Source organism: Neomonachus schauinslandi, chromosome 3, assembly GCF_002201575.2.
Source record: "Neomonachus schauinslandi chromosome 3, ASM220157v2, whole genome shotgun sequence".
NCBI classification, from domain to species: domain Eukaryota; kingdom Metazoa; phylum Chordata; class Mammalia; order Carnivora; family Phocidae; genus Neomonachus; species Neomonachus schauinslandi.
Genome location: NC_058405.1, coordinates 161,456,220 through 161,511,173, shown reverse-complemented (window position 1 = coordinate 161,511,173; position 54,954 = coordinate 161,456,220). Strand labels below are relative to the sequence as shown.

Sequence of the window (54,954 nt, the reverse complement as noted above, 5' to 3'; positions counted from 1 at the left end):
AAAGAAAGAAAGAAAGAAAGAAAGAAAGAAAGAAAGAAAGAAAGAAAAAGAGAAACAAAGAAAGACCAGAGCAAATCTCACTTAATAGTGAATATTGAAATCCTTCTCTTTTAAATAAAGACCAAAATAGGATTACCTTCTCTCACCACTTCTATTCAACATTGTATTGAAGCCCTTAGTTACAATAAAAAGCAGGAAAAAGGAATAAAAAACATTAGGCTTGGAAAGGAAAAGGAAGCCATCATTATTCATCTGTGAATATATAACATACGAGCATATATAACACAAAAGAATAGCCAGAAAAATTATTAGAATTAAAAAGAGAGTTTGACAGAATTGTTGGATATATGATTAATATATAAAAGTCAATTACATTACTGTACACCACTAACAAAACATTAGAAAATATATCTTCAATAAAGTTTTTTTCTCCTTTAAGTTATTACATATATTTTCCAGATTTATTCCTAGATACCGTATTTTTATTGCTTTCTAAAATGGTATTTTTTAGAGGACTAAATACATGCAATGATCTGCCATGTATTTAGATGGGGAAACTTAATATTATAAACATGTTAATTCTCCCCAAATTGACCTTTAAATTCAATGAAACTGCAATCCAAATTCCAACAGAATTTTTCATGACAAGCTGACATATATAGAGAAGACCAAATAGGTAAGGTACTCCTGATGAAGAAGGCCAGAAAGCAAGATTATGAAAGCACTGCAATTAGGGGAGGGCAATATTAGCTCAGCAAAATAAACAACTAACAACTGAAACAAAAGAGAGAGCCGAGAAATAGATCCATACCCATATGGGAGCTTGGTGAAGAGATGACTTTGGATATCAGTGCAATGGTGGGACAAATGGGGATCTACATGGAAAAAAATAAAACTGTCTCAACCTCATACTATATTAAAAAATCACTTTCAAATAGATTGTGGGCTTAAATATGAAAAGCAAATCATGAAAGCCTTTGGAAGCAAACATGTTTATGATCTCAGGTGAGAGAGTTTTTTAAAGATTTCAGAGAGAGAGTGCATGCATGGAGGGGAGAGGCAGAGGGAGAAGGAGAGAGAGAGAGAATGTCCAGCAGACTCCCCACTGAGCGTGGAGCACAGAACATAGAGCCGGATCCCAGGACCCTGAGATCATGACCTGAGCCGAAATCAAGAGTTGGATGCTCGGGTGCCTGGGTGGCTCAGCTGGTTGAGCGACTGCCTTCGGCTCAGGTCGTGATCCTGGAGTCCCAGGATCGAGTCCCGCATCGGGCTCCCTGCTCGGCGGGGAGCCTGCTTCTCCCTCTGACCCTCCCCCACCTCATGCTCTATCTCATTCTCTCTCTCAAATAAATAAATAAAATCTTAAAAAAAAAAAAAAGAGTTGGATGCTCAACCAACCGAGCCACCCAGGTGCCCCCTATGGTAAGAGGATTTTTTAATGGGACATAAAACACACAAAACCAAAGGACAAAACTTATAAACAGAAATTATCAATTTTATCTTAGCCATGTTTATTCAAAGGCACCATAAAGATCAGGCAAAGGTAAGCCACAAGATAGGAGATCATATTTGTAACACAAATCAATAACAGGGAACTAGAATTCAGAAAATCAGCCCCCCAACCCGGCAAAATAGATAAATGGATAAAAGACTTGTCCAGGCATTTCACAGATGAGAAAACATAAATATCAAAAAAAATTGAAGAAGTATACTCATTTGTAATCTGAAAAATACAAAGTATATACATTGAGATACTATTGTATACCCATCATACTCACAGAAATTAAATGATAATGATGTTGGCAAGGAGGTGGAGAAACAGAAATCTTAAACATTGTTGGTGGGACAGAAAATTGATACAATACCTGAAAAGAATTGGCCATTATCTACAGAAGTTGGAAATTAACATAACTTATAACATAGCAATTCCACTCCTAGGTATGGAAATCTTCTGTGCATGCACAAGGGGGTCTAGCTTTCTTCCTTAAAACAGGGGAAAAACAGAATACAACTTAAATTGGAGACTGGACTGATATATAGTCAAACAATAGAAAAACCATAGTTCAGTGAAAATGAATAGCATCAAAATGAATAAATACCTTAAATCAAATAGTGAGCAAAAAAGCAAGTTGCAGAAGAAAACATAAAGAAGACTCTTTACATAAAGGCCAAAAACATGCAAAACTCAAACACATATTGCTTAAAGATGCATACATATATAACAAAATTAAAGCAAACCAAAAAAATGCAAAACAAACCAGTATTTATCTCAGGTAAGGAGAGAGGGAGATGGAATAGAAGAAGGATACAGGAGGCTTCCAGGATACTGGCTATGTTCTACATTCTATTTCTTATTCTAGGACAGTTGTAACAGGTTTTCATTGTATTATTTTGTTTTGAATCACGTGTGTGTGTACACATTACATGTACATTATTTGGACTCTTTTGTATGTATGATATAGCTCATAATAAAATAACACTTTTAAGAAAAAAAAAGAAGACAAGTTCATGATGGTTTTCGACCCTTCAACCATTCTCCTGAGTGTTATATAGATATGATTCCCAGAAATGAAGCAAATTACATGCAACCTTGAAGACAACAGCCACACGTAAAAGATGGTGGCAGGGGAAGACAGAACAAGCTCGGGTTTTGATCGTGTAGTTGAGCCCCTCTACCAACCATGGACAGCCTAGGAAACTTCTTGTGACTGAGAAATTTGCTCCTACAGCTGTCTTTTGTTCTCACCTGAATAAAATCCTAGAGGAAAGAGTAATAATGAAACCCTCAGGATTCTAGTCCCAACTATGGTCTTCTGTCTTAATCCTCTGATCACATTAGTGTCAATGGGATATGTTGATCCATACCCCATTCTCGAATCAAATTTAATAGCAACATGTTTACAACACAGTCCCAATTTCTTCACCTGCTAGAACTTCCATTTTAACCTATACATTCTAATTCAACAACTGGCTTCATTTTAACTATGACTTTATTGGTGTAGCTCATTATGTTCCTATGCATTATCACACATGCAAATGCTGAAAATTCAGGAAAATTCAGTAAAATTCTGACAGGGAAATATGTTCTGGAATATTATCTGCGAATGGTCTCCTACAAAAGATCTCTATAAAAAAAATGTTTTCTATATCTATAAAGACTGTATTTTTAGAGATCTCCTTACTTGAGGGAAGAAAAAAAGTATGGCTTCTGGGCATATTGTGACCTGACTTTCTCCCCTCTATTATTTATAAGTCTTTTTTCCTGTTTATGATTGTTTCTTGATTCATACTATGAAAAGATCTTCCACCCTTGAATTCAATAGCTGACCTTAAAAGACTAGGATCTTCACTGATGTTTACACAATTGCACCCAACCCTTTCCTCTCCTCTCCTCAGCCAGTTACACATGCTCAATTAAGTATATAGATTCATTTTAAAAATGTCTAATAGTACAATCAGTATGGGTCTGTCATTTAGATGCAGAAGGCTAAGGTTCAACTCCTTTCTCTTGTGCATGTCCTACCATAACAACCACTTCAACTCTCTATGCCTCGGTTCCCTCATCTAGAAAATTGGAACAATATGTCTAGCTCAGAGTGTTGCCATGAAGATTGACAGAGAAAGTATACGTGACAGCATTTCATAAGCTGAATTGTGCTATACCACTTTAGTTATATTATTATTATTTTAATTCTCAGCTTCACACTGGGTAAGACAAGTATTAGCAACCTTCCGTAGAGGCCTAGGATAGAAGCAAAAAGGGTCCTAAACCAGCATCCCAAAATGTGATGCAGAACACTAGTTCCATGAGTTACTAATAGTTATTGTGTATTAAAAAATAAGTAAAAAGATCAAAATTAGTTGGGAAACATTTGTCTAAAAAGTAAATCAGTTTTTGGTGAGCATTAGCACAATATATGGAGTTGTCAAATCACTATGTTATACACCTGACACTAATGTAACATTGTATGTCAACTATACTTCAATTTTTTAAAAAAGGTAAATCAATTTTTTAATTACAGGACTTCTCAGAACATTTAATATGCTAATGTACATGGTCACTATCTGAAGGGAATATTATCTGTAGTGTTTCCCCAAAATGTTTGACCCCCGTTCTGTTTTCTTTTTGCAAAATGCTATCTTTAGCAAGCACAACTTTATCTTTTGTCCATTCTCTTCCATTTCTGTACTTGTATTTTTTGTTACCTAACTCTTAGGACACACACTCTAATTTTTTTTTGTGTTGGAAATCTGTTAATAGGCAGAGAGTAATAGATTTTCCAAAACACTGTTTTGTTGGAGCAAAAACTACATGGGTAAGCCCATTCTATATAATATAGTATAGGATATAAGAATGCAAAGGAGGGGTGCCTGGGTGGCTCAGTCAGTTGAGCGTCTGCCTTTGGCTTGGGTTATGATCCCAGGGTTCTGGGATTGAGCCCCACATTGGACTCCCTGCTCAGCAGAGAGCCTGCTTCTCCCTCTCTCTCTGTTGCTCCCCCTGTTTGTGCTCTCTCTCTCTCAAATAAATAAACAAACAAACAAACAAATCTTAAAGAAAAAAAAGAGAATGCAAGGGAACAGGGGTGCCTGGGTGGCTCACTCGGTTAAGCTTCCAACCTTGGTTTCAGCTCAGGTTATGATCTCAGGGTCTGAGATAGCATCCTGAGTCGGGCTCCGTACTCAGTGCAGAGTCTGACTGAGATTCTCTTGCTCCCTCTCCCTCTCCCTCTGCACCTACCCTCACTTGCATGAGTGCTCTAAACAAACAAATAAATAAAATCTTTTTTTAAAAAAGGAACACAAGGGAACAAAGTATTAAAAGGAACCAAAACAACAAAAACATGAGTTATACTGTAGTTATACTTCCTGACCTACAAAACAGCTTTTCATAAAGGAAATGATCAATCATCATAATTTATATTTAATTATTCTTTCTTGTGAAATACTACTATGATATGAAGTCTTAATTGTAGGTCCCTTTAGTGTAGATTTTCAAGACCCACCATCTCAGTTTTTCAAGTTTTGAGTTACATGGTAGTTTAGGTCCCTGCATAAATGACATGGGGTTAAATAGGCATTGGTTTGCATGCTAGTATAAAGACAGAATGCATAGTGTGTTTTTTCATTTAGCACATTTTAAGCCTGAGCACAACTTAAGTGGCACTCCAGTTCCTTATTTGGGGCATGAAAAAGTTCCAGCACACTCTCAAAGTCACAAATTTGCTGTCCTATATGTGTGCATTCATATCTGCCTAAATAGCACACATCTTCCCCTTCTCTCAAATGTTTTCATGCTTCTATGAGTCAGATCATAAGTTCTTGGGCCAGACCCAACTCCCCTGCCCCTCTTTTTTTTTCCTTTTGTATTATATGCAGTACTTGTAATCCTTCCCAAACACCCAGAGGCCACCCAGGTGTAACATATTTGTGACTGTGGTAGTTGTCTTTCAACTCACCTCCCCCAGCATGACCCCCACACTCCCACAGACCCTCATGGCTCATTCTCTCCACTCCAGCTAGGGCAAACAGGCACAAGCTCTACCTAATTTATAAATGACTACCTTCTGCAAAGACCCATCTACAGTCAGAAAACAACCTTGGGTTTGATTTGAGTGTGAAAACCACGTATTCACTTGTTTGTTAAAAGAATTATGAAGATGTATTAATCACTTCAATTTCTGGACTACTCCCCCCCTCCCAGAAAAATGAAGAAAAGAAAAACAAGTGGGAAGGAAACCTCATACAGTATTATTTCATGCCTTGACACCAAAGCTCATAGACTTGTAGAATCTCTGAATTAGAAGAGATCTGAAGGTCACGATGGTTTAAGCGCCTAGCCCACAGTGAGACAGACATGAGCTCTAGTGAAAAGAGAGGATGCTTTGAAGTTGGATGAAAGGTTGGCTTTGGCACTTCTTGAAACATGGCCTTAGTTGTTACTTAACTTCCCTGGGTCTCAGTTCCCTCAACTGAAAAATGCTGAAAATGGACAGTGTTCAGGTTTATCATGAACACAGGAGGTTATATATTTAAGATGTTTAACATTGTGCCTAACACCAAACAAATTACGTAGCTATGATCTTATTTATTTACTTATTTAGTTCTTATATATTTGACAAATGATTTCACTTTAGAGATGAGAAACTCCTTGCTTGCCTAGTCAGCCCTTTCCATCTTTGGAAAATTGTCTAGGAGTTAGTTACAAATTACGTCCTTAATGTTGAGGTTGCCAACTGCCCAAGGAGGAAGACACTGGGGCTGGATAGACTATATTAAGGACTAATAGAGGAGACTATGGATCCAGATGAATAGGAAAAGAATATAAAAAGTCAGGCTCAGTCAGGTCAGCATGTGCTCATTAGCCCTCCTACACATGCATACCCTACCCTCAAGTCTCCTAGGCTTATTCACAGAAGGTTGGAAGAATTTGACTATGTAGTCGCTAGCAAAAATGTGAAGGGGCTGGCAATGGTAAGCACTTTGGAACCTGCAATATCCAAGCAATTCCTAGCACAACTCATTCTCTTAGGTAAGTGACTTGCCTCCAGAGGTGAACCTCATGGGGAAAAAGTTTCAGATTCACATCTAAGAAATTACCACAAGTCATAGGCACCGATGACTTGCAACAAGTTGAAAGGGACAACATAAAGCAAAATGTTGAAAAATGTGGTCCTGGAAATAAATTCCCTGAGTCTGAATCCTTGACAACCCACTTAAAATTTCTAAGCCTTAGTTTCATTGTGTCTAAAAGGAACAAAATAATAAAGCCAATCACATAGAAAAGCTGTGAAGATTGGATAAAACCATGTTTATAATGCAAGTTCTACAGTGCTTGGTGCTTGTAAGCATTCTCTAAACATTAGCCATACATTACTATTGAAGATTCAAATATTAACTTCTTGAATGCCAGTATATGGAAAGCTACACATATATACATGGCATTTGGAAGGAATATAGAGGTAATACAGGCTACAGAGATACTGAATGCAGATGCAGGATTCCCAGCAAACACTGATATTGTATTTTGGTATCTTCATCAGCAAGCTTAAGAGAATAGAGTGTTAAGTGATCTTACATAGCAAACTATCCACCAAGTCAAGTCTCCTGATTCCAAATGTTATACCCTTTCGCCTTTGCCACTCTCTGTTTCACTGCCCCTCCTCCCACCTTGAGATAGAATTTAATTCTCTTTCCTTTGAAAATGGGTTGGTCCCAGTGACTCACTTCTAACCTCTAAGGCAAATTGCTTCTGCTCAATCTCTCAAGGGATCCTTGCCCTTGGCCTCCAGCTGCCATACTATTAGGAATCCTAGGTCATATGGAGAGGGTCCATGTAGGCCAACAGCCTCCAGCTAATAGCTTCCCCCCAAATCCTAGCCAGACACCATCATCAGCTGCCAGACTATATGAGGAAACCTTCAAGATGGAAAGCTTTGGGAAACTTTGGAAAGTCTGGAAGATTTCAAGCTTTCAAGAAGCTCCAGAGGCCCAAATGAGGATCACCAAGTTGATCCCAGTCAACCCTCAAACTATAAGAAATAATAATAATATATTATTGTTGTTGTGTGCCATTAAGTTTGGGATGGTTTGTTACATACCAGTAGATAACTGAATGAAAACAGGGGTACAGAGTGAGGAAAGAGCACTCACACCTTTTGGTACTATTTGTAAGTGTAGGCAACAACCCTCAAAAGACCAGTTGATCCTATGTAGGAAATAGCTCTATCCACACATAAAAGGAATACAGTGCAAGCTCTGATGATTTGTCTTTGCCCCTCTGATATGAAGTCATCCTGTGCATTTTGCACCAAGAGAAGAATCGAAGAGCTTGCTTTGCAGAAAACAAATCCTGTTTAGTGCATTCCTTTCTATTCAGCACATAGTGCAGCAAAAAGGTCAGGATTGGATGGTTGAAATGACCTTCCCCATACTCTAAAAATAATGAATGCTCAGGGCACTCTGTACACATCCGTATGTGTGAAAGGCGACCAGAATCACTCTCCAGGCCAAGATTCACTGCTCTACCCAGCCCTAGATCCCCTTCCCCAGCACTACCATCCCACCTCATTGCTTAAGGATCTTTCACCATCTATGACGTTCCCTTATTCCTTCAGCTTCCATTTCACCCTTTCTACTAGTTGCCCTGTTGTCTTAAACAGCTTAAATCTTTGCCTTCTTACAAGAACAACAACAACCAAACTTTCCTTTATCTAGTTATTTTCCTCTTGTTCACCAATCAACAAACATTTGAGGGTCTGCCATGAACCAGTTAGTACATAGTGTGCTGAACTTTGGAGATACCATCAAGGAGCTCCCAGACCAATAAAGGAGCTCAGGCGTCAAAATGCTGCTCTTCAGAAGGAAATTTCTTGCTAGAAGTTCCACTCTCTTGATTTCCCATTTTTCCCTGTCTGATCACAATTTTTCTTGCTAGGATTTCACTTCCAGCCCCACTGTTTCACTATAAGTAGTCTTACCAAGGCCCCAGTTGCTAAATCCAAAGAGCTGATCCCATTCCTCATCTTACCTAATGAACACTGCTGACCACACTGTCAGACTTAGAACTTTCTTCTCCTTTAGAGTAAATGTAATCCTTTCTCTTCTTTACACTGAAATGTATGAAGTAACTGTATTTTTAGCTCAAAAAATAGTCAAATAGCCAAGAAAAGGATGATAGTAGAACTCAGGGAATTATTTTAGCACAGTGAAACTATTCTGTATATTATAATGATGAATACACATCACTATATATTTGTCAAAACCCATGGAATGTACAACACCAAGAGTGAATCCTCATGTGAACTATGGATTTGATTGACAATGATGCATCAATGGTGATTCATTGATTGTAATAAATGTGCCAGTCTGGTGGGAGATTTGACTGTGAGGGAGGCTTTTTGGGGTTTGGAACTCTCCCTATGTATATGTATATGGAATCTCTCTCTACTTTTTCACCTCATTTTGCAGTGAGCCTAAAACTACTCTTTCAAAAAATAGTATGTTAATTTTTTAAAAGTCAAATATCAACAATTTCACATGGTTCAACCTAACAGTTCTACTCTCTTCCTCTCCAGAAGCTCCTTTAGGTCTCTGCAGGTTTTCCTCCCTTGGTCCTTTTCTTAGCTGTTGGCATTCTCCAGGGTCCTAGGGTTTTCCTTCTCACTCTGAAAACACCACAGGAAAAAGTCTTCTGTCCTGAGGATCCTGTATATCAGGCTGCAGGAAATGCTTTTCCACATCTCTTGTCCTATGACCACAAAATGCTGGACAAATGCCATGAAAGGTTGTAGGTTGCACCTCTGCCCATTTTAGATGCAGACACTGCTTCCAAGTTTTGAGGAGGATTGAATGCCAGAAACTTTTCATCAAAAGAAAAGAAAAGATAATCCTTTAAATTTTTCCTCTCAGTATAAATTCAATAGACCCTTTTACAAAATATCACTTCCCACTACTACTAAACATCCTTTTTCTTGCTTCTCCTTCACTTCCAATTTGTGGTTCCAGAGGTGTTCACAAATTAGCACATATTTGTAGTAAGTTCACATAATATTTTGGAATGTTTTGCAATATTAAACAATTTAAAAGACTCCAAAATTTGTATATCTGTAAGCCTAGATAACATGCATGAAGATTTAGGTTGACTCTTCTTGATCACAGGTTAGGTTTCCTGGGACCAAACTCTGAGACTCTGAAATTATTAGAGTTTTTACAGGGAAAAAAAATACTCAGTAGGGAAGAGCAATGAAGGAATCAGGATTGAACAGGGAGAAACTGAACTGTGATGTAGTTGTAGTTAAAACAGAAGCTTCAGTCAATATTATTAAAAGTTCTGGAGCAGAGATGGTTGGCCCTTCTGAACTGTTCCAATGGTGGAACCTTCAAATTGACCCCACTAACAAAGGCTGTTCTAGGGGAGAAGGTATAACTTTGGGTAAAGCAATTGCCTTCAGCAGAGAGCAATTCCTAGAGAGGGCACCATCAGAAGCAAGCACTCCAGTAGCTCAGAGGTGAAGGGTTGGTCCTGCAGAGAATCTGGATGGCACATCTTAGCACCCACCACATTTACATGGAAAACTAAATGGACATTACATGGTAGAATTGCAAAGTATACAATATTTATAAAAACATCAAACCATTTATTTAAATCTTCAAAAGAAATAAATAAAATAATTTTATTTTAATAATTTTTTTAATTGTCGAAAGCCTAAAAGAATGAGGTCAACGTGGTTGGAAAGAAAAATGTATGCAAGCCAGAATTTTGGCCCAAAATACAGAAGTCATATATGACTCATTGTTTGTATTTGGCACTATATGAGATATGACTTCAAATATGCTGTAGGTGATAACTTCCTTTGAAAAAATTGAAAGACTATACAAATATTTTATGGATTTGCCAAAACACAGAAACCTTCATGAAACAGTAAATTTGACTTTACAACTGCTTTTGAGCACATGATGGGAATGCCAACTAGATACTGTTAAAGCAATTAGACTTACCTTAGACCTTAGAATCCATTAGAAGAATGAAGTGAAATAACAGAAGATCCTCGAATAAAAAACAAATTGTGGTCTTATAAGAAAAATGAAATTACTTCCGTACTTGTTCTGGCTACAGTTATTTGGTATGGACTATTACTTGTTATATATTATAAAAAGAAATAGATCTAAGTGTAGATGTTTTCTTTTTAAAAGAATTTAAAGTATTTCTATTTAGAGTAAATTATTTTCCTAAATGAGAAATAACTACATGTGAAAAACACAACAAAAGTGACATTTTAATAAAATATAAAGAAATGGATATGAAGAAGATCCACCCATAAGTTATCCTGAAACTAATTTCTCTACAGACTATTTTCTGATCGTTTGAGATCAAGGCACAGTCTCAATTTAGACAAAGAATTACAATGAATTACAATGACTATAGATAAGTTGTCTCATTGAACATTACAGTCAACGATACACAAATTGTGTTTAAAATCTTGATTATAACACTTATGATTTGTGCTGAAATAAAAACAAGAAGAATAAATTTTATGACATTAGTATACAATAAATTTATAAAACTCTTTGCTAAGGTATAACAATACAGAAAAGTGCACAAATCATACGTGTACAGCTCAATGAAGTTTCAGAGCAAATAATAACCAGCACCCAGTTCAAGAAACAGAACATGATATGTGTCTTAATTTTATTGCTCATCCAGACATCTCAACCCATTAACAGAAGACCCAGCCATGTGTGACAAATTCAGTTGTCATTGACAAATGCTAACTCTTGGTCTTTACACATATTTTTCTATTTTATCATCATGAAGGTATATTTGTCCCAGTAGGGGAACAGAACATATTTATTAACACTTTGTTGTCTTGATTTATGATGTTCAGGTATTTCATGGGGCTTCCATCAGCTGGTATTTTATCCCGAGCTCCATGAAGATTAGGGCTTGGTCTGCCCATGACTTCTAATTTTAAAGGCCCTCTGTTTAAGACCTCCTTAATGCTCTGCACCCTGCAGGTCCAGGTGTAGAGAAGGTGTAGAGAAGAAATACCCACATATTTCTCCCCCTTCTCCCCCCCCCCATTTAAATTTGTTTTATCCTGTTATTCTATCTCATAAATTGTATTCTTTTCTTCATAACACCTACCTCAATCTGTAATTATGCATATTTTTGTAAGTTTATGTGTTACTGTCTATCTCCCACCTCTCTGAAAGCTCCATGAGGTAAAGAAACTTATCTGCTGTCACCATTTTATACCCAGCATGTAGCTCATAGAAGACAATAAATATATGTTGCAAGAATAAGTGAGAAAATGAATAAACTATAGGTTGATGCCTGACTCAAAAATCTATCTCTGCCAGCCCAGGTCTGACTCCTGAGTGCTACAATTCTGTGTCCAGCTGCCTCAGAAGGCATCTCTACCTGGATTCCCAAAAACATGTCAAACTCAACATATCCAAAGTGAAATTCATCATCTTCCTTCCCTGCTAAAATCGCTGTCTCCTCCTGCATCCCTATCTCAGAGTGTAAGTACCACCTGGTGTAGCACCTGTTAGCACCCAAAGAGCACCCACCCTCTCCCTCCCTCTAATAACTCCTAGTCAGCTGCCATCCTAACCTTTCCAAGTACCTTCTGCTAACCCCACCCCCAACCCCAACCCACCTTTTTGCCCCAATTACTACAACAGCTACCAGAGCACCCTTCACATGTTAGCAAAATTATCTTTCTAAAATTCTAATCTAATTAGGTCCCTCACATGCTTAAAATTCTCAGAAAAATTGGGAGTGTGGGAGTTAGTGGAAATGAGCTAAATTCTTCATCTTTCACTGTGGAGAGTCCATAAGTACTGTTAAGCTTGATAAATCAAGAAATATGAACATAAATATATTTATTATGAAAATAAATATAAACTGTAAAAACTGAAGACTAGAACTGTAGGGGAGGGGACAAGGAAGTGGAAGACTTTTAGTTTTTATTTTGTGGCTTTCCATAATGTAAAGTTATTCATTATAAATTATAATAATTTAAAGGGAAGATATATAGATATATATATTTTTTTTATTAGCTTTCCAGTGCCCTTGAGATAAACTCCAAATTTCTTGGCATGAGTTTGTCATGATATGATGTCAGCTCTGCTGCTACTCTCAGCTCTTACACTCTCTCACTTTTAACCTGCTCTCCAGCCACTCTGAATTCATATGCTGAACTCCTCAAAGGCACTGTGCTTGTGTTTTTGTACAAGTTGGTCTCTCTACCTGAATGTAAATCTCCTCTCTGTGTTCTGGCTAAGTCTCCCTTGTCCTCTATGATTCAGCTGTGTCATGTGCTCCACAAATACTTTCCTGAGTCTCCCCAACTCTTCCCATGGGTTAAATGGTGCTGCACCCTTGAGCTCCAATATCTCCCTATACCTTGTTTATACTAGATTAATAAGACATGGGAAAGGTATTGTATCTCCCATAGCCTGGAAGCTTCCTGAAGGCAGGGGCTATATCTAACTCCTGTGCCAAGTTCAGTGCAGGCACCGAATGAGTGTTTCCTAGATATTGATGAATGAACAATGAAACAACAGCTTACATCTTTCATCACTAAAATGAAGGACTTACAAGCAAAGGGCTAGTTTCCTTAAAGGGGTCTTACATTAAAAGACAATAGTATAGCTGAAAGAAATGAACAAAAAATATGAGTTGACAGTTCACAGAAAATGAGATATAAATTACTCTTAACCATATGAAAAGATAATGAATCTGATTCATAAAAAAGGAAATGCAAATTAATTCAGTGATGAGGTATCATTTTTAAACTATCAAATTGGCAAAGATCAAAAGTGTTGATAACACTGTACTACTGAGAATAAGTAGGATGATAGCCTCTCTCGAACATCGGTATGACCTCTCTGCAAAGCAAATTGACAATAAAAATTAAAAATGCAAATACTCTTCCTCAAAGCAATTCTACCTCACACGAGTTTGAAAAGATGCATATAAAATAATATTCATTCCAGTCCAGAGCCAGATCTGAAGCTCCAGTCACAATCATCTTTCACTTCTGAATTTGCATTCTATATCACTTAATTGGAGCTTAGTATTTACTGTTTATGACCAGTTATTTCCCCAACCAGATAGTAAATTTCTGAGGTCAGGACAATGTGTTAAACCTCTCTGTCCGTCTCAGTGTCTATCACTATAATGAACACATGTGTCTTCAGTTTGCATTCTTTTCACAGGACACAAGACTTACTCCAGGAAATCCCAAAGCCACTCTAGAAGTTAATGTGTCATCCCAAGGAAGATCAGTCTTACCTGAGTAGCCACTGCCAGAAGCTGAAAGAGACTGAAACAATCAGGGTCAAGCCGAGTAAGTCTACTTTGACCTTCTGATAAGATTTCATTAAAAGAAAGAGGGTTTTTTTTTCCCCTTAATTTCAAGCCGCTGGTCTAAATTAATAATGTAATTTTTTTCATTTATATTTTTAATACAGTGTATTTTGATTTTTTTAATTTAATATATTTTTTAAATATTTATTGTTTTACACCTACTATGACCTCCCTCTCCTACTGGTCCCTGGAATTTAAGGAGCATTAAGAAGTACAGGAATAGAACAAGACCACTCAGCTACAAGAATCTTGAAAGACTGGTGTGCAGTATCCTATACTGCTGTGTAGTATCCTATATTGCAAGGAAGTAAGCCAATGTTCCTGTTCTTCACATATATATTTAATTCAAAAATAACTATAAATTTCCCAGACTCCTTCCAAGAGGGGCTCCTTCTCATCAGTTCATATAATAGAAGGAAGAGAAGGAGTAAGTCTTACTGATCTCCTGTGGGGGTCTTGTATCTTCTGCTATTCTATAATCTATAACACCCCAATAGGCAGTGTGTTCACGGAAGCAAGCTTCCCAAGTTTCACATGTCAGCAGATATAACTACTGTCCTGAGTGTGGTAGTAACATTTAGTTATTCAGAGTTATCAGAGACTAATTATTGAGCAGGTCAACAAGATAAATTGAGTCAAGTTCTGGGTATCCCCAAGTAATATAATCTATGAGTATTTATGAACATCAGTAAGCATGAAGATGGAGTTACTTGTTAAATGTTTTAAGCTTCACACAACAGAAAATCCAACTCAAATACCTTAAATAATACAGCTATTTATTGTCTCACATGACAAGAAGTTGAAGAAAGAAGAGCTTCGGTGTTGGTTCCATCTGCAGCTTAACAATGTCATCAGAACCCGGGTTCCATCCCTCTTCCTGCTCTGTCTACCTCATCATGTTCTTCTCAGGCTAACTCCTCTCACAGTCCTAAAATGACTGTTCCAGATGCCGCATACAGACACAACACTCTGTAGCAGAAAAGAGACTTTTTATTTCCACAGACCTCTTTTTAAGAGCAAGGAAAAACTTTCACGGAGGTCTCTTAGAACATACTACCATGGTTATTGGTCAAAATGTTGTCACGTGTCCCTGCTTATAACAGTCACTAATGAGAAGATAGGACCACTATTACAGCTTAAACCAATCATTATCCACTCCCTGGAACTCCCCACAAGCACTTGGAGGGTGCTTCTGAACACAATTAGAGTTCTGTTTGTTGCCAAGGAAGGGGAAATGGGTATTACTTCTGAATGTCTGAACAATGTCTGAAAATGTATATACTAATAGAATACATTTCACCAATTTAAGAAATGCAAAATCCTTATCAGTAGTCTCCGATCTTCCCAAGTCTTTTCACAGTAGCTAGTTCATCTAATCTGTCAAAGACCAAAACAAAAACAAAAACAAAAAAAGACCAAAACAGTTTGCAGATATTTATGAAATGAAAGATGTTCATTCATCCATCCATTTATGCATTCAGTTAGGAGCACCTGAGCACCTCATATTCAAGATAGAGTTCACCATGGGAGACTAAATAATATAAATTTTATATCATCAAGAAATTTATTATTTCAGGGATGCCTGGGTGGCTCTGTCTGTTAAGCCTCTGACTCCTGATTTTGACTCAGGTCATGGTCTCCGGGTCGTGAGACTAAGCCCTGCAACAAGGCTCCATACTGAGCATGGAGCCTGCTTAAGATTCTCTCTCTCCCTCTCCCTTTGCCCCTCCCCACTGCTCACACTTTCAGGAAAAAAAAAAAGAATTTTATTATTTGGAAAATGACAAACTCCAAAAATGATGTAATAGTTTCTTATGTTATAATGTGAAGGTGCTTTTTAAATTAAACTCACACAAAAAGCCCACAAGTCCCAAAAATTTTTCATGATTTCTAGCCTAAACTTATGAATAAAATTCATTATTTTCTTAAGAGAAAGTGATGGAAATTTTTGTGATAAATTGTTGAATTTAAGAGTTATAGGAAATTGTAGGTTTATTCAAATAATCCTTATTGACAAATATCGAACATAAAATATTTATATCTATAAAACAGGAATGTGTTGATGGGCAAAAACTCAAAACAATGGCATTTATTTGGGGAAGATTATCCTGGCAGAGTTATAATAAGGAATATGAAAGCTCTTATAAGTATCAGACTTGAGGTTATTTAGTCTAAACCCCTCATGTACTGATAACTATAAAATAAGAGTAGAGTCTGCCATTAACTAAAAAGTTCCAAGGACATCCTGAGAACTAAATCCAAACCTAGTGTTCTCCAGGTCACAGATTTTTTCTTCAGAAATCTGAGCCAGGAAGTTTCTTCTCACATTACTCCTAAAAAACAATCTTCTCCTCAACCCCACCAAGATGTATTTCAGGAAAAATCAACCAACTGAATTAAACTGTGCAGAAAAGACTAAAGAAGGGGCCCAGGAGAGAAATTTTTATGGTATTAAGAATCATTCCACTTGTTTGGTTGATTTTTCTTGCTCATCCTAGATAATTCCTGTTTTGAGAATGAGGATCTAATTTATTTTATAAAGAGCTCAGTAACCAAATGGCAGAGAAGCAAGCATTCTGTCAGCACTTTGGTAGCCCCTGTGTGTGGGCATTAGAGAAAGGTGCCCTCTCCCAGTGGACATAGCTCTTGCAAGTGAGTAGCTTAAGGGGATCCTACTGGATTTCGGACTCCTCCAGCCCCTTGGCTCGGGGCCCTTGTGCGCGGCATTCAACACATAAGTGTACACAGTAGCCCTGCATGATGGAGAAGAAAATTCTTCTTAGAATTCCTGAGGCCGTTCATGCAGACCCAGAACTTGAATGTCATAAAGAAAATCAGGATAAATTCATTCTGCCAGAATCTTTATTCATTACTGACATCCCAGACTGTTGGCACAATGATCTCAATCATCTGACCTTTTAGCGGCAATTTCCTGATCTTGGCTGGACAGATCAAGCTAAATGCTACATTTGAGCCTATTTTTAACTTGCTCAGATGGTGTGAATGGGTGTGTGGCTTGGGGTGCCCACATATGCTGGACTGCTTCCAGGAATTATTTGTACCTTGGCTGTAACCAGCAGCTGTAGATGGGAGTCAGGAGTGGGGATGAGGGAATGGTAAGGGATGGGTCAGTGCCCTTCTTATCTGAGTAAAACTGATTTCACCAGTTACCTGTGAAAGTCTGGATTCCAGGGAGGTCACCCTTGGTCACCCATAAAATGGCGGCCAAGTGCAGACTGAAAGCACAGGTGATGGGCAGAAAGTAGGAGGCTAATTCAGAGACAGCTGTTTCTGACCTCTGCTGCACCCAGCCCATGTTGGATTTGACTGTGCTATGTCTGGAAGCGTTCGCAGGGAGAGTAGTCCTGTCCATTACATAAGACGAGGCCATGTTTTTTGCCCTCTGCCTGCTGTGACTCAAAATTTACTTTGTCTCCTTGGAGATGAAGAGGATTTGATGCTTAGAAAAGAGCAGAAAAGCAAACATGACTTGAGAGAAGAGTAACCACAATTCCCAAGATTTGTAGGCTTTTAGCAATAATGTGCAAGGGACTCCGTCATTCTGAAACAGCTTCTCCTCCTCTTTACTTATAATCTCCCATTCCTTCCACCTAAAATGCCTTTCCCTCCAATGAAGTTTCTTCTTCCTTCTTCTTGAATGATCCATGCCCTTCTTTCAAAACAGATATTTAACATTCACCACTCCCAAGAGGCCTTTACACACATCCAAACTGATGGCTTCCAGCCCTAAAAATGCAGATGGTGGAATTCAATGGAATTCAAAGACACTCTTGTAGCTGAAATGGTGGCTTGGGTCTAAGTCAGCAAACTGCAGCCTGCAGACCAAATCCAGCCCACAGGCTGCCTTTGAACAGCCCATGAGCTCAGAATGGATTTTACGTGATAAATGGCTGTGGTCGGGGGGGGAGCGGGGAATAATAAGAATACTCATATTGTGTGACCTATGAAAGTTATATGAAACCCAGATATCAATGTCTGCAAATAAAAGTTTACAGGAAGGCAGACGTGCTCATTTGTTTACATATTGTCTATGGCAGCTTTCACACTCCAGTGGCAGGAGTTCAGTAGCTGCACAAGACTGTGTGTTTGCAAAGCCTAAGCTAGTTCCTCTCTGTCCCTCTCCAGAAAAAGCTTGTCAATCCCTGATCTAAGACATTAACTGTGCTAGCAAGGTTAAATAAGAACATCTCAAAGAAATAAGTTTCAGGCAAACCGACCAACCAAAGGCTATCAAACAGTCGCATGAAGGTGTGAGCCCATAATTAAGAGTAAGTGGTTATCCGGAGGAGGAGCGGGGTGTTTAAAGAGAAGAAGGAGGAGAAGGGCTAGACGAAGTTTACGTTTTACACTTGGCAAAGGAGGAGATAATAATGCCATGTTGCTCGCTGTCACGTCCCCAGGACCTCGCCTACTTCTTGGAGCTGAGCAGGTGCTCATGAAGGAGTTACTGAGTGAATGAAGAGGAAGAGAGGAAGAAGCAGCATTAAGCAAGTGAAACAAGAGTTGCATGGGGTTGGGAGTGGAAAAGGGTCCCCAACAGCAAGCTCAAGTGTGTCTACCCTTGTATAATATGCCACAGGTTCTCAAGAGTTCGGAGCTAACACACTATTTGGAAGTTAACGTATCAAATGTTAGGTATGCGCCCAGGAGACATGAAAGAAATGACTTCACTATAGTGACGGCCATGATGCCCATTCGAGTTCACCTTTTCCACCCCTTCCTCCATCACCAGACACTTACATATTTAGTCCGGAGACTAAATTGAGACTTGGAGGTTAACGAGGGAAGGAAATCGAATATAAAGCTCATGAAATAAACAGCACCACTTGTTGATCTTTGATTAACTGGCTCTTCTTTCCGAAACAGGGCCTCTTTTTTTTTTCTCTCTTTGCTTGCAGGTGACACCCACACATATCCTTCAGTGTTGGCAGAGATGCTCACTCAGATAACAACTGGAGTTCATGCTGCACATTTTCATCTTCATGTGTCATCATCACCAAGTAAAACCACAACTATAGGAAAACAAAGCTGTTTGCTGCTCTTTTGTCTCAACTGACATTTCCAGCCAGCTCTCACTTGTTCTCTGGAGCCAGAGAAGCGTTTAAGTCTGTCATTAAGATAGCACTGTCAGATGCAGTGTGAGGAGAAGGCAGGCCACCGCTGCTCTGGGATAAATTCCCCCTTCTGTGACTTTTTGTCCCCTCGAATTCCTGGCACCCCAAAACCCTTCACGGTTTCAGCCAGCAAATAGGGTAGAAAACAGGGCTTGGAAAGCATACAGTCTGGCCTTCAGAGTGGCCTCAATAACGGGGTCAGCTTAGAAAAGAGAAAATATTCTTGGATCACCCATATTTCATCCCAAGCATTTTTCGATTATGGAGCCCAAGTGTCCACATACCCTGAAAAGAACAAAAGAAGCGCTGAGAAAGTGTGCTCTGGACAGTGGTCTAGGCTTCCAAGTGCTGAGAGCCTGTGAATCTTCGAAGGGAAAGCACAGACTCCTTTGGGATGCCAAGTCAGAGAAAATTGTGAGATCCACCCACTCAGATTTGTTCTTGAAGAACCAAACTTCTTTTGAGGACCAGGAAAACTGACGAAAAGTCAAGAGTTAGGCAGTGCCTCAGTTTAGGAGACACAGATAAGTCACCAAACAAGGGTCTGTTATGACTCCCAGACCATCCTTTTTGCTGCTGCTTAGTGTGATAGTTAAGCATCCATTATGATGGATCCAGAAGTTTCTTTGATTTTTCTCCCTCACCCATTATCTTGGTTACAGGCAAGATGAGAGAGCAGAAAAGGTACTGCTTTAAAAGAAATCCCTATGTTTTATCAGACTGGAGAGAAAAAGTTAATTCAGGGCTATGAGTGATTACACCATTCACATAGTTATGTAGCTAGAACATGGTGGGAGGTCTGTTAGGTGAAGTTATGAAGTTTGCATTTTATTTCTCTTTGAACTTGGGTTTCAAGGTACTAGAACTTTTTTGCAGAACTAGGTTACACTATTTTTATTAGCCCAACAAAGGAGTGCTTATTGAGCAGATTCGTTTAATGGCTAATTTTGATCAATCTTGTCCCTTTCCGATTGAATTGTTTTGTCCAGTTGAATTCATGTGTGACTAGCTAAGTTCAGTCTTTCTTGGAGTAGAATGACACATACAAGCTCATCTTTTTCAAGTTTACCTTTATTTAACTTAATGAGCTCCATTTAACAAAGAAGAGTCGCTTTGGAGAAGTCTTCATGGCACACTTATTTGACTTCAGGCCACCTTCAAAGCACAGTTTGCAATGAAATAAATAGGAGCTGCTATGTAAATTATCAGACCAGCTCTGTGTCTCTTACTCAAGGGCCTTCCCCTACCCACAAGCTCTGTGTATGTGTGTCTGTCTGTGTGTGGTGATTAACATGTCTGATTTGAATTTTCAACTTACTCCAAGTGCCACAATTTTGTTCACTGTTGTTCTTTTATTTTTTAATTATTGCAAGCCATTGGAGTGTTCAGTTATGAGCATGACAGATAAAGAAGCTGAAATTGTCTGTCCCCAGCATTCTCATCTTTGAACTCTTTTTGAATCACAGCCAGGCAAGGCATTTATAGAATTTGTTGGGGCCAAAAAAAAGAGAGAGAGAGAAATGAGTAGCAGTTCAATAGTAAGATGGGATTTAAACTACAAAGGCAACATTTTTAGAAATCTTAGTCTAAAGTAATGTTTAAAACATAGTCAATATTCCATTAAGAGTAGATTTGGGGACTTCAGTGGAAAATCAACTTAGTCTTGACTGTGGCTTATTTAGCATGACTTTTCAAGATGTTTCTTTCTAACACTATTGGTTTTCCTCACTGCACAAAAATTTCTAAAATGTGAATGAACTTCCATCCGTCAGTTTTCTTTCATCAATTTTGGCTGTATATATATGTATTACCTCCCGTTTCACTGATAAAATGGATTTTGGTACTTATTAATAGGAAAGTAGAAAACAGAACTGTCTCTCTCCTTCTCAGAGTGTGATTAGTACATTTAAGCTGACCATTAATCCATATGGTATATGAAATTCATTCATTCAATCAATAAATATTTATTTCATGCCAGGTACTATTCTAGGCACTGGGGATATGGCAATCAACAAAGCAGACAAAGTTCCATCTGTCATGGAGCTTACACTCTAGTTTGGGGAAACAAATAATAAACAAATAAATAAGTAAAAAATCTAGTGTAAGAGAGGGTGAAATGCTATGGAAAAAAGGCAAGCCAGGAAAGCATATAGGGTTTGGTGGGGCGGGGCAGGGCAGGGAGGTGGTTAACTAAGGTAGACGATGACATTTGAGCAAGGGCCTAAAGGAAATGAGGGAGCAAGCCAGGTAGATATCTGGGGAAGAACATTCCAGACAGAGGAAACAGTATGTGCAAAAGCCCTGAAGTGGGAACATGCCTGTGATGTTTGAGGAGGAATATGTCAGAAAGTATGCATATACCTATAACAGAGATTTCCTGAGCCTCAAATCTCAAGAAGTCACTCAGTCTAGGACTTGAGAAAGTCCTTGCCACGGTCCTTGACTTGGGTTAATAACAGATCTAAGGCAGTGATGACCCTGGTTCTGGGTCCATCACTGCCCCCATCTCCAACCTCCAGCATGTATCTGAATTTAACACTTTGGCATTTAATCCCTGGATAGGCTGTGGTTCCTATCCAGCATTGCAAAAAAACTGGAATGAGGGATCTGACATCCATTTAACCATCAACATCCCCATTAAATTAGCCATGAGAACTAGTGGTTCGGTTAGTAAACCCAAGGGAGTGATGGGGTCAAGACTGAAGTCTGATCTCTCTCATAGAGCATTCACATCACACAGAATGCACACGTCCTAGAGATACAAACCGTTGGTTTGATGAGAAATTGTGACTAAAAGAAAGTAAACAAACCAGGAGTTTACCTTGCTTGAAATAAAACTAATATATGAAAGTTTGGTTTCTTTTTAAAAAGCTAAACTGGAGATTTATGGAAAAAAAAAAAAGATTTATCCCGCACCATTTTTAAATAGCAAGTTTTCTCCAGATTCATGACCAAAAGTCAAGCATACCTGCTCTGAAAGACAAATACTAAAGTACAAATTAAAAACAGGCACATAGTAGTTCAGTAATTTTACCACTGAATACACAGAATATAATGTCTTTCAAGCACACCTGCTCTGAAAGACAAATACTAAAGTACAAATTAAAAACAGGCACATGGTAGTTCAGTAATTTTACCACTGAATACACAGAATATAATGGTCTCTTTAACTTGGCATGCTCAGCCCAAAATAAGTGAGCTCACAATCAAAAATTATAGAAATACTATTAATTATCAGACTCTTACAATAATAGCAGCAAATGACATTGTTTTCTTCATAATTATCATATCTGAAACTGTAAAAGCATTGCTCCAACCACTGTTTTTAAACCATTGGCTTGGTTTTTAAACCATTGGCTCATACTAATAGTGAAAATGGACTTCCCTATTAACATTTCTACTTTGGCTCTGTTCAGAGTGAGTAAGAGAAATCTAAAGTGTGATTCATCTTTAGTAAACTTATTTTTCCCATCAGAAAATAAAACCATTTTTTCACCAAAGATCAAATTTTTCCATTTTTTAAATTTATGTTTTGCCATTGCTCTTCATAAAATTCTCTAGCTCTATCATTTTCAAATCCAATCTAGTAACTTGGATTAAAGAACTCTGCCTGCCAAGAGGCTGGTGAGGCAGCACATGAGCCAGTATAAATTCAAGAGTTCTTTGTCACCCAAGTTCTAATGACTTTGACCTTCTTTGGATTAATTATATTCATGGAATGGAAGCCCATTTCAAAGTCAACCGAAGTACAATATTTTCTGTCTGGAATCATAGGATTCCCCTTCCCATATCACAAAAAAATTAAAAAAGACCTCTTTCTACACATAAAAGTGGGAGGCAGAACACTGTACATTTCATTACAAGCTAAAATATTCCAAAACAGGAAAATGGTGGAAGTTAGAAGGCTCTCAAATTTTATAGCACCTTATGCCCGGGTAGTGGGTTTAAATTTATATTGCAGTATTCTCTCCCTTCTTGGGGCATTGCCCAGTTTATCTTTTTTTTTTTTAATTTACTTGAGAGAGGGCGAGAGAGAGAGAGAGAGCATGAGCACAAAGGGAGAGGGAGAAGCAGACTCCCCACTGAGCAGAAAGCCCAATGTGGGACTTGATCCCAGGACCCTGAGATCATGACCTGAGTTGAAAGCAGATGCTTAACCCACTGAGCCACCCAGGCACCCCCCAGTTTAATCTTTATACATTATTTATAAGGCAATAATAATAGTAGCTGACATTATTTGTCAGGTATGGTACTAGGGCCAGGGACGAGCAGAAAAAACAAAAGACACACTTGGACCATGCCCTGATGGAGATTATACTATAAGGACAAACAATTATGATCATTACCTCCATTTTATAGTTGAAGAGTAGAGTCTTAGAAAGTCAGTGATTTGCCTAAGGCCAACTAGAAATGGGACTTGAACCAGATCTATTTTATCTGCTTCTAAAACCTAGACTCCTCTAACATCTGAGTAAATCGAAGCACTGAACAAATTGTAAAGGCAGCAGTAAAGCTGTTCTTTAAGGTCCCCAGGCATATGCCAGTTGACCCCAACTGGAGGCAGAAAAATATCCATGGTCATGACAAGATCAGGTCTTATAGGGTCAGGCTTTGCAGGGTATCTTGAGAACTTTGATGCTGTCTTAAAAGACACACTCCAAAATACTTTTCCATGTCAGTGGACCTCCAGGGTAAACACACAGCTGAACCCACAGAGTTCTGGAGCTCTGAGCCCTAAAGTATATAAAGTCGCTGTAAAGGAACTCTCGCCATGTCTCCTTCTGTCTTCTGGAACTCTTCCACCAGATGTTGGCCCCTGCCTCAGTACATTGGCAAGAGTCGCATGATTCCCTTCTATTCTCCTCCTCCAGAAGAAGTTTCTTGGGACTCATCCCCATGCCCTCATGAACACCCACACCCCATTTTCACAGTATCATCACTGCTCTGGATGCGCTTTCAGTGTCCACACAGACAACAAAGAGACCACCAGCCAAACCTGAAATAGAGGGAACAGAGAAGCCCCCTATATGATTTGACTGGAATGATCTGCCAAAGAGGTAACCCTTCATTTCCTGGCACATCCTTGGTATGGGAGTACTATTGTATTCTTTTCAAATTATACTGTGAATACTACATTGAATTCCCATCACAAGGAGTAAGGAGAGCGAGACTGTTTGCCTCAAAATGCTTCGAAGGAATTCCATTGGTCAAAATGACTAAATATGACCAGAGTTCTTAAAAAAAAAAAAAAAAAAACAATGTCTATATCTTTCTAAACTAAAACAGTATTAAATAGGAACTAAGTGGCTCATTTCATGAATGAGAGACAGTGTTTTAATGATTGTTCAAATGTATAAGTCTCCCTCCCCTCTCCCCCACTCTAACCTATTCCTACCCTAACCCCCATTTAACCAAAAGGAATAAGTTTCTAGCCTTTCTTCTGCATCTAAAGAGTCCTTCCATATCACACTTCACTTGACCACAATGTTCAGGTGAGTAAGAAAGGAGTGAAATAGAAAGCAGATTTCAAGGTTAACAGAATCCACGGCTTTTTTTTTTCTACTGCAACCTCTTAAGTCAATAAATACATGGCAAGTTGGAATTTGGGTCATGGCACGACAAGATAGAGCCTGCCACAGTAATATTCTTTAAACACACTTCAGAGTCTCAAAATAATGTTATTTGGTCTAGTCATTCAAGAAAAATTGGCATGGGAGCTTAGTAAGAGCCCATAAAAGGAGCCTGTGGCCGGCTGAAGACGAGGCGGGTTTTTCCTATCCAGAGCAGTTGTGTTGGGCAGGTGAAGAGCTGCCAGCCGGCTCGCATCTGGATAGGCGTCCGTGTCAGGAGCGGTATGCTGCAAAGTCGCGAGCTGGGGCATAGGGCTGGTAGTGCCTTCGGGCGGGCCCGGGCCTCCGAGGGGTCATGTTCATGTAGTCACTCTGAAGGATCCTGCTCCTCTTACTCTTCATCTGCAGAAAAGAGAAGTGTCACTGTGAAGGGGGTCAGGGGACAGAGGGACATATAGTGGGAGGAGTTCTAAGACTTGGGGGAGCAACTACTCAGAACATAGACTGTCAAATGAAGCTGGATACACCTGAATTCATTGAGTACCTTGGACCTGGATAGTGCCTAATTAAACCTAACTACTTGGAACTCTTCTAAATTAACATGCAAAATCTGAATCAAAGAAAGTATTTTAGATAATGTACCCATATTACCCTCAATGCAGTCATTTGAATTCCAAAAGTGTTATCTAATTAACATATCCACTGTTGATATGTAAATACTCTTGAAGGCCCTTCCTCCTTTGAAAAGGTTAAGCATCCCCACTGCAATCTTCTTACATCTGTCATTTGCTTAACAAGCCATTTTTCCATCATTAATCCAAGAGGACTTTCACCCCTCTAGAGTCTGAAATAATCGTAAATTCCTAGCTCTGGAGTCCAAATTAGTGGAGAGGTATACTTCAAGACAACTAGTTACATTCGTATTCTCTGATGTGTACGTACGTTTCCATAAAGACAATAGTGTCACTCAGTCTGTTCCTGAGATTCAGCTCCTTCTGGATGAATTTCTATCAGGGGTGAGGGAAGTAGGGACAATACTAAACCCAGAGCAAGAGTTACACGCACCATGAATCTTAGCATAGTTTTGACTGGAGTTTAGGAGCATCTTTCCTGAACCAATGTGATGGTAAATTTTACATGTTTGATAAAAGACCCATAAAAATTCTAAAAAATAGCTACCCAGGTTTCTGAATTCAGAATTCCCTTTATGAAGAAAAAAAAATGTCTATTTCTTGATACTTGGCCTGATGCATAAGTAGATACATGCCATGTGAATGACATGAACCCTTGAACAGGTAAGTGAGCAGGTGACTTTTGCCCTGGCTTTATTTTCATGCACTCCTCCCTGAGCCCTTCACACCTTCCTTGTCAAATGAACATGAGCAAGTGTTAAAGAAAGGCTTGAAAAACACTGGCCTCCACATTACTAAATCCAACTAACATGTTTTCAGTCTTCATCTTTTGAATTATCGGCAGCATTCTCTATTAATGATTACTCTCGCCTTTTTGAGACACTGTTCCACTTTGCCTTCCGTGAGATGGTACCATACTGGTTTTCATCCTACCTTTCTGGCTACTCCTTCACTGCCTCCTTTGCAAGCTCACCCTTCTCTAAGTAGCCATTCAGTGTTAGAGCTCCTCGCAGGCCTTCTCCTCTATTCACTCCCTTCTCTCTAGGCAAACTCATCCCCATTTGCAGCTTCAATTACCACCTATTCACCCAAATTTATACCTCTGGATGAGACCTCAAAGGTACTTCAAACTCAACATGTCCAAAACGAAACTCAGATCCTCCCCTGAAGTCTGGTCCTCTCCCGGTGTTTCTATTTCAGTGAGTGCCACTGCCATATATACAGTTGCCCAAGACTTCCTAAGTCTCCTCCTTGACACCACCAGCTCCCTTTCCCTTGTCCCAGGGGACATTTGACAATGTCTGAAGGCATTTTGTGTTGTCACAACTGGGAAGAATGTTATGGCATCTAGTGGGTAGAGGCCAGAGATGCTGCTAAACACCCTATGGTGCACAGGGCAGTCCCCATCAACAAAGACCTACCCAGCCCAAAATGTCAATAGTGCCAAGACTGAGAAATCCTGATCTAAGAAGTCTGATCATGAAAAGGAATGGAATGAAAAGGAAGTAATGGATAAAAAATATGGGACCAAATTTAGAATGAATATTGTTGGATTGCTTGACCCTCCCTTCTTGCTCATCCCCAGAGATGACCGATAATTTGAGCCTGGGAGACTGGAAGGAGGCTGTTCCATACATAGATATAAGGCAGGACAGTAGGAGAAGTAGATTTGTAAGAGAAGGTTACAAATTCAGCTTTGGTCATTTGGGATTTGAATGATGGATGGATAATCCAGCTGAAACTAAGAAGAGGACAGCATTAAACAGACATAACTGGGAGATTCATTCAAGAGAGGTAGCCATGGAAACACAGTGGGTGAGGGAAGTTTCTCTTCAAACATCGTGGCTCTACATCCTTTCTATAAATAAGGACTAGAGTTCTCTTGGGCACAGGGTTATGCCAGGGCAGGAGAAACTTCTGCCCCCAAATAAATGTGGAAAGCTGCTGCTGATACCTGGCAAGCATTTTAGTACTTACTCCAGCTCTGAGGACTTCCCTTGCCAGACTCCCAAATGGCAGTCTTTGCCTCCAGACACCGAAATACAACTATAGCTGGTAGAGAAGCCCCAATAATGAAGATGTCTTGGGTCTGAGGCTCTCCGGGTTGCCCAAAGACTCTGAAAGATCTGCTCATTCAGCTCCCATGCTTCCCCTCATGGTGTTTTCAGATGGTGGATTTAGTCCACTAAGCTGTAAACCCAACAGTGGGATGGAAATGACACATGCACGGCTGGGAACACAATCCAGAACCCACAGTGTCCGTGTGCACCTGCCTATGTGTGTGGAGAGGACTCGCCTTATGTGTCTGTGTGACTGGGTCCTCTATTCTGCCCCTTCCCCATTCTGCTATGTCTGCTAAAGATGTGGGATTTCAGGACCACTCCTCTTTCGCCCTTCCTCCACCCCCACCCTCACCCGCCTGTTTCCTGGAAGCAGCAACAAGACACAATTCACTTCAAGGCACAGTCTTCAAGAGCACACTGAATTTAAAGGCAGATACCACCTATCCACACACTGTCCACGTTCCCCACATTGTGACTGACGGTGGAGAAGATCATGTTTTCGAAAAGGCTCCTTTAGCCTAAGAAAGAGAATAGGTTTACCAGCTCAGCTGAGTGAGTGGAGGATTGAGTGACAGTAACAGGTGCTGTTCGGCAGCAGCCCGGCACAGGGGAGCACTTTATTTATTCAAATGCCAGCAACAGGTCAAAAGCTGGGCTAGAATGTGCAGCTGCTCCCAGGAACCCACTCAGCCTACAACCGCCTGTGGTAGCTCATCATAAGCCCTCAGGGAGTTCCGGAGAACAACAGCTCACACCAAGGCATAGTGCTGACCAGCCAAAAATAGGCTCCCGGAATAGGACCCAGGAAATGGCTAACCTCTAGGGATCCCTAATGGCCTGGCTGCCTTGCTCAACAAGGTGCTGGTGGCTTAAACAGTAATAGCAGCAAGAAAAGATGAGCCAAGGGGAAAAATGCGATGTTATCTTATGAAATATAGACATATATTTATTTCACACCCTTTTGGGCAGAGAGTACAAAGACCTAGGTTGAGATGCAAACCAAAGGGTTCTTATTGGACAACCTAATTGACTATAAGAGGCCACAGAAGATAAGATCATGCCAACCACTGGCTCTTCCTAATTCACAGGGAACTTATGAAACAGAGTAAGACCAAAGTTAAGTTTTCTCAAGACAAAGCAAGTAGTACTACCAAAGAAAAACCCATGGTATCTATGATGTTTCCAAGTTGAAAGTGAACTGTTTAAATTCACTGAAAATGAGAAGTGGTTTTTGTTCCTCTGGGTGATTCCCATCACTGAGCAAATTAGTGCCTGATTATAGTAACTGATATTCTAATGTGTATTTACAATAAGTTTTAAATGATGAGCAGTACTCTTCTGGCCACTGAAAGTTAAAGTACTTTTCCCCAAATGAATTCCTGGAAAGCTGGTAAATTACACTGCCCTAGGTCAGCATATTACAAGGGAGCCCCTGTCCTGGAAGTGGACACATAAAGCCACCACACCTACATTTTAGATTAAGAAGTTGAAATTCCCAAGGGATAAAAATAAGGACTAAGATTCTAAATTCTAAAATCACTGGCAAACACCACAGAGGTTCAAAGTGGGAAGGTACCTTGTATGAAGATCCCAAGATCCAGAAAGATGAGGGACTCAACTGACATCAGAGGAAGAATTTAAGCAATATTTCTCTACATAAAAGGCTCCCAGGGTTGAGCAACTTGGAAGAGGCAAGACAGGTAAATATCAAGTTGCTATCTAGTATAAAAGATTTCCAGGAATAAACAGCCACTTTGTTCCCTACCCTACAGAAGGGACAGATTAGGCAACAGGCAGCCTAACAAATGTCTATCTGCCCCTAGAGTCTTCCAAAATGTTAGAAGCATGTGGGGAAAGATCGAGAGGCAAACTTTGGAAATTGGCCAACAGAGTTTAAAAGGATCTCAGGCAGGACACCTGGATGCCTCAGGCGGTTAAGCATCGGACTCTTGGTGTCAGTTCAGGTCATGATCTCATGGGTCATGAGATCGAGCCCCATCTCCGGTGCTCAGCAGGGAGTCTGCTTGAGGATTTTCTCCCTCTGCCCCTCCCCGCACTCGCACAGTCACGCTCTTTCTCTCTCAAATAAATAAATCTTCTAAAAAAGTAAAATAAAAGAATCCCAGACTGGATCTATCATTTACATGACTGTGAACCCAAGGCTGCCCTCCTCACCTCTACCCCCCCACCCCAGCACCAGGTCTTTAGTAAATAGGACAGTTTCACCTGGTGTGGGTTCCAGAAATCACTGACCCATATATGGCTTAGTTAAATGTGTAGAATATGCCTTAAAGGGCGCCTGGGTGGCTCAGTCAGTTAAGCAGCTGCCTTCAGCTCAGGTCATGATCCCAGGGTCCTGGGATCGAGTCCCACGTCAGGCTCCCTGCTCAGCAGAGAGCCTGCTTCTCCCTCTCCCACTCCCACTGCTTGTGTTCCTGCTCTCGCTGTCTCTCTCTGTCAAATAAATAAAATCTTTAAGAAAAAAAAAAGAATATGCCTTAAAGATATGTTCATTTAAGTCCTTAGTTTGGCCTTTATGAGGGTTATCAATTCATCAATTTGATAAGCACTCATTAAGAATTAAATATGCTTAATACCAGATGGATGGTGAATATCAAGAGAAATGGTCCTTTATCCTTGGGGAGCATACATTTCTTATTGAAGAAATGACTCATACATGCATCTAACTTATAGTAAAAAATTCAAAGACAGCATGGAATCAATGCAGGAGATATTCTGTCTCACACTGTGTACATGAGAAAGGGAGATTTCTGAGTAAGGGAAAGATCGTTGGCAAGGGAGTACCATCTTAACAGTGGATGTGGTCATCAAGATGGTTTCAAAATTTCAACTTTGAAGAAGGTAAAGAAAAATATGCCAGGTTCATGACATGAACATTTGCACAAATTGGTAAACTCTAATTCAGTGCTGAGAGCTCAGAAAAGTCTAACTCCCATTATGGTTTCATAATGACAGCAAACACACTTGGCCTCACAAAATTCAACTGCTTCAGAGGAGATAAAAATATGACTCAGATAAACAGACCTAGTTTCTTTGCTAGGTTTGAATGCATAATTTCAGGAGCCAAATTTCTCACAATTTTTGACCCTGAACCAAAATTGTTCCTTGGTTTCAGTGCCTAGATTCCCAAGTCGCTTTGATTGTTATACATATGTATATATGAAAACTATTTTATACATCATTATGATATTGCAAAAGGGGAAGAAGAAAAGTAACTGGCCCTAAGACTCCCACCCCCTACCCCACCCCCAATTTACCCATTTAGCTTCTTATTCTGCCTGGCCACCTAATTAGTGCCGTCTGGAAAATTGAATTCACATTAGATTTTCATCTCAGATAAAGTTGAACAGGCTAAAAGAGAACCTACCCAAACCTAGCAGGGAAATAACAGCAATAATAATAACAACCACATGTTAAACAGAAAATGAACGACATGGGCAAAATTCTTGAACATGTTCAGATTACACGTGCAGTGGAAAAGTTACACAAAAGCAGTGTTGCTTCTCTTACCCAGCAAGCACAAAGAGCCACTGTTACTAGCAAGCTATAGAAAACTAGGACTCCACCGACCACCACCAGTACCCAAAATGGCTTAGAAGATTCAGGAGTCGGCTGCGCTGGACAAAGATGTTTCTCTGAAAAATAGAACAGAGCGGGTTAAACAACATGGAAGTGGCACTTGAGTACATTTCTTTCCTTCTGAACATTATAGAAGAATGGGAAAGGGATCAAAATACGCAAAATATCACTAGTGTAGAATGTGTAGACTTCCTCTCTGGGATTTATCCAACCCCACCACTGATCATGACCTAGTTTTCAAGAGTGCCATTGAAAACCATTACTTTAGAGCAGTGCACGGGTAGAGTTGTGTGTTACCTTTCACATGGATAATGGTCCCATTGCTCTTCTCATTGTCTATGTAAGGAGGTGGATACATGACCTCAATTTTGCAGAAGTAAATATCCGTTTGGTTAACAAACAACTTCCGGAGGTAGAATGTCACTGTTTCGTTGCCCAATTTCCCATCACAATCGAATCCTGTACTTGAGTAGAACTGAGGCTGATGAGAGTAATTTCCATTCACAACACAGACTTCCACAGCACTATCTACTCCCTTATAAAGGGATGCCCGGAACTCCTTTGAGAAGAGGTTGTGGGTATACTTGCAGCTCAGGTTGACCTCATTGTTGTATACCACAAGCCTGGGCAACTGCTTCACCAAAATCTTGTTTTCTGAAGAAGGAAAAATCATTTGCTTAGAACAAGGGCGTGAGGACTTTTTTTTTCCTGAAATCAAGACAAATTAATTAACAAAATAAACAGATCTCCAGCAAAGGCTTTCTCTTGGCAGATGAAGATGCAGGAGCTCTTTGGAAGATAATTATACTGAGAGTTTAAAAGTTTGTGTTTTGATATTATTTTCATCCTCCTTTGAATGAAACGATGGAGCGTGTTTTCACTTGGAGGGCAGAATGTGGCCTTCTGTTGGCACTGAGCACCACAGCTATGGATCTGGAATTTTTGAATCTGTGCTAAGATTCCAAAGATGTTAACCGTGCATAATTGTGTATCTTCTTGATTGAGTGGGATCCTTGGAAATGGCTTTTTAACACCTGACATGGATACACAAATAGATCTGGCTTTAAGTTGTGATACAGGCTTTTGTGAAGGAATTAAAATGTTTTGAAACATTTGGACTTTGTTTGTTGACCATTCCAAGAGTAGGATAAAAAGTAAGAGAAGACATAACCCCAAGAGTTGAACTTACCTTCCATAGCAAATTCTGAGAGGAGCCTTCTCAAGCACTTCACATAATCATTCCCTTAAATCACAGGAGATGGAAGAGGTGTACAAGAGCTCTGCCTCTATTCCATTTCTCTACCTCTATGCTATTCCAGTAAAAGATCAAAGAATCTGGAGACCACCTAGTTCAGTCTCTTCACTTTTAAAGCAAAGAACCTGAAGCTAGGTATTATAACCTACACGAGGAAGAGAACACATCTATTCCATCTTGTTTACCACTGTATCCCCATTGCCTGGCACATGACAATATATTCCTTTTTTTAAAATGACTGTATGAGGCCCAGAAATATTAGATGATTCGTCTAAAATCGCTGAATAGATGGTGAGCAAAACTACGACTAAAAACCCAAGTAAACTACAACCACCTGAGAAATAGACCACTTAACTAAGAATCAACTTCGCAAATTTCTCTAAATTTTCCTTTACTCTAAAACAACGAATTTCTCGAAAACAATGAATGGCTTTGTGTCTCTGACTCAAAATTTAATACAGGCCAAAAAAGAAAATTGCTGTTATTTTGGGTTATGCTAATAATTGTCTACCTATTTGCATTTTTTTAAAAAAGGTTTTTTGAAGCCACACCCATACTGAAGAGCCAAATAAAATAAAAATCTATTAAAATAAAACCTCCAATTTAACCTGGATTTGCATTCAAGTGTCAGGTGTTTTGTTTTTGCTTTGGGAAAAAGGAAGATGCATAGAACTAAGTTACTAGCAGTTTTTTGTCACCTGCATTGTTCTCAACTCTGGCTGTACATCAAGAACTTAAAAAAAAAACAAAAAAAAACCTATGTCCAGGTCCCATTTCCAGAAATTCTGATTTAATTAGTCTATGCTGGATTGGAGAAGGGATTTGTATTGTTTCTTCTCATTTTTTTACACAACTTATTGAAATATAATTCATGTACCATAAAGCCACTCTTTTCTTAAGTTCACCCTTTTAAAGTATACAATTCAGTGGTTGGGTTTTATTTTGTTCTCTTTGAGTATAGTTGACACACAATGTACCACATAGGGATTCAACAACTTTATAGTTATGCTATGCTCACCACTGTGTAGCTACCATCTGTCACCACACAACCATGTTACAATACCATTGACTGTATTCTCTATGCCGTACCATTCATTCCCATGTCTTACTCATTTCACAAGTGGAAGCCGTATCTCCCACTCCCTTTCACCCATCTTGCCCATCCCCCCCACCTTCCTTCCCTCTGGCAGTGGTTTTTTATTAAATTCACAAATTGCAAATGGATGGCCACTCTCCAATTCCAGAATATTGTATTTTTATTGCCCCCAAACAGAAATCCCATACCCATTAGCAACCACTCCTCATTCCTCCTTCCCTCTAGCTCCTGGCAACCACTGAACTGTTTTCTGTCTCTGTGGATTTGTCTATTCTGGGCATTTCATATAAATGGGCTCATACAATATATGGCCTTTTTTGTCTGGCTTCTTTCACTTAGCATCATGATTTCAAGGTTCATCTCTGTTGTGAAATGTATCAGAACTTCATTCCTTTTCATGGCCAAATAATACCTTGTTGTATGTATATACACATTTTGTTTTTCCATTCATCACTTGCTTTCACTTTTTTGCTATTATGAATACTGCTGCTATGAACATTGATGTGCACATTTTTGTGTGGACATACGTTTTCAGTTCTCTTGGGTGTATACCTGGAGTGGAATTGCTAGGTTATATGGTAACTCAGTTTAACTTTTTGAGGAGCTGACAAACTGTTTTCCAAAGCAACTGCACTATTTTACATTCCTACCAGCAGTGTCTGAGGATTCTGATTTCTCCACCTCCTTGCCAACACTTGTTATTGTTCACTTTTGTTACTATAGCCATTCTGGTGGATATGAAACAGTATCTTATTGTTGTTTGATACGCATTTCTCGAATGACTGATGATGTGGAGCATTTTCTACATTCTTTTTAAGCATTTGTCTATCCTTTTTAGAGAAATGTGTATTCAGATCATTTGCCCACTTAACTGGGTTGCCTTTTTATTGTTGAATTGTCAGAGTGCTTTACATATTTTTGATGCAAGTTTCTTATCAGATATATGATTTGCATATATTTTTCCCATTCTGTGGGTCATCTTTAGTATTGTCATAAAAATTCCCCCCTTTGATTCTAATATTTAGTGAGGGTTGAAAATCATGATCGTGTAACAGATTTCTCAAGCTGACAGCATATTAGAATCAGCTGCAGTTTTTAAAAACCTTTGATTCCTGGGCCAATTTAATCAGAATCTCTGTGTATAGGACCCAGACATCAATATTTTTAGTTTCTCAGGAGATTCTAATTTGCAGTCAAGTTTGAGAACCAGTGATTTAACAATTGAAAACTCATTTCTTATCCTCAGTTCCTAGGGCCTCCACAGGTTTTTCCAGCCTCATCTCCTCAAACCCAATCTCCCCAATTAGCCGGACTGTTTTAAGTTAACATCCCAGCAAAGTACTGTGTGCGCATTCCTCTTTCCATACTTTGTCAACTAAGTTCATGGCCTAGAGTGTCTCTCCCTTCTCAGGTCTCAAAATGATTACTATCTGTATCACTCATTTGCCATTTGGTCAGGTTCTACATGTGGAACACCTCTTGTTTCATATGCTTCGAGCTCTTGATTTGTGTGTATTTATTTCCTCTAGACTTCCAGTTTCCAGGTCTTCTTTGAGCAAGGACAATCTGTTATGTTTCTTTGTATACTACGGTGTGAACGACAGGATCTCATTAAATAATCAATAAGTGAAAGGTGGTAATCTGACTGTGTCATTGTTATCAGCAGCTAGGTCTGACTACCATCATTAAATCCTTATTCAAAATTTGTGTCTCAACAACATTAGCTTCATTTATCATTCATTCAAACACCCCCTAAAAGCACTGAAAAACACATATAAGGAACCAAAAGTTTCAACCTGTCATGATAGGGAAATTCAACTTGTTTTTTGTTGCATTTCATTTTGCTTGGTTTTATTCTTTGTTTACTTAGAAAGAATCACTGGTCCAGTTCTGATTAAAAGAACCAAACCCAGCAAGAAATGCCAACATCTCCCCCTGCTTTTCAAGGAGCCCAGGTCAGGCGTTGGTGTTTCTGCTTACTGAGCCCTCCGGGGATTGTTTCTGTTCCTAATTATTGGGATTCTGTGTTAAGGGGCAGCAAATTCTTCCCGCTCTGCCTTTAAGAGCTGACATAAGGAAAAAAATGAGCATAGGACTTCTTTGCTAGAGCAATAAGAGGGAGCATAAACAGGAAAACCAAGGAAAGCTGGAGAGAAATCCTGGATGGTGACCAGGTTTGGCTTCCTTTTCCCAGCACCCACAGTGAGGTGGAGAGAGGGGGAAAAGAGACAGAAGAAGGAGAAGAAGCTCTAGCATCTATACTCCAGTAGTTTGCTGAATGTCTGATATCACTCAGAATGTGACACCCTCCCAAGATGCACACAGAAGAGAAAAAATCTATTTCCCAAAGATGAACAGGGCTCAGTTTCTATCCTTGGGCAGCTTACAGTTTGGTGGGAAAAAAGGTTCATAAACAGCTGCTTTTAAAATAGTGGCACAGTGATCTGCACAGCATTTCTGCAGGCAACTGAAGAACCAGCTAAGGATTTCTGAAAGTGACTGCGGACCTGAGTGTGGAAGTATGCATACATGTATTCAACAAGTTTATTAAGTAAAAGCCTAGCAAGATGAGTCTTTGTGTCAGGGGGTGAAGTGAAGTAGGAGAGTGTGTGGTGGAGAAAAGTGTGTGAGGTAGTGGCCTACGGGGAACACAAGACAAAGAGAAAAAAAGAAGATTCTATGCAGAGGAGATAAGGAGGTAAAAAAGTATGGCAGATGTGGGGAATTACAGCTGTCTCCGTTTTGCTGGTACATGACTTGTAAAAGACAAGACTGGCAAAACAAGCATGGTTCACAGCTTGGGCTCTCCTGCTGGAGATGAACACCTATTGAAGTATCTTAAGCAGACAGGTGATTTCATTTTATATATACCACTTTAGTAAAAAAGTGGAGGGTAAATTTAAAGGGCACGAGGATGTAAACAGGGAGACCAGTTAGTATCCAGTCGTAGTAGCCTAGGCAAGAGGTGATAAGGGTCTGAACTAGGATTACAGAGAAGTAGATGAGCTCAAGAAATATTTACAGGTTAAAACTGGCAGAACTCAGCATTGGCTTAGATGTGGTGAGGGAGGGAGAAGGAGGAGTTAAAAATGATTATCCTCAGGCCATACACACCAACCAGTAAGTAATCCTGTTTTTCTTTTGCCTACTTCTCTTCTTCACTCATTATGAGAAACTGAGGTGACGTTTAGACATCTGGGCTATGAAAAAGACATTCTTCCAGCCTAAGAGACCACTGCAAAGAGAATACGAGTTACCTCAAAAGTTCCTGGGAACACAGTTGACTCCTTGGAGCTTAGTTCACTGTTTTCTGTTCTCACAAGGGAGAAGTGGTGGTCTTTCTCTCCCGAATCTGTTTTTCCTTCACAAAGCATAATATAGTGAGATAACTAGAAGATAGACTTTCCTTCTGTTCATCCATGGGGCCTCCAAATTCAAACCTCGGCATGGTTAAGGGGATTTCTCTGAACCCATTCTACCTCAGCACTACAAATTGAGCAATCTCTCAGAGAGGAGCAATCCAAGATCTCAGGGTCGTGACTGGCTGTTACATATTCAGTATTCTCCTGGTTGATGGCACATCCAACAACTGCAAAGGGGAAAGAAAAGTCCTTTTTTGTGTGACTCCTTTTACTAAAATTTGTTGGGAAAGAGCTTGAAAAATATTGATTACATGACCATTTGATGAAAAGAGACATCCAATGTATTTGTCAATGTTTACTTTTTTCTGTCTTCCATGTCAACACATAATTTTAAAGCTAGGTGTTATGCTTGAAGTGGTTTGCCAAATATGTGCTAGTGTGTGGCAATGGTCTCCTTGGGTTCAACCCAAGTTAAGGACTGGTTGATAGAACTTCTTGTTTTCAACATTTATATCCTGATAGCCCTTGGTCCCACCTTGGTTCATGTCAATCATGTAGAGAAGCCTAAGTGAGAAACCATCTCATAGGACTTCAAAATCTACATCTGCTTTGAAGGCACACTAAATGAAAGAAATTCACTTTTGGTGGCAGAAAAAGATTACCAATTTCTCTAAATGATATTGAATATATGTGGTCATTATAACTTACGGTAGACACAATACTTATTTTTTTCTTAAAATGGAGCATTGTGAAATTGCACACCTTACTCTATTGGAGTGGAGTATTAACGTTGATAAGTCACAGCTACCAGTAATGGAAAAATCAAATGATATTTGGCTTTGAAATGTATTTTTGGTTCTCTGAGTTTCAGGGAATCCACAGGACTTCAAATAATTTAAGAACACATTGTAAAATTTAAGAATATACCCAGACTCAGAAGACACTAGAGAAATATTTAGCTTCCCTATACTAACTTGTACTTGAGTCCTTTCATACTAGGACTGAAGAGCACCCTTCTCAGGTTTATTTGGTCTGAGCAGACCTAGCCTTTCCCTGTGGATATTTGGTTTTCCTTCTTGTAAGTAGTCAGGCAAGTCTACCTAGGTCAAACCTACAGCATTCAAAGAGAAACATTGTCAGTCCATCACTTGTATTTGCTTCTGGTATCAAAAGATTCGCTTGACTGACATTTCTCTAACTGAATTAACAAGTTGTTTTGATGATGAATTTAGTGCTTTGCTTTCAAAGCCTTTCCTAGCAGCTAAATCAGCTAAAGGTGTGGAGACAGGAAGCTGTAACCTCAAACCTCTCTCCCTCACAACTCCTTAACAACAGGCAACATGAAGAGTAAGATTTGAGGTGAAAAGGTACTTATCTGCTCCCTATAAGTAAGGCAGTGAGAGCTAAAAGATTTCCCACAGATAATCTGTGAATCTTGTGATACAGTTGACTTTTAGAAAATTGGAAGTTACTTGTACTTCCATGATATTTGGTTACAAAAAAACTTTCCCTTTTTGCCTGTTGTAAATGGGTCAATTACTATTTTAATAATCAACTCTCTGCACAGGTGGAGTGGATAACCATCTCTCAGGTGTGGTTCCAAGCACCAGAGAAGGAACCCTGCCCCTGAAAGGACCCTCCTCACCAACTCTATTAATGCTTGGATTTCAAAAGAAGATGAAGCCTAAAAGGCAATGTGGAAAAAACATTGACTTAAGTTAGTAATTGTGGCCTACATTAATAGAGCTACAAAGTGTTTTTCCTATTTTATGTCATATGAACTCCATATTAACCTGTGAAGTAAATAAATAGGACAGTCATCTTTATGCCCATTTCACAGATGGGGAAACTGAGGTTAAAGAAGTCAAACAAGTTGCCCAAGTTTATAGGACAAGTGACCTTTACAACTTGGCTCATGCTTCATTTCTAATCTATTATTCTTTCCCTCTGTTAGGTTGCATCAAAATTTCAACACAATTTCAGTGATTGATTATAGATCTTCTCAAAGTTGGACAGATAATTGGATGGTATTAGAAGAGAGAGTTAGGAAAATACCATTGAGTAGGGGAGTAAATGGAATGGAATCCGGACAAAACTAAGTTAAAATTCGATTTTCTCCACCATTTTGCTGGAGTACCATCCTACAAAAAGTGTTCAGCTGGAAGGAACCTTGGAGGTGACCTAAGCCAAAACCTTATTTTATAGCAGAGACAGCAGAAAACAAAAAAGTAATTTTTTTTAAGCAAGGCCACACAAATAATGGAAGAGCTATTTATTTATGTTTCTAGGAATAATGTTTGAAATCATGAATGTTCTATTCAGAAAACCAACTTTGTGTAGTCAGCAGATACACTTGATTTCATGGTCGTATTTACAAAAACTATGTTTCCAAAATTTCTTTGGCTGTAATGCATGTGTACAAAACTTTTGCTTATGATTTCAGAGACTTCCTGAAGGTTATAAATGGATCCCAGATAAGGCCTACAGACAATATCATCACATGAAATGCCTCTTATAAATTATTTCAGATCCACAACCAACAATTATGCCATCTCAGCTCTTCTATTTCAGCTTGCCCGGGTGTGTACAAAACACTTTGAACATGAACATTAGTCAGTACATAAAGTCACTTTTCAGTCTAAACCTCACTGGGCAAATTCTTAACCTCAGGGCCTTTGTAAATCACATATGTTTATCACATTTAATTTATGATATGCCATCTTTCCTTTTCTCTATCATAGCACCATAGAGAAACAGAAAGGCACCTAGAGGTTAGTGAACCAGAGAGTGGAGTAGACAACACTCAAGACTGACATTTGCATTGAGACGTTAAGGAAGCAGTAAAAGGAGATATGATAGGTCTTTAATTAGCAATGTGACTTTCTTTCGGAACCTCTTAAGAACTTTACTGGGTTCCATCTCTGCACATCACAATCAGTTCCTTTTGCAGCTTAAAAATCGGATTGTAAGATCCTAATCACATCGTTTCCTTTTTTAAAATTCTGACTGAACAGAATTTAACATGTCAGGCAGTAACCAGAGAAAATGAAAGCATTCTATTTTCAACCATCTTGCCCTGTGGTGTTTGCGAACACACTGTGAAGGTGACGCTGGTTTCCTTGGCATAGAGCACCTCCCTCCTGACCACAGAGCTGGTGAAGTTACTGTAACTTTCCTCTGAGTACATTTCCTATTCAGGCCTAGGATACCCTTCAACACGTGGCCATCTGACCACTTGCTCCTTTCTGGGCTCCATAAGGGGCAGGCTTGCTCACAGGCCAATCCAGTATTTGCTCAGGAACCTGTGAGACCAATTGTGCTTTCTGGGAGGAAAGTGGCTCTTTCCTCTGTCTGTGGCTCTGGTAACTCTGGCTGGTGGCACGGCCTCATACAGATGTGAGAAAGAGGAGTACAAAACACTCATCAGACTTTCACCATCTTCTTTGAGCTAATAGGAAGATAAAAACAAAGCTATGAATGGCCTAGCATACCTTAAATGGCTCCAGACTCTCTGAAATTAATGATAAAAAGGGGGGGGGGAGAAGTAACACACATTACATTTTCAAAATAACTTTGTGGTCATTCCATCTAGTTTTCTAATGGCTGTCATCTTGAAACTCTCCCCAATTTCACAAGGAATAAAGATTTAAGGAAAGCACCCCCCCCCCAAAAAAAAGGGCTTTGAAAAAGCATGTGGTATATACATATATGTGGTCTCATTCAGGATCCCAGCAGAAAACAAATGGCACACTCAAAATTGGGCAATAGGAGGAAGGTGTATTTATAAAAGGACTGTTGGCAAGGGTGTGGAACCACAAGGCAAATGCTAGAAACTGTAGCTCATGGCAGCAGAGTTATGACCACCCTTAGGTCTAAAAGGGCATGAGCAGGATGAGGTTACCAGAGCCAGAAGGAAAGGGAATCGTGTAGAGGAGGCCACCACAACAGATGCAATGACTTTGTTCAGAGAAATAGACCATGGGACCAAACCTGCCCAAGACTGTGTACAACTATCAGTTCGAACAAGCACATTTATTCTTATTGAAAGGGTGATTTTTATTCAAAATCTAGAGACCTTAGTTCAAACAAATGCAAATGATTATAGATAGCAATAAAAATAGAAATGGAAACTTAATTAATATATTTACTCAACAAGCACCATTCTGAGCTCCATGTTTCACCCTCATCTATGTTTGTCCCCAGGAAGATACTATAGTGTAGAGGACATCTGTTCTTGTCCTTTTAAAAAACTATTGTGCTTCATGCAACTGTCAGAAAGTAACTCAGAGATCAAGTAGTTCAGTAGCAAAAAGTCCCAATTGAATACCTAGTCATTAATTATGGAGAGAAAAATTACCAGAATGATCAATGAATACTTTCTGAAAAGAAATTTCCATGTGTTGGAAAATTCTTTGGTATTCTGACTTCTGCCATGACAAAGTCATGCATTTATCCAGTAAATAAATAATAGAACCAAATGTACTAGGTTCTTGGGAGATGGAAGATGTAAAAGATACAGCCTCTTTCTTCTAGGTGAAATCCTAAGGTAAGTACACAATTAGCTATACTCCAAAGCCATGTATGGTCCATGAGCCTTGTCACAACAGTCATATAAAAGAGGCCTTGTTTCCAGACAAGATGATTTTGGAGGCTTTTATGCAGACAAACTGGCCTTTAGCTGGGCCATGCAGTTGGGGGCAAATTTAGACAGGCTAAGATGAAGGAAATAGCTTTTATTTTTTTTTTAATATTTTATTTATTTATTTGAGAGAGAGAGAATGAGAGACAGAGAGCACGAGAGGGAAGAGGGCAGAGGGAGAAGCAGACCCCCTGCTGAGCAGGGAGCCCGATGTGGGACTCGATCCCGGGACTCCAGGATCATGACCTGAGCTGAAGACAGTTGCTTAACCAACTGAGCCACCCAGGCGCCCTGGAAATAGCTTTTAGTATAAAAGTTTATTGGGGACCAGCAGAGCATCCATTTACATAAAGGGGAAATAAGTAAAGACGGCTGATACCAATCATGAAGAGCTTTTAATGCCAAGAAAAGGCACATGGATTTTACTAGGAAGGCAACAGGAGACATTGAAGACACCTGAGTTGAGAATAGGGTGGTAAGTGCCCCTTGGGGAAGGTTAGCACAGTAGTGCAGAGTGCACTCACTAGAGAGAGGGTAGAGCAGAGGCAGAGACCAATGGGGAGGCTGTTGCAATAGCTTTGATGTGAGCTCACAGAGCCTGAGGTGCAGAGGAGGTAGCTGGGATGGAAAGGACAGACGAGGAATGGGTACTTGGTTGTGCTCACTGACGGTGAACAAGAATCAGAAATGACAGAGTTTGTGGGCTGGGTGAGGATGAAAGCAGAGGCATTGTTGACAAAATTAAGCAAGTAAAGAGAGAACATTTGGTGAAAAGATGTTGGGTTCAGTTTTTGACACACTGGGTTTGAGGGGTGGGTAAGGCATCCCGAAGGAAAGGTCCAGGAGTTAGGTGTGTTGGACTAGAGCTCAAAAAAGTCAAAGATAGATGTGTATATCAGAATGTCATCTGTATTAGGATGACAGTTAATATCAAACCTGCTTAAAGCCATTGTCTGTATTATCATCCATCCCTAATGCTCAGAGACACTGCCCAGCAATGCAGGGTGTAAGCACTCTAGAACTGAAACTTCCTAAACACAAAGCAATGTAAATGGGTGTGATGTGACCCAGCCCCTACAATTCAAAGGTCTACAATTGTCCTCTCAGCCCCTAACGCTAGAAGGATAATCTAAGAGGCCGACAAGGCAGAGCACCTTATATGAAAGCTGCCAAACCACTCCCAAATATCCAATTTTATTACCCTAAAAGGTCACCTGTAATCCAAATAGTAAGTAACTGGGCTTTATAGCTTTCTACATAAACAGTATGACAATAATTCAATCTTACATCTCCAAAGAGCCTGCTCAGGGCCACCTTGACACATACAGAATCTTCTAGGCAAATGTCATGACTTGGAAGTTTGAAAACTTGAGACAACTTGAATTGTCTTGTTAAAACTGATAAAAGCCAGCATTTTTATTCCACGTAAGAAGCATTTTTAAACCATAAACAGACCTGAGATGTCTTCAAGTCCAACCCCCTCACATATCAGACGAGGAAAAGAAGGCCTAGAAAAGTTTTGTCACATTTCAACAGACTAAAACTCCTAATCGCATCCCCCCTACCTTGAGAAATCAGTGACTTTAGCTTTTAAGTTTGGGGAAAAAAGGGGGGGAGGGAATTGGGGGTAGAAAAACAGACATGGCCTCTCCAAAGCCAAGGGCAAGCAGCAATATCCTTGATCCAAAAAACACTGGGAGATCCTGAGATTAACTTTCCTGACTGGAAACTAGAGCCCTGCCCATGATTTGGGGCAGGATTGATCTGAACCTGTGACCCTCTTGTTTCAGCCATGAGCTGAGGCCAAGCCAAGCCATATTGTACATTTTTGAAGGCTCAAGCAAATTTAAAATAGAGATGGGCTAAGTCTTCAAAGTCAAGGTACGTATTATCCTGTGGCCCTTGTTGATATAGGTTTAATACTAAAGCCTGTTCTGAGAGAATGAAATATATATATATTTTAAATAAAACTTTTTAATATCAGATGCCAGCATGTAATCATTCATCTACCCTTGCTCCATCCTAACATTATATCTCTGGGGTATCTCTGCCCCTATAAATCTCTTCTCTTCCTTCCCATTCTTCTTAGAGATTTGTCCTCCTCTCTCTAATACTCCCATCCTCTGTGCTCCAAATCTCTCTCCCCATCTCCTGGTGAAAACTGCCTCTGTTCTTTATTTTTCTCCCTCCTCCTCTTTTATTTCCTAATGGCCCTCTCTCCCCTCCACCCCTTCAACACTAGACACACAAACACACACACACACACACACTCACTCAAGAACAGCACTTGGAATTCCTCCCACATCTCAAACATAATGAAGTCACTCAGTTTGCAAATACTTATTACATACAAGAAATGGTGAACATTATAGGTGATAGAAATTCCTAACTGTCTTCACTTTACCTAGGAATTTCCTCTCTTTCTGCTGTCTCTATTCTGTTCTCCACTTTTTCTTGACCTTTTGAAGTCTTATCTTCTTTCCCCACCTCTGTACCTCTTTCCAACTGAACCCAACAGCTTTTCTCCAAACAAATGTTCTCTCTTTACTTGCTTAATTTTGTCAACAATGCCTCTGCTTTCATCCTCACCCAGCCCACAAACTCTGTCATTTCTGATTCTTGTTCACCATCAGTGAGCACAACCAAGTACCCATTCCTCGTCTGTCCTTTCCATCCCAGCTACCTCCTCTGCACCCCTTCTTTCCCTTCTTCTTTTGAGCTTCTGTCTAAGCTCAAAAGTCTCAACTGGCCTGCTTTGAGTCATAACCAATAGCCTTCCCAGGCCACTAATCACTTCTTCCCTTATATAATTAATGCCATTAAGCACTGTCTCTTTTTGAAATTCTTTCCTCCTTTGGCTTTAGTGATGTTCTATCAAGGCTCTTTCTCCTCTTATCTCTCTAAACACATTCTGTCTCCTTCACTGGTTCATCATCTCTTTAGCTGACTCCTAACCAGAGCAATTTTCCAGATTTAGTTCAACTCTCTGCTTTTCTACAGTTATACTCTCTCATTTCTACTAGCCATCCATTTCCATGACATCAGCCTTACTCCTAAGATGAGGATTCCTAGATATTTTCTTCTACCCAGATCCCATAGCTTCAGGTTTACACTGGACATTTTTCTGCCATTTCAAGCCTTTACTTCAAATTCAATGTGTCTAAAACTAAACATTATTTTGCCCCAAAACTCAGTTGCACAACATCTTGATTTCAGGTGGTAATACCACCATTCCTCTATTAAGCCAAAAACCTTGACATCATTCTTGATCCCTCTCTCTCTTTCACAAACCAAGCACTACATCCTGGAATTTTACTTTTCAAGCATCCTTCAAAATAGTTACTTCTTGCTGTTCCCACATTTGCTACCCAAATTCTAATCTACTACCCCTCCTCCTGGCAAAGTGGCAGAGTGTTACAACGTGATCTCCTTGCCATTAGTCTCTATACATTCTAGACCATCTTGCTTCCAAAAGCTTCCAGCTGCATCACAATGCCTTGAAAATGAAGTCCGAACTTGGGGTATCAGTGTTCAGTCCTTGGTTTGACCTGATTCTACCCTACCTTTCCACGCCTCCACACATTCAGTTCTGGCCAAGAACACAGAACAATATTCCTGGTTTAATTTCTTTACTTGTATTGCTTCTCCCTCCTGAAGTAACATGGAATTCGTAAGAATATGAATCCTGGAGCAGGTGTCTGGATTTACTCACTTACTAGCTGTGTGACCATAGGCAAGTTGGCTCTATTTGCTCCATCGCTCAGTTTCCTCTTACAGATAAGATAATCATAGCAACCATTTCAAAGGATTTCAGGGAAGAATACGTGATTTAATATAGGGAAAGCCAGGGAGAACAGCGCCTGGCACAATGTAAGTGCAAAATAAGTATTAGCTAGCAATTATTATTAATAACATCATCCATTCAAATCATATCTAGCTTTAATGTCCAGTTCAATTCCCATAAATGCTTACTATTCCATATTAATCTTACCAGAATATTGATGTTATGCTTCCTCATTTTAGTACTAACTCATTCATTTCCTTCTTCAACATAGTGCTTCCAGCACTGTGCTGGAATAAGTTATAACTTCACTGTGCTGTGAAGTCATAATGATGAATAAGACATAATCCTGCCTGCAAAGAGCTCACAGTCTGGGGGGAAAAACAGATGCATCAATGCACAATAACAATTTTGGGAACCCTGAGAAGGAAGGAAGTCCTTCACTTTGCCATTTAGGGTCTCGGAGAAGGCTTCTTCAAGTGAGAAGTGTAGGGGACATTTCAGATTACAAGCATAATGTATGCAAAGTCATTAAGCCATGAAGGAGCAGGGGAAGTAGCCAAGAGTTAGCTATCTGTTTCCCGCTGCTATATCGTGTCATGTATGGTCTTCTCAACTGGATCAAAAAGTCTGTGAAAGCAGAGAGAACTTAGTTAATTACACAAGTCAGTCCTTATACTTCTTTTCCTCTTTTTATATTCCTTCAGACTCCAATTGAGATTAAAATATAACAGAGGTTTAACAAATCTTCGTTAGATTGAGTTATACTCCCAATGGAACTCCTCTTACAAATCCATAATAAAGACTGAATACCCAGGGAGAGCTTCCTCAAAAGAGGTGAATCTTGCACTGTAGTCATAAAGTGAAAGATGAGTAGGATTTGGATAGGTGAAAAGGGGGAGAGAGGGAATTCCAGGAGGGCTATAACATCAGAAAGGTCATAAACGCAGAGGGCAGGGAGGTGAGACTGTGAAGAAAGCTGCAATTTGGGGTTTGAGGATCTTATATTAGGGTGTGAAAGAAGGTTGATTGGATAAGCAAGAGGGGTTCAGCCTTAGATCATCCAAAACATGCCGGGAAACATTGCAAAATCACCTTTCTATTAGCATCCTCAAGGAGCTGTCAACACAACCTCCTTTTCAATAGCTTGAGAGATACCTAAGTTCTTGCCCATCTCTAAATGTCTGTGGTTGAATTCACCAGTTCTATGGATGCTGCTGCCTATAACTGTTTGCCATAAAATAAATTACTACAGAGAATCATTCACAATGATGCTAAACTGAAAGAAAAAAAATTCTAGAAAGATCTCACAATTCTCGTTTTTACTTCTTTGAAGCTCAAATTGGGTTTTTGTATCAGTCATAGAACCTAGAATAGCACCTAGAAGATGTTAATAAATACCTATCAAATGAGCACATGAATGAAGACCTGTCTTGCTAAAGTGTAAGAAGAAGGAGGCAATTTATAAAACAGGAACCCAGTATTTTAGAGAACAGTAACCTAGTAACACCCTGTTTTAGTCCCCCTGAGAAGCTTCAGTAAAAGGAAACATTCTTCTCATGTGTGCCCATTTTCACCCAGTGTCTATGGGACAGAGTCTGTGGATCAGAAATGGAACCCTTCTGGACCCAATATTCCTAAAAATGGTCTTAAATTATGTAGCCTTATTAGTAGTAGTGTTCAATATCAAAGAAAGTCATCAGGTTACATGGAAGCTGCAGACACAGCCACAGCAATGTTCTGACACTTCATCATCTGTAAAGTATCCCTAAGCAATGAAAAGCACAACCCTCTACCTTCTCAGCAAGTGTAAAAAAAACAAACAAACAAACACCCCACCTACGTTCCTAACAAGGGGATCTATGTCATTGTTACAATGTAAGACATGTCAATAATGCAGATTCTTGTATGAATGAGTGGGTGATGAACAGGAATTCCTGCCGTAATCAATACATTACGTGGTGAATTGTGAGCCATGAAGTTCACTTAGTTACTGCAGAAAAGGGCCCCTGATTAGATCAGAGGTCAGAGTGAACTATGAGTGGGTGACATTTCTGACACCATCAGGAACCATTAACACAGTTACCTTGGCAACCAGAGTCCCACAGATAATGAAGATGATGACAAATGAAAAAGATGATGGTAATGGTGATGCAGAGATAAAGTTGCAGCTCAAAGTTAAGTAAGAAATTCTCCACCACAGTGCAGGTTTTCATCCAGCACCAAAAACATAAACACACGTAACCCGCATGGTGACACACAGACCCAGTCAAGATGCCTATCACCTTAATATTGAAATACCTAGGCCAAAGAAGTCGAAACTCTCTTGTTCACATCCTTTAACAAATGACCAAGTAGCCCTTGACCCCATCCAGTGCTCCTCTCTTCTGATGTTCAGTGTCACCAAAATGAGAGTAACAGGCAAGAAGTTAGACACCTGCTTTGCAAACACTTCTCCATGGAGCCTGGGTTACCTTCCCTCCAGCTTCAGGGACCCATTCTCATGCAACAGTTCTCAGTCTGAAAGCACTGGGTACCATTTTTTTTTTTTTTATGACCACGCCATGTTAAGACCAAAAGAGGCAAGAAATCACCATAAAAGAGACACAGATTCCTTAACACAGCTTCAAAAACCAGAGACCCCGTCAGTCAGTCACAAAACCACCCAGATGTCATTTTTTCCAGAAGTTCAGCTAAACCATCTACTGAGAGAACAGTACCGGCCTCTTTAAAGTTCCATAAGTAACAAATTTCTTGAAGAAAAAGGCAAGCAAAAATTTAACCAAGATGAGAGGGAAAAATGAAAGATTTTATCCTTTTCAGTGACCTGCTGCAAAATAATGTGCTTTGAAATATGGCTTGCCCTCTGATTTGTGGACAAGAAAGTTTGCAATCGTGTCTCCTTATCGATGCCTATACTAGTTAATAAAGAGCTATTGTTTTAGAGATGATAAACCACAAACAGAATTTTCTTCTAGGGTATTGGTGGCCTAAAACTTTTCATTTTGTAAATGTCAGCACCCTGCCTACGGGAAATACTTGAAGGAAAATATCCACACATGGTAAAAGCTGAATGGTAGTCATGTGGTGTGTGGCATTTGTCCACTCATGAAAACAGAATGAAGACATTAAAAGGGAGGACAGGGGGCGCCTGAGTGGCTCAGATGGCTAAGCGTCAGCCTTTGGCTCAGGTCGTGGTCCCAGGGTCCTGGGATCAAGCCCCTCATCGGGCTCCTGGCTCAGCGGGGAGCCTGCTTCTCCCTCTCCCCCTGCTCCTGCTCTCTCTCTCTCTCTCTATCTCTGTGTCTCAAATAAATAAAATCTTTAAAAAAAAAGTAAAAATAATAAAAGGGAGGACAGTCTAAGTCTTAAGAAAAGACAATGAGACTCCCACCCCACCCATAAAAAAGTTTTAATGTGAGAGCTTCAGAGTTACGATCACAGATTCATTTCTCTTTCTAATCGGTCTGTGAAAATGACTCATTCTATTTCTTGATATTGATATATTGATATTGATTTTACGGTCCTTGCTATAAAAGTTCTTGCCTTTAAAAAAAATAGAAAGTAATATCCTGTCTTAAACAATGTCTATACATCTGAAATGGCCATCGAATTTACTTCAGATAACAAAATATCCAGCTGATTTTTTAACAGTCAAAAAAACCAACGAGTCTCCCATGCAGTGGATGTCATTGCAGATACGGCAATCTGCTGATTACATTGCCTTTTCAATGCTCATCTCTCTCTCTCTGTCTCTCTCTCTTACTTTCCCAAGCCCAGACTCACGGCAACGCTCCCCTGTAAGAGGTCAATTACTTGCCATTATGAACAACTACCTCAAAGGGGGCGTTTGCTGAACTAAAAATGGAGTCTTTAATTACCTTGCTTTGCTGATGAGTTTTTATTAAATGCCAACCATCTTCCTGCCTTCTGTGCCTCTCTCAGAAAAAGAAGTGCACGCCAAGGGAAATGCAGAGCATTGGAGAAATCAATCACGCTCGAACTGGCCATTTTGACAGTTTATTTGCTGAGGTTTGGGGAGAAATGAAAAATCCTCTCGTGGAAAAATAAGTGGCATTGTCCTGATTTTTATCTTCATACTGGATGAGTAGCCTTGCTGAAAAATAACCAATATGGGCTGAAAAATCTATGAACAATGCTGTCCATTATATGCACACTCCTTCTATTATCAATCACAAACTGGTTCCCTTTCAAAGAACTACGGTTCTAAACTGGACTCATATCTGAAAATCCAACAAAATCCTCTCAGTTTGTGGATCTCAACTGCACAATTACTCAAATCTGGTAGGAAACATGTAACTTTAGTAAAGAAATTGTCTAAGTGAACATTTCCTCATGCTTCCTAAATTATACCTGTCTAAATTAGCCATAAAAATCTTTCTACAGCATCATTAAAATCATGAAGACTCAGGTTAGGTTGAAATTTCATAGAATAAGCATTATTTTAAGCTTTGTTGCAAGCCAGTGAGTTAGAATTTTTAAATTAGTGGGAAAAAGGACTGTTCTTCCTTTTTATTTTTTTTTATTTTTCTTTTTCAAAAAAGTGTAATACTGTTCTTCCTATACACACACACACACACACACACACCTCAACACAGACATACCAGAAATCTCTCTTAATGCTAGGAAGGACAATTACACTGTGACCAGAGAATTTTACCTTATCTATAATTTCTTCATGGAGGGCAAATACAGAGAGACAAAGAGCATATGGCAGGTTTTACACCATTGATTAGAATGGATCATGCATTTTTTGTATGTTGTAGTTATTTTATCTCAAGTTTTCTTACTGAGAGAAGCATTTCAAAATTGCCTTCTTTACCCCTTTCCTACTTCATTAGATGGCCACTCAGCATCAAATCTTAAGTTATTATGGGAGTGAGTTGGTATTCACAATTTAGATGTATCTCAAAATAGAAAACAAAGGTCCCACATGTGTGTATCCTTAGCAGGGTTTTTAGCTACCTCCCTTTCAATAAATGTTCTAAAGGAAAAATATAAAACTTTGCGTCTTACAAAAATATCTTCAAAAGAGATTCAGTGAGTTAATGACAGATGGATGTCCACAGAGCACATCAGGAAAGTATTCTGTGTACAAATACTTAATAGTTTCTGTGAGAATGAGCTTCTCTTTCTTTTCTGCCTACTCTGTCTATCCTTTACTGTGTGATCAATTAAGAAATTTAAATATCTTTAAAAATAAATTTTAAAGATCCCTTAAAAATAAAGTCTAAAGACCTTTTTTAAAATAAATTTTAAAGATCCTTTTAAAATATATTTGGTAGCTCTAAATGCTTGGCACCAGATACTGGGGCATAACCTAGCTCACCAGCTTATGTCTTTCATTGAATGGGTACTTTTTATAAATACACGCAGTTTATAAATGTGCTCACTGGCACAGAAGGCAAGAAAATAGATGGGTGTATATGTAACTATTTGACTTGTGCTGGTTGGGAAATTATATCCTTTGGAGCCCATGCACATGCTGTTAAGAATAATAGCAAATAATACAGTCTCCACACCCCCCAAAATAAATGAGAAAGAAAATTGAAGATTTTCTTATTATTCTTATTTAAATGTGCTCATTAATCAGTACAAATCTTGAGTCAAGTGAGACACTTCTCTAACTCTGAGAACAAGTTAAACAAACACCTGTCTCCAGCCCACCAAAGCAACAAGGTCTTTCTGTTTGGAATGGTGATTTTCCAAAGATGGTTTAACCCTGGATGTATCTGGAGCTATGAAATTATAAACCATATCACATTAAGTGGAATAATGTCATGGTCAAGGGCATAGGCTGAAGAGTCAGATTAAGGTGGTTCAGACCCTGCCTCCCATAACTAGTATCTGTATATTCTTGGACAAATTAACATCCCTACCCCTTGGTCTCTTCATCTGAAATGGAATTCCTTTATAATGGTGTTAGGTGTGTCCTCCTCATCATCATTTAGAACTTAAGGGATTTTAATCTAAGATAACAGATTTCAGCCAATTGTAAAAGAAAGTAATTTATTGGCATTTGTATTGTGCCGCCTTCTGTAATCACTCCAAAATTCATTTTGACACACTCAATTCAATTTGAGTAGACATCGTAACTACAACTAACATTCATCTTGCAAGCCAAGCTCTGACTGTACTAAGCATTTCACACAGATTATTTCATTTTATCCCCCCAATGACCTTGAGATAAGGTTATTACCATCTCCAATTTATAGAGAAGAAAACTGAGGCTTAGAAAGCTCACATACTAGTCTAAGCTTAGCTAGTAAGAAATGGATTGGCGATATGAATCCTGTCAGTCTAAATCCAGAACTTTCAGAACCAACCTACTTATAGCTGTTGTCTTAAAGTTTTTTAAAAAGCATAATTTTTATAGCTTCCTGGGACACTATCAATTAATAGCTAAATAAATCTTATTTAATTGCAAAGAATGTTTGCTAAAATATTATACTGTAGACTGAGAATCAGTGAGTTTCTTAATAACAGGCTGCCATGTTAGAGCAAAACTACATTTCAAATGTCCACATTTCATAAGTCATCTGAAATTTAAGATGAGCTAAGCCAACCGAAGACTTGGAAAGAAAAACCGAGAGGAGGAAAGAAATCAAAAATGTTTACCTGTTACTTGAATTGAGGGGAAGAAGTTGAGAGCCAGAAGCAGCCTGAGGATCATTGTGCTAATGGTGGGCCAGGGCTCCAGCCCCTCCTCCCCGAGGAGCCCAAAGTGTGAGGGAAATTGAAGATGCACCTGCCAAAGCCCCGAGCGTCTCCGTCATCCACAGCCACCACCAACTTATTTCCCTCAGGGCACATGATCAAGGGACTCAAACCACAAGGCATCATGACTGCAACATTTCACACAGGATATTACATTGTTTTGATGACTTTAGACTTTTCCTCTTCTTTTAAAGACAAGCTTTTCTTGTCACTGAAAAAGAATGTCAGTTCTCTATGATGGGCTCATGAGAATTATTCTCCATACACACATATCAGAGCTGTGAAAATAGGGGCTTAAAACTGAGCGGGAATTTAAGGGCAGACAAACAAAGTATTCTAAAGGAGGAAGAAAGCCAGTCACAGAAGAAAGATTTTCATAGCATGGGGAGAGACTGTGTCAAAAAGACAACAAGAATTACATTGAGGATTTGGGAAGCATCCACATCAATGTGGGAGGCATTATAAATATTAGGAATTGAGACATAGGTGTGAGACATAGGTAGCCCTATGGAGCTTTTAGCACACGCTGCTTAGTTTATACCGAGCCTCCCCTAACTCACTTCCAGGAACTTTGAGGAACACACCCCACCTGCAAGTGCCAACCCAGTGAGCATCTGGAGGGGGTTTCCTGAGCAAAGGGAGAGTCCAAAAGCATGACAAGGAAGTGTTCAAGGTTAAGTAAGAGGCGTGAATGCAGGCTCCATAGCAGGCTCCCCAAGGCCAGCAACCACACCTCTGCCACCCTCTTTGGTGGGCCAGGCCTTCTGCATGGAGTCATCCCACTGGTGGGACCAACCCTGCTCTCCTCATCTGGCATCTAGGTCAAGATCTTGTACTCAACGGCTTCTTCAAAACCTTCTAGTAATTTTTTTCTCCTTCCCTGATAATCTAAGCTTTATATGACTACCCTAATTTGGGGTGTTCTGTATTTTTTTAAGATAACTTGCATGGTTTTTTATTCTGACTGTTAAGGTAAGATATATTTCACATAGAAAATTTATTAGAAGATACATTTTACCTTTTTAAATATTAAAAATAATTATTAAAACAAAGCTCACCCATAATTTTACCACCCTGATATAAACCTTGTTAATATTCTGGCCCATTGCCTTCCATTTGTTTTTCTATCAAGATTTTTACATATTTAATATCATGTTTTATTTGTATTTTTCAATAGATATATACTATTATCTGTTACACCTTAAACATTTTCTGATGACATTTAAGTATTCTTTATAAACATCATTTTTAATTGATATATAATATTCCATCCTATAATTATATCATAAATTGTTTAACAATCCCTTAGAGTTGTTACCAGTTTTTTTGCTATTTTAAAATGCTACTGTGAACATCTCTGATGATCTAGCTAAAAGTGGAAGAAGTCCTCATGTCTCTTCCTCTTCATCTGATAAATGACAGATCAGAAGTATTTTGTCTACTGACAGACCCTCTTTGTCCTCTTTTCAATTTTCTCAAAAAACAGATCTTGGTGACCCTTTTGTACTGACATATCTCTCTGCCCTTTGGAGCAATTTGTCCTTGGAAATGGTTCACTTATACTTCTGAATTAAAGGTAAATGATAAAGTCCTGTTCCCAGTCCTGGGGAAGATTCACTTCTCAAATTTGACCCAGTATTCCTGGCTCTGACCCTCTATATCTTACCCAGGGCCTGATGTCTTTCCAGGGACAACTTATAGAAGGCAAGGTGCCCTTCTCTAAAAGATAATCCCTATTATGGAGCCACCAGACTACCCACATCCACAATTTGAGGCTCTGAAACTCATTACACAGATTAAGAAGATGTACAGTAGAAACAAAGACTCCCCAAACTTTCCTATGATTGATAACAAAGGCTAAGGCATGAGTTAATAACTATCTTCAAGTATATTAAAGATGATTGTATAGCATCTAGTTAATATTATATCTATGGCAGTGCTTAATAGAATCAAATTAGGTGGAAAGAAATCATGCAATTATCTGGTCTAACTCCTTTATTTTGCAGAGGAGGAGGCTGAAGCCCAGAGAGGTTAGATGACTTGCACAAACTCACAAAACAATAATTAAGTGTGCTTGATTTCACTACTTGACCAACCTTATTTGGGTTTCATTCTTTAGAATAAAAAGAAACACAAACTTTGAATGTTTTTAACATGTATCCCACTGAAGAAGTAAATCACTTCATTAGAATCCTTTCACATTTCCTCTTGAAATTCAATAGCATTCACATATACTAAGAAGTAGAAATGATAGAGATAAAATAAAGGACCCCATTTCAGTACAGGAGTACAGTACTGAGACCCTAATACATTTCCCATAATAATAGCAAGTGCTAATGTACCAAGCACTTTAAACGCCTGATCTCATTTAATACTCACACAACCTGTAAGGAAGAGGCTATTATTATCCCCATTACATAGATGAGAAGACTGACCCTGAAAGAGACTTAGGAAGTGTCAGGAAGGACTGCAGCCAGGATTAGAACCTAAATCTTTTGGGGCGCCTCAGTGGCTCAGTCAGTTAAGCATCCGACTCTTGATTTCAGCTCAGGTCACAATCTCAGGGTCATGAGATTGAGCCCCACATGGGGCTCTGCACTGACCGTGGAGCCTGCTTAAGATACTCTCCCCCCCATCTTCTCCCCCCCCCCCCCCCCGGCTTGCACGCACACCTTCTCTCTCTCTCAAAACAAAACCAAACAAAAACCTAGATCTTTCCAACTTGAACTGCTATTCCCTAATCACAGCATTTGACTAACTCCCTACTTTCAATCCTCCCCAGTATTGTAAATTCCTTCAGGATGAAAGAATAGGGAATGTGCATTACCTTTCTGTTGCAAGGCATATTTAACAAGATGTCTTATTACAGCCTGTGTTTAGAGCCTGTGTGACTGGCGTTTGGAGCGGAAAAGAGCTAGTGGCCCAAAATGGCACAGAGGAGATATAAATCTGCACCTGTACTTTTCTGAAGAAATTCCAGATTGCTTAAATCCACACATGGTCTTGAAATGCAAGGACATATGCATCATGATGAAACAAATGATCTTAACCAATCAACAAGTATACTGAAGTCCCCACTACATGGCTTGTCAGAAAAAAAATATAATACAAGTGACCAAATTCTATAGGCTATTTTAAACATAATAGGAACTAAGGCTGGGGTAAGAGCCTGGGCGGGGGGGGGGGGGGGGGGGGGGGGGG

General features: G+C 39.4%; 1 protein-coding gene across 1 annotated transcript; it reads right to left on the bottom strand.

The window, feature by feature from the left end:
* Positions 1 to 24,549: 24,549 nt before the first annotated feature.
* On the bottom strand, positions 24,550 to 51,775 carry CD28 (CD28 molecule). The gene is made up of 4 exons (XM_021703146.1): positions 51,655 to 51,775; positions 31,180 to 31,536; positions 30,814 to 30,938; positions 24,550 to 24,989 (listed from the first exon to the last, which is right to left on the bottom strand). Exons 1-4 carry the CDS (start codon positions 51,707 to 51,709, stop codon positions 24,861 to 24,863), a joined length of 666 nt encoding a protein of 221 aa, XP_021558821.1. The 5' UTR covers positions 51,710 to 51,775; the 3' UTR covers positions 24,550 to 24,860.
* Between the last annotated feature and the right edge of the window lie 3,179 nt (positions 51,776 to 54,954).

What these genes read in the sequence shown, in the direction of transcription:
- CD28 (XM_021703146.1), bottom strand. Translation starts at nt 51,709, where the DNA reads ATGATCCTCAGGCTGCTTCTGGCTCTCAACTTCTTCCCCTCAATTCAA. An exon ending in CCCCTCAATTCAAGTAACAG is followed by an intron (nt 31,537 to 51,654) that starts GTAAACATTTTT and finishes TTCCTTCTTCAG; the next exon opens with AAAACAAGATTTTGGTGAAG. An exon ending in GACCATTATCCATGTGAAAG is followed by an intron (nt 30,939 to 31,179) that starts GTAACACACAAC and finishes TCTATTTTTCAG; the next exon opens with AGAAACATCTTTGTCCAGCG.